Here is a 72,089-nt window from a genome sequence, read left to right on the forward strand (position 1 = left end):
CAACTGAGAGTGACTGAACAAATTGTGGTACATATATATATGTGTATATGTGCACACATGTGTGTGTGTGTGTGTGTGATGGAATACTATTCTATAAGAAATGAAAAAATATGATTCAAAGAGATGGTAAAACTTGTATAAACTGATGCAGATTGAGTTAAGCAGAACCAGAAAATGATTTATACTATAACATCAATATTATAGAAATTGTGAAGATTTTTATAAACTAATGAAGAATTAAATTAGTAGAACTAGGAGAATAATTTCTAGAATAACAATAACATTGTAATGACAAACAAGTTTGAAAGAACTGTGATCAAAGCAATGATCATCTCTGATTCCAGATGACTGATGAAAAAGCATGCTATCTCCCTCCTGACAGAGAAGTGATGGTTTTCTACTGAATGAGATATATATTTTTTCACCATGGTCAGTGAGGGAATTTGTTTTGCTCGAATATACATAAATCTTAAAAGGATTTTTTTAAATTGAGTGTGTGTATGGGGTGGGTGAAATGTAAAGAAAATAAATTTCTGTTCATTAAAAAAGTTAAACTAATAATAATTTCACAAAGCTGTCTTCAAAAGGTCAGTGTACAAACTCTCTTCATCACAAGGTTTCCAGGATGCCCTGGGAGACTAAAGATAGTAACAGTTTCTCTGATTATTCCCTGTGTAGGTCTCTTGTGTAAGAGTAACATACAGTAAAATGAAACCACTGATGGGGCAGCTAGGTGGCACAGTGGATAGAGCACCCAGCCCTGGAGTCAGGAGGACCTGAGTTCAAATCTGTCTTCAGACCAAACACTTGACACTCACTAGCAGTGTGACCCTGAGCAAGTCACTTAAAAAACAACAATATGAAACCACTGAAAGCATACTAGTTGGTGTTGGGGTGTATTATATTCAGGGCAGATAGCTCCTGAAATCCAGTTCCATGGCTGTACCTGTCACTGACTCCTACTTCATGTTCTCATAGGAGGCAATGATGAGAAATTTGCTATAGCAGTAAAAGCTGAAATGTTTGGAAGAGGCATGAAAACGAGTGCAAATCTACTTCTTATCCACTCCTCCATCAATAACTTCCTTAAGGCAAAGATTTTTACAATTAATTATGCACAGATAACTCAGATGTTTCAATATAGGTTTCTAGTCAAATAAATACACCTGGATTAGCAGCTTCCTTGTAGAACACCATTCCTTATAACATAGTTCTCTTAATCCACATTCTTAGATTTAGTGTTAGCAATTAACTCTTGTGTATCAGGTCAATTAGAGTCAGGTGCTGTTACACATCATCTGTTACAAGCTGAATTTTGGACAGCTAGTTCTGATAGAAGTCCAGTGACCCTGGGAACCAATTAGACATAATAGTGACCAGGAATTATCGGTGCCATTGGACTGGGGCCTCCTAGATCCTGAATTAGGTTCATCACTGAGGCCTCAATCAAAGTCATTTTCATATTCCTCAGCATTTGTGGAAAAGGTAGATTGCTCATTAAATAGAAATTTCTTTGATGAATAATTTCCCTTTCTACATAGCAGTGGCAGCATCAGACTTGCTTCACAGAGGACCAGACATCCTTTTGTCTCTGCCCAATTGTTTCTAGCCAATTGTTTCTGTGCTATCTCTAATCCACTAATTCTTTTTATTTCTAGTGAAGAGCTAAAATGACTTGATCAGAAGTAAAAACAGTTGGGGACAGCTAGGTGGTGCAGTGGATAGAGCACCAGCCCTGAAGTCAGGAGGACCTGAGTTCAAATCCGACCTCAGACCAAACACTTGACACTTACTAGCTGTGTGACCCTGGGCAAGTCACTTAACCCCAATTGCCTCACTAAAAAAAAAAAAAAAAATAAGAAGTAAAAACAGTTACCTGCTACAGAGAACCAGTAAACATTTCAGAGAAAAGTCCCTTTGCCCCTCAAAGTAGAAGAAAACAAAGGTGTGAGGGTGTTAACTAGGGGTATACTGATAAAGTTTAACAACTACCTCTCTAGAGAAAAAAATGTGTTTGACCCTCAGGTCAGAGTTTGGTTACTCCTGGTGTAGACAATCAACAAAACAATAAATCAAGCCCTGATTTATAACATTTTCCAATTCCTGAGGTGTAAATCCTCACACATGGAAAATTTAACATTTGATTCTTGAAGGTTTGACCTGAATCCAACACACCCCTAGACTGTTAACCTAGGGAAGAAAGAGTCACACTAGCAATGGAATTATTTCCCATCTAATCCCATCCAAACTAGGCACAAATGAACCTGAAGCAGTTCATATGGGAATAACTAGTTCTGCTCACCCAAACTGACAGCTTCCTCCTATGTGGTCTGATTTATATCCATTTGCATCTAGGTTACTTTTTAGCTCAGATTTAGTTACTTTCCCTCAACTTCTCCTTACCCTCCCTAACCCCACATATTCACTCAGTTGCCAAGTCTTGTCAATTCTCCTTCTACAACATCTCTTGCATTTAACTCTTCTCCACTCACACGATATCCTCTCTAGTTTCAGGTCTTCATCACTTCTCTTCTATTGGAAAATCCTTCTTATTGGTCACCTTGCCTTCTGTTTCTCCCTGAGCCAATCTATCTGTGAGGGAATTGTGGGTAAGGTACTGAGAAGGATAATAAGTGCTCAAAGGATCATTGAGTCAGCTATTTTATTACTCACAGGCATACAAGCATGTGGCTCTCCCGTTCTGTAGTCACATAGGCTCACAAGCAGTGACTCAGGTGTGCAGTGGGATGTGTATCCTGATCCATAGCCCAGAATCCAGAGATCTGGGTCTTTGCCCTCATATGTGATTGATTTTGCAGAGCAAATTCATAGGGGCTTAGAGGGATGCGGACTTTAGAGGTAGTCAGTTAATCAGCCTTTAGTCTAGACTTTGACACAGCCCCTCCTGGCCCCTTTTCTTCTTCAAGGTCATTTTGATTAGGAAAGTTTGCTAACATTGCATGCCTGGAATAGATGAAGTTTGATAAGCTGATTATAATCAAGAGAGCTTTGCATTCCTTGCTTAAGTGAAGTTGACTAAACCAATACTGGGTTCATAGGCATATGAATTGGTGGTCAAACATGGAGTCACTTCTGTCATGTAGGGTCTGGCAATAGATCATTCTTCACACTATCCCTCATACAGCTTCCAAAGTATTCCTAAATTAGAAGTGTGACCAGATCACTACCAGGCTCAAGAAGAAACAGTGGCTCTCTCTTGCTCAATTCTAAGAGAAAGTATGAACTCCTGTGTTTGACTTTTATAGTCATTCACAATGTGGCTTCAACCTACCTTTGTAGGCTTATTGCATGAATAAATGAATGAATATTTATTAAATGTCTGCTATATTCCAGAAACTGTGCTAGGTGCTGGAAGTACTAAGGCATAATTGAAACTGGCAATGCTTCCTACTTTGTCTCCTTTCTCCCCAGTACAACCAATCTTCTACATAGATTAGATGCCAAAGTGATATTTTTAAAGCACAGGCATAATCATGACAGTCTCATGCTTAATGAACTCCAGTGGCTCCCTAGTAGTCTTTAAGATCAAATACAGATGCCTTAGTTTGGCATTTAAAGCCTTTCACAACATGACTCCAATATATCTTTCTAGCTTTATTACACATTGTTCCCCTATATACATTCTTTGATCCATTCTGACTGAAATTACTCCATTTTCACCTTTGCCTCCAAGAATTACTGTTCAACTCAAGAACTGCTTTCTCTATGGGGCCTTTACTGGCCCTCTAGCTGCTAATGATTCCCCCTGTAATTACCTTATATTGATCTTATTTCTATTTTGTATATACTTATATTTGTATGTGTTGTTTTCCCTTATAGAATATAACATTCTTACATACAAGTACTGCTTCATTTTTGTCCTTGTATCCAAAGTGCCTAGTGCAATGCTTAGCAACGTGTTGGTAGTTCAGTTGTTTTCAGTCCTGTCTGACTCTTCATGATCCTATTGGGGTTTTCTTAGCAGAGATACTGGAGTGGTTTGCCATTTCCTTCCCTAGCTCATTTTACAGAGGAGGAAATTGAGGCAAACAGGGTTTTCCCAGGGTCACACAGCTAGTAAGTGTCTGAGGCCAGATTTGAACTTAGGAAAATGAGTCTTCCTGACTCTAGGCCTGGCACTCTATCCACTTTGCCACCTAGCTGCCCACCTAGTACATAGTAGGCATTTAATAAATACTTTTTTGATTGGTTAATTAATTGGTTTTAATGGTGCTGGACAAGCTGATTTTATTTATTTACTTACTTTTTTGAGATCAGATGTTTGGGATTTTGTTTTCAACCTTTTTTTCAGGGCACTCAATGATTCCTAAATTGTCTCTCATTCTATTTTTTTTTTTTGCAAACTTTAAAGCACTATATAAATGCTAGCTATTATCATTATAGTTATTGTTGTTATTATCATCAATATTATAGTAAATTATATGGATTCAAAATTAGTTGGATGGCCTGACTCAAACAGTAGTCATTAGTAGTTCAATTTCCCTATGGCAGGAGGTCTCCAGGAGAATGCCTCAGGGATCTTTGCTTAGCTTTATGGTATTTAACATTTTTATCAGTAACTTGGATAAAAATATAAATAGCATGTTTATCAAATTTATAGATTGCCCAAAGCTGAGCAGGATGGCTACTGTGGATGATAGAGTCAGGATCCACAAAGTTCTTCAATCAATCCGAAAGGGTAGGGGTTGATTGAGTAAATCAATCAAATCACCCCACCCCATTTAAAGTAAGTGTCAAGATGCTAAAAACCTGATAAATTAACCAGGTGAAAACACTTCTTTATTGAAACTATCAATCACAGGCTTTAGACTAAGTATAAAAAAAATCCTTGATCAACAAGACATCCATAAAACATAAAGCCAGTTTGCCTCTCAGAGATCTGAGTGACTTACATCAGTAAAGAAAGTATTCTAGATGAACCACTGAGAGGAATTGCTTGAGGAGAAGAGCAGAGCTGTGGGCCTCACCCACAGTGTTAGTTTTTGTCTTTTCTTCCCACATCATGATCAGAGGAGGGACCTTGTGAACTTTGAAGGTCAAGAGGATTTTGGATTTCCCATCTTCCTATCATTTTCCTAGCAGCTTTCTTGGAACAATTAATGGTAGCATATCCAGAGACAAGTTTAGACTAGACAAATATTCAGGGTTCTATAAAGATTCCGACATAAATCCTATACCATACATGAGGGAAATATCTTGAAGACTCCAGTCAAAGGCCTTCCAGAATTGTGAGTTACTACTTTGCATCATGTGGTCTGTCTCTCTCAGGGAGTCCACTCTCCTCTGAACTCTCTCTCTATATATTGGTATCAGAGTGTGTTATGGACTTTAGGGAAAATGTTTTGTACCAACTGTTCTTACTCTCCTATTCTTACCCATTTCTAAAAGCCAGTTGAATCTGGCTAAATAAATAATGCCAGCTGATAATCAATCACAAGGTAAAAATCACTGGTAAGGGTTCATAAGTTATGGTATTTAAAAAAAAACAATTTCCCAATCACTCAAACCTACTGTTAGGACAGGAAAGAACATAGGAGGCACTGGAGTTTTTTGGACTCCAGCCTTTAACAGGTTCACTCTTGATCTGGGCAGCCAGAGGGACAGGAAGACAACTTTGGAGGGGTTAAATAAGTTTACTTTATTCTAGTCTAGTCTTCTCAAAAGGGTTGCTGGTAATGGGAGCACCAGCTCCTACAGCATTCCCTAATCACTCTTCTTGAAGGGGCAGAGGAGAAAGGGAAGCAATAACCCTGTGCCTTGATGCCCAATCAAGGCATGCACGCATTTCAGCTTGTGCATTCCCCTATATTTCCCCAAGCCTCAATGGGGGCTGGTTGAGGCAAGTACATGCATTCCTCTATGCATTACCCAAATCCCAAAATGGGTTCCCCACTCGCTGACCAGTGCCCACTTGATTTATAGGGCAACAGACAAAGAAGGTACATTGTTGACAATAGCCTCATAATTTTACATTACTTCATTGTTATATCTCACTGCATAGTTGCAGTGGATATTTACAATTTAAGCATAAACGCTTATATTATTTATCATTAATGCGGTGCAAGCGTGGTGGAGATGTTTACAAGTCATGAGTCTGGGAAATGTTATCTAGCACCTGGAAACTGGAGATTGTTATGGCTATAGATACTGGAAACTAAACTCTAAGAAAGAATAACAAATCTACCTTATACACACTAAAATCCACCTTACTTACACCCACCCTTAGAGACCTAGGGGGATATAGTAGTACTTGTCAGTGCTAAAGGGAGCTGATACAGTTGCCTCAGAAAGTATGTTACAAATTAATACACGAGCATTTATTGAGGATTTACTTTGGGCTAGTACTAGCTGTTGTGGATACAAATACAGAAGTAGGATACTACATCAAAAGTTTATATTCAGCTGGGAAGATAATCTTGACAAGTTAGAGCATTGAATCTAATAAGATAAAATTCAATAGTGTTAAATGTAAAGTCTTATAATTGTGCTCATGAAATCACCTTCTCAATACAAAATGAAGAAGATATAGTTAGATAGCATTTTGTCTGAAAAAGTCGGGGGCTTTTCAAAGACTGTAATCTCAGTATGGGTCAGTAATTTGAGGTGACATCCAAAAAGGCCAACATGGTCTTGGGCTGCATTGAGAAAGGCAAAATTTCCAGAAAAAAAGAGGTGATAATCCCACCGTACTCTGCTTTATCAGCCCATATCTAGAGCATTGTGTTCAGTCCTGGGCATCACAGTTTAAGAAGGGTATTGATAAACTAGAGATCGTCCAGAGCCGGGCAACCAAGATGATGAAGGACCTAGAATTCATATTTTATAAGGAACATATGAAGGAACTAAGACTGTTTCTACTGAAGAAGAGAAGCCTCAGGAGAAACATGATCTTCCGGTATTTATACAGTATTGTCATGTGAAAGAGAGCCTAATTCTGGTTGAGCTCAGTAGGAAAAACCAGGAGCAATGTGCTCAATGAAGGCGCAAAGAGGCAAATGTTAGGAAAACCTTTTTTTTTTAAAACAATTGGAGCATTCTCTATGTCAAATGGGCTATCTTGCATGATGGTGGATTCCCATTTCTCACTGACAGTCATAAAGCACAAGCTGGATAAGCATTTGTCTGGTATGTTACAGGGAAAATTCTTTTTTGGGTATGATTTGAATCAGTTAGCCTTTCAGGTTCATTCTACCTCTAAAATTCTGTGATTCTGTTTCCTGGACAAGGGTGCTGAAGTAGGGATCCTGGTCTCCTGAGTTCTTTCCAATCTCATCCCCAATTTTGGATAGTGTTACAAGAAAAAAATGGAATCCCCTTGGCACTGGATCTAGTCTGTAGCAAATAGTATTCTCCTTTGTTGTTGTGCTGTTTTTTTTGTTTGCTTTTCCTGGGGATTACTTCACTGCTATTTCTATTCAATCAGTTTTGTTTGTTATTCTTCCACTTCATCTAACCATTATTTCTCATTGCTCCTGAGAAAGATCACAGGAAACTGGACTTGACTGGGAACTTTCATGTTGCCTTCTCTGCTGGAAGTCCACCTGCCCCTCTTCTTCCATTTTTATTTATTTATTTATTTATTTACTTACTTACTTACTTATTTATATTTTTAGGCGATTGGGGTTAAGTGACTTGCCCAGGGTCAAGTGTTTGGTCTGAGGCCGGATTTGAACTCAGGTCCTCCTGACTTCAGGGCCAGTGCTCTATCCACTGTGCCACCTAGCTGCCCCCTTCTTCCATTTTTATCTATCATAGATAGTCCAGGTTTTCTCATAGTGGCCCCAATGTCAGTAAGTCCTGTGGGTGGTTTGGAGATGGAGGAGAATGGGAATTTTCAGTTAGGCTAACTGTGTCTTTGTAAGTAAGTTGGGGACTACCGATGTACTGTTACCTGAAACGGTATAAAGAATCTCATAAAACATTCTTGGCTTATTCATGTCAATTCAAATCAACAAATATTTGTTAAGCATGTCCAATACTATGCTATATACTGGATGAGAGACAAAGTTTAAGAAATTATCCCAACCCTCAAGGAGCTTGCAACTTAGTAAAACACATAACTGTAATATGATACTTGATAAATCTTATAAATTAATTTAAGTCCTGTATCTTCATACTAGTATTATACAGTGAAATGATGCTATTGGGCTGAGTTGTGGCAGGCTATTGGTCATTGCCATTATATAATCCTTTCTATGCTTTGGATATCCCATTTCAGACTGGCAGATTCAAACAATTAAACATGCCCCTCAGGTTGCTAACTATATTTTAAAAAAAACACTAGGAAAATAAATCTCACAAATTCTCCCAATATTATCAGCTATTCTTCTGGTTGATAGTCATAACTTTCAGAAAGTTAGGAGGGTGCAAACATGGAAATTACACTAACTTGGGAATACTGCCTTTAATGATCATTCCCTTTATGAGCCTAGGCAAGTCACCCACCTTCTCTTTGTTTTTGTCATCAGAAAAATGGAGTTAGACTAGAGTAGATTCCAACTCTAGATCTATGATATATGTTGATCAAATTTCTTTCTAAAGTTTCTGCTCATTTTTTTAGTTCTTCAGGATCTTTATGATGAATACCTTTTTTATATATTTAATGCCAATTCCCCTAAATTTTATTTGTGCATCTTGTTTTCCCATCTTTAGTAATTTTTGTAGTTTTCTAAGCTTCCTTCAAGATTTCCCTCTCTCAAGTTCTGAGGCTCAGAAATGGATAAAACCTTTTAGTAAAGGTTCTGTCCATCCTTGAACACAATACACATTATCTTGTTATCTAATCATGTTTCTTCAAGGAAGGCACTCCTTAGGTATCTAAATTCAGTTATGGCTTTTAGGAGTGTGCTGTTGATCATATTAGGTTAGCTCTATTGGCTTCTGGTTGAAGTTGGGTGCACAACCTGTCTTTATCAGCTTTATGTGGACTCATCCTGCTGTGCTAATTTTCTGAGACAGATAATGAACTGTATATCCTCCTGAGTGCTACTCCAGGGAACAGTTATTGTGACCTAGGTCAGATTCAGAAAATTATTGGAGGCTTATAGTTCATATGGAAGATCTTTCTGGCATAGCAAATATGAATCTTCACACTGGTGTTCAGGTTCCTAGTGACACCATTAATTTGTCACGACATAAATGAAAAATTGAATTGGGCCTAGATACTCCCTCTGCCTACCCTCATTTGTGAAGGGAAATAGCTCTGATGTATAGTTATTAGTATTGATTCAGTCTTTCCTTCCTTTGCAAAAGGGACAGGGTGTTATACCTTTGCTTTGGATGTCTATTATAGAGGCAGCTAGAATGTATAGTTATTAGAGTGCTGGATTTGGAATCAGGAAGGCCTGAGTCCAAATCCTGCCTCAGACACTTAATAGTTGTGTGATCCTCTCTAGGTCTATTAACTTCTCTGAGCCTCAGTTTCCTCATTTGTAAAATGGAGATACTAATAGTATCTATCTTCTAAGATTGTTGTGAAAATCAAATGTGATACTAGATAGAAAGTGTTTGTGTAAGCCTTAAAGCACCATATAAATGCTAGTTATTATTTTTGTCAAGAGATACTTTTCTTCGAGGATCTTACTTAGCAGGCAACTGGGCCATTGCTCCATCAAATTTTGAAGGTGCTCATAGCATTTCTAGTGCTTTAGCCATGCAGCGACAACAGAACTTAGTCCTTAGTTAGCAAGAATAAAATAATAAAAGAATAAAATAAAAGGTTAAAATAGTAAGCAATCAGATCACACCCCTCTCGTGTCCCCAACAATCATCTCTCTGTCTCCTCCCAACAAGATGTTGTCCTCACCTTTTGTTGCATTTTGTACCACTAATATCAACTGCATCTGGTGATTATTGTCCTAGGAGCAAATATTCCTAGTTACAGGTCTTTAATACTATGAATCAGTTGAGAACTGGTAACAGCTTGTCTCAAGACAATGTCTACTTGCTTGGAGTCTTTTTTTTTTTTTTTAAACATGGCTCAGGTCATCTCAGAAACAGTATTGGCCATCCCAAGGATTCTTACAATCCCGTCCCCCTTCCTTTTCTTTTTCCTCAAGGCATATACTGTACCCAACCATCTGTCTCTATTTCCCTAAATTCTTTTCTTAGGGACCTCTAATAGGAAGCAAATATTCTGCAAGTACTTTAAAGTAGTTTTAGAGTTATTTGAAATCATCCATCTACTTCATTCAATTTGGTTAACAGTGTTCTCTGTTAAACAAATGAAAGGCGCCTTGGAATGTAAATTCCTTGAGGAATAAGGTCTGTTGCCTTTTAGTGTGTTTCTCCAGTACTTAGCACAGGGCTTGGTCCACTGCAGACACTTAAATGAATGTTAATTGATTGTTCTAAATAATTTCTTTATAGCTTCTTTGCTTCTTCATCCTTTGTAGTAGATATGGGTGTGTGAGACATATATAAGGTTGTGTAATCCTATCTATTCAGTTCATACTCTTTATGGTCTCATTAAGGCGAAATGCCTTTGAGTCCACAAAGACATTAACTTTAACAGTTTTTTTTTAAATTTACCTCTATTAAGAGAACCTTCTTTACCTTTACTTACTTGGTGTCTTCCCATTTTATTTGTAGCAAGAATATGAATATGAATTCTAGTTGTTTTTCCAAGAGTATAACAACATGTTTGCTGCTGGTTAGAGATCTCTGGTTAAATACACTGATAGCAACATAAATGGTTCCAGAAAGTGACTAAAATACCTGTACCCTTTGATCCTAAGATCCCAGTATGAGGCCTTTACTTCAAAGAGGTCAAAGATAGAAAGGCCAAATATATTTATATTTATAGTAGCACTTTTCATTGTCACAAAGAATTGGAAATGCAATAGATGTCCACTAAGTGGGGAATACCTAAATAAATTATAATCTATGAATGTGATGGAATATTATTGCAGCATAAGAAAAGATAGATATGAAGAAACAGAATCATGGGCTAATATGAACTGAAGCAAAGCAAACAAAACAATGAAAATAATATAGACAATGGAAACAATATAAGTAGAAAGAAGAACAAATTGAAATTGAAAACTATATTACTATATGATCAAGCTAAGCCCCAAAGAGGAATTGAGGTGTACCTCTTCCCCTTCTAGTTAAAGGGGTGCAAAGGGAGGGATAGAGCAGGAGAAGTGACTGTAAATGTGGAATATTGCATATACTATTAGACTTGGTTGATGGGTTAGTTGGTTTTCCAGCTTTTTTTTTTCTTTCATCTGTGAAAATCATACAGGTCTGACCATCTTGCCCCCCCCCATAGAAAAGGTCTCATGACCAGTTTGGCCACAGGTGATTTTTTTTTTATAGGCACTCATGAAGAACATGTGACAGGATGTGGAGAGCACTGTGACCAATACCTAGTTCTCTTCAGTAGACAGCACCAGAGTTTTTACTTTTAATTAAAGGCTCAGACCCATCTGTTATGGATATCACCCACACCAGATGCTTTTCTAAAGGTAACTATGATGCAACCTGCACCTCTCTTTCTCTCAGAGACCTGACTTCTCACCTTTTGCTACTCCTTTGTGTGTGGTATCACTCTTCTCTGATTAGTCTAGGACAGGGGTGGGAAACCTGTGGCCTTGGATTTTTTCTGTGAAATTTGGATTCAGTCAAAGGGCTGCACTTGAGGACCTAGAGGGACATATGTAGTCTTGAGGCCTCAGGTTCCCCACCCTTTGAGGGATTAATACACACACCCCCAAACATATATGCCATAATTATAATATGCCATAATTATAATATGCAATCTTATAATCTATTATCCAATTAAATCAATAGTTCATAACTTCCATCCTATAGCCCCATATTCCTCTCCTTCATCCTATCCCCATGGTTTCCTAATTTTCTTAAACCCCTATGTGTAGTTAGAAGAAATATTTAATCAGATAAGTAATAGCATTGGAAAACTGATGTATTAATAATTCTCCAAACCCAAGTCAAGTTGCTTTGTGCAACCATCCAAGCAAGGATAGGAGGGTATGAATATAGCTAGAGCATTGAAGGATAAGACCCGCTCGTCCCCTTCCTGAAGAACAACATCTATACAGTCTGTGAATCCCTTCCCCTTGTCATACTTTTTTCTGACTGATTTAACTCTGCTCACTGTAGCTTCTGATTTCTCTTCAGTGCTTTTGTGATTTCCTCTACTATACCTGGTGTCTTCCTAGATGACTCACTTCTCAGCTCATCTTGCTGCATTTATTCGTTGCATTTATTACACATGCCTGAATCTGAATCATAGCCCGAAGAGTGCCATTTCACTATTTTTTGTTATTTTAAAATACAGTTTTATTGATACTTTTTGGTTTTTATGTAACACAGTGGAGCTTTTACAAAGAAATGTTCAAAAGAACAAGCAAAAGAATGATCACAAACATACAAAATAACTCTATTCAACTTTCCTTCTCCAGTCTGGGGGGGAACGGTAGGAGAGGGGAAAAAAGGGGTTAGGTCTATAGTTTACCTCAGTTTCCATAGGGCATAGTTCCAGTTCCAAATCCAAAACCCCATTCCGTTTTAAGCCCTAGGCACTCTGGCTTCTCAGGGCTTTCCTGATCAATTGCTGCTGTACCACCCTGTCTTTAATCTGGACCCCAAGATTGTGAAGACTCTCCTGTGAGGATTGCCCTCAACATCTGAAATTGAAGAGGATACAAATAATACATTGTAGGAAAAAAAAAAAAACCACAAAAAGATCTGGGGCAAAAGAACAGGGAAAGAAAAGTCCCTCCCTTCTCACCAGTGGTTACATTTATGTTACTCCCATTTCCCACTGTATCCTTCCCCACAATTATTTCCAGAAAGCCATCTTTTATAATGAAACACTTTTGAAAGAAGGGGAAAAATCATCAAAACTAATCAACATGTGAAAGGTCATGCTGCCTCGTAAGTAAAGTCTTGAAACAGGTAAGCAGCTGGAGTTAAAGGCCTAGCTGGCTCTGTTCTGATCACCATGCCCTTGCTCCTCTTTAGTTCACCTTCAAAAGTCCCTGTGCTCCCCTGGTGTCTTTATTATGTCTTCTCCCTGTATCTGCCACAAATATCTGGATGCAAACCAGGCAAATGAAATTGAATTTATATAGCATGGGTGCTGGTAGGGCCATTACAACTGTTTTACTAAGGCACACAGAGAGTGTGATATATGTTTGTAGAGGGAATACCCACCCCAAGTAAATGGTGGATCTTTGAAGTATTAAATTTTAAGGTGAAGTTAAGGTTTTTGGTGTCATATCACACTATGGATGTACATTGAGCTTTCAGTCCTTTACAAATTAAAGATTCTTTAAAGGACAATGGAAATACACTGGCCTTACCTTAGCTTCCTAATCTCCTTTTCCCGAACAAGTACAAGCAATTTTTGATCTCTTTTTAAAAATAAGATTGAGTCTGGTAAGAGTGGCATCACCAGTAGTCTGGCTACTTGGTGATAAGTGATTTGGTCATGGGAAAAAAGAAAACAGAAAATGACCTTAAGTCCTATGTGATCTCCTTTTCCTTCTTTGGTGTGGGTGGCAGAGTGGTAGAAATAGGGATAGAAGATAGTATCAAACAGTTTTTAGACATTCTAGAATATCAAATTAGTTTTGGAACTTCAACTGTGAGATCCTTGTCCAGTAACTGACTGCTAGACTTTCTACTGGAAGAACCAATTATTTCAGTTTTGACATTTATGATATATACAAAACCAGAAAACAAAAGGAAGTTGTAATAAAGCAGAAGAATAGTTCATAGGCTCTCCTTGGAGAAAGAAAGGCATTCAAAGAGTTTTTGTTATTGTTGTTTTTATCATGCATCCAAAAACTGCAGGAAAAGTTATTCCATTCAATTTATATGGCAATGTTTTCAATAAGTTTTGAAAAAAAAAGCAGAACTGAACATTATGCACCAACATTGGTTTTAAAGGTTGATGAGATAGAAAAATTCTATTATGACTTTAGTAAGACAATTATTAAACCAAAATATACTCGGCTATTCAGTCACTTCAGTGTAAAGGTAGGCATAGATAAGAATAGAGAACATGATGGAGTAACGAATGAGAAAGAGAAAGGACTGATAGTCTGCCCATAAACCTGATGCGTATGTGTCATAAATTCTTTGAGAAAAGAATTGGGAAGCATTGAATATAGTGAGAATCAAATAAATGATGTCATCCAAAATGAAGTTGTTTATATTTGAACGAAGAGGTACTTACTCATTAACCATATTGGAGTCATTCCTGAATGAGTTGTCTCTGATGTTTGTGTACGGCCAGGCTACCAACTTATTTGAGCAAAGATTAAAATTAAAACAAAGTTTAAAGGAGGAATAAAAATGTGAAACTGCATGGTGTGCATTTAAAAACAACTCCAACCTTAAACAAGCTATTGAAGCTAGAATAAAAGGAAGAAATAGATGGAGGAAATGCCATTGACAACATTTTATTATAAATTCATTCAAAAGTTTAGCTGATATCAATTGCCTAGAGGCAATGTGATATAGTGAATAAGTCGGACTCAGGAAAACCAAAGGCATATAAAAATCTCAGCCCTTTTTGCTGCTTAAAAAAGATAACCAAAAGAAGATCAATAATTGCTAATTAATATGCCTACTTTTCTGTCTCCATAAACGTTTATGCAAATTATTTACACTTTGGGAGCATTTTTGATGACAGAAGGGAACTGGTATAAACAGGTGGGGGACTATGGGTATGGAATCCTGCATATGCTATCAGACTATGTATATATTGGTGAGTTTCTGAGAGCTGGTTTTCCTCCCCACCTCCCCTCCCCTTTTTTAAATATAAGAGATGGTTTGCTGGGGTGGGGTGGTGAGGGGGAGTTATGATCAGAAATGAAATTGATGTAAAAACAAAAAGTATCATGGTAGAACCAAGATGGCCGAGTAAAAGCAATGACTTGGTTGAGCTGTCCCCCAAAGCCCTCCAAATACCTGTAAAAATGGTTCTAAACAAATTCTAAAGCAGCAGAACCCACAAAAAAACAGAATGAAACAAATTTCCAGCCCAAGAGAATCTGGATGGTTGATTGGAAAGGTCTATCGTGCCGGGTTGGGAGAGGAGCGCAATTTTGCACGGGCACACAGGCCTCAGTGAACCTGAAGCAGGCCTCAGAGGGCTAAATCACAGGTAGCTGTGGCAGTTTACAGACTTCTCAACCCACGAACACCAAAGACAACTTAGAAGGTCAGTAGAAAAAGTCTGTGTCTGCAGTGAGAGAGAAGCTTGGTCCAAGCCCCAGCTCTGGCTGGTCCCTGGGCAGTGGCTGCCTCTGCAGCTTCAGGCTCACAGACTGAGAGGGAATTGAGTGACTGATTGCAGAGACCTCCCTGCTGGTGCAGGATTCTCTTGCTTTGCCCATGCTTGGATCTGGGTTGCAGTTCTGGATGGTGGTCCTGGAGAGAGGAGGAGCACAGGTGTGGTGGAGCTTGTAGTGATGGTGGAGAGGAAATCATCCTCACAGTTCCAAGACAGAAAAGAGTGCTTGTGGTCACTCACAGACCAGAACACAGGCCAGGAAAGGAGTAAACACTTCACCCTTGATCATAGCACCTTGGAAGAACTGAAAATTTACAGGTCCCTATAAGTATCTCTGAAAACAGCTGCAAAAAAACCCTGAAGCGTGGGACAGTACATTCTCCACGTTGGAAGCAGACCCCTACCTTAACAAAGAATTTATAACTCAAGTAATTGGCTGGGATCATGAGCAAGCAGTGCAAAAAGAGTCAGACCATAGAATCTTACTTTGGTGACAAAGATCAAAACAAAGCTCCTACATCCAAAGCCTCCAAGAAAAATATGAATTGGTCCCAGGCCATGGAGGGGATCAAAAAGAATTTTGAGAAGCAAGTAAGAGAAGTAGAGGAAAAACTGAGAATGATGCAAGAAAATCATGAAAAACAAATAAATAGCTTGCTAAAGGAGACCCAAAAAAATACTGAAGAAAATAACACCTTAAAAAATAGCCTAACCCAAATGGTGAAAGAGGTCCAAAAAGCCAATGAGGAGAAGAATGCCCTAAAAAGCAAAATTGGCAAATGGAAAAGGAAGTCCAAAAGCTCACTGAAGAAAATACTTCCTTAAAAATTAGAATGCAGCAATTGGAAGCTAGTGACTTTGTGAGAACTCAAGACACTGTAAAACAAATTCAAAAGAATGAAAAAAAAATAAAACAATGTGAAATATCTCATTGGAAAAACAACTGACCTGGAAAATAGATCCAGGAGAGATAATTTAAAAATTATTGGACTATCTGAAAGCTATGATCAAAAAAAAAAAAGATCCTAGACATCATCTTTCAAGAAATTACCTAGGAAAACTGCCCTGATGTTTTAGAACCAGAGGGCAAAATAGAAATGGAAAGAATCCACTGATCACCTCCTGAAAGAGATCCCCAAAAGAAAACTCCTAGAAACATTGTAGCCAAATTCCATAGTTCCCAGGTCAAGGAGAAAATATGGCAAGCAGCCAGAAAGAAACAATTCCAATATTGTGGAAACACAATCAGGATAACACAAGATTTAGCAGCTTCTATATTAAGAGACTGCAAGGCTTGGAATATAATATTCTAGAGGTCAAAGGAGATAGGATTACAACCAAGAATCTCCTACCCAGCAGAACTGAGCATAATCCTTCAGGGCAAAAAATGGATATTCAATGAAATAGAGGACTTTCAAGAATTCTTGATGAAAAGACCAGAACTGAATAGAAAATTTGACTTTCAGATATAAGACTGAAGAGAAGCATGAAGAGGTAAACAAGAAAGAGAAATCATAAGAGACTTATTAAGGTTGACCTGTTTACATTCCTGCATTGAAAGATGATATTTGTAACTCATGAGTCCTTTGTCAGTATTGGGGTAGTTGGAGGGAAAAAAAATTATATGTACAGACATATATATATAGATAGATAGAGGGCACAGGGTGAGTTGAAGATGAAGGGGTGATATCTGAAGAATAAAGTTAAGGATTATATGGAGAGAAGGAGAAAGGGAGAGGTAGAATGGGTTAAATTATCTCACACAAAACAGACAAGAAAAGTCTTTTACAGTGGAGGGGAAATGGGGGAAGGTGAGAGGGAATGAGTGAATCTTATTCTCATAGAATTTGACTTAAGGAGGGAATAACATACACCCTCAATTGGGTATGGAAATCTATCTTACCCTACAGGAAAATGAGGTGGGGGAAGGGGACAAGAGAGCAGGAGGATGATAAGGGGAGGGCAGATTGGGGAGGGGGTAATCAGAAGCAAACACTTCTAAGGAGAGACAGAGTCAAAAGAGAGAATAGAATAAATGGGGGGCGGGATAGGATTAAGAGAAACATAATTAGTTTTTCACAACATCACTACTGTGGAAGTGTTTTGCATGACTTGACTACACATGTATAACCTGTATGGAGTTGCTTGCCTTCTCAATGAGGGTGGGTGGGGAGGGAGGAAGGGAGAAAATTTGGAACCCAAAGTTTTAAAAACAAAAGTTGAAAAAAATTGTTTTCACATGTAACTGGGAAATAAGATATACAGGAAATGGGGTATAGAAATCTATCCTGCCTTTCAGGAAAATTGAAGGGGTAGAGAATAAGAGAAAGGGGGAGAGATAGAAGGGAGTGCAGATTAGGAGAAGGGGTATTCAGAAAGCATGCCATCTTGGGGTGGGGGGAGGGAGGAGATGGGGAGAAAATTTGGAACTCAAAATCTTGTGGAAGTGAATGTTGAAAACTAAAAATAAATAAATTAATTTAAAGTAAAACAAACAAAAAAAAAAGAGAGAGAGGGCTTCTTGAGAACTGGGATTGTTTTTTCCTCCCTTTCTTTGTATACCCAGGGCTTAGCACTGGACGGGGTGCATAGTAGGTGCTTGAAAAATGCTTGTTGTTTGATTAACAATTAGAGCTGTTCAGAAGTAGAGTGAACTATCTTAGGAAGTTGTGAGTTATACCTCCAAGGAGGTTTAGGACTGACTGGATGGCTTTGACAAGTATGTTGTGGAGTGGATTCTTCTTGTTCAGGCACAGATTGGACAAGAGGGTCTCTGCAGTCCCTTTAAATTCAGAGATTTTTGTGGTTCTGTTAATTTTACCAAAGGCATGATTTTCATACTTGTGTTTTACTAGGGTAATATTTATTTTGATTATGTAACTTACAGGATTTGGGGACACTTGCAAAAATAAGAATAAGAATTTTAAAAACAAAAACAAAACAACAGCAAAAACAGAAAGTATCAATAAACTTTTTTTTAAATTGGAGAACAAGAAAGCTTTAACAAGCATTAATTCATAGTAAGTCACATCTTCACCATCCTCCAACTGAATCAAAAATATAGAGATGCACAATCCCACTGTGCTGATTGTTTGTTAACTATTTAAAGAAGCACTAGATTTGATAAAGAAAAATGCTACCTTAAAGGATCTCCTCCAAGGTTATCTGCCATTCATATGTCTATATTATTTGAGATTCTTTGAAGATATAACAAAGATAACCATTTTTGATGACCCCATGATGAGAAAGAGAAAGAAAGGAGAAAGAGAGGAATGAGGAAAGAGAATAGAGTCTGCAAATTATAGGCAAGTGAGCTTCACTTTAATCCTCAGGAAAATTCAAGAACATATCCTTAAAGAGATGGTTGGCAAATATCTCAAAAGAGGTGAAGAAATTACATAGAGCTAGTGTGGCTCCATGGATTTCATGGAGAAGACTCTAAAACATGCCAAGACTTCATGCAATCAAAGCATTGTCATCCACAGACATAAGCCTCTGGAAGACTGAACGATATAGGGAATTCTCTTCAATTTGGATTCTATACTGGATCTCCTCCATAAATGTGACAAAAATCTTTAGCAAATATACATCTTCATGTTTTATGCATAGTTTCTCTTCAGCTCTTTGAAATCTGTTTTCCCCAAATCTGGGCTCCATTTGAGACTATGCACATATCTCCTACCTTCTATCACAAATTCTAGGATAGATTAGTCACTTCCCCCTCTTTTCTACCAATGAAAGGAGTTAGACAAAAATTGTGTAGTGTGGGGTGACATGATTGTGTTGAAATTGGAATGGTTCAAAGGGTTTCCCACAATGATTAGATTATAGATTCACAGGAATATTTTGAATATTTAAATAATAACAAAAATCTTTTTTTCTTTAACCATCATTTGGTGCTAAATACATCGGATTCTATATTAGAATCTTATTATTTTACTAATGATTTTTCTCTCCATATGGAATACACTAACTGGATCATTGCAGCTGCACAAAAGACAATACTGTTCCTAATAATAATCAAGTATTTCAATTTACAAATCCATCCTTCATGCTAATGAGATACTGATCTGAAATGATGGGCTAGAATCCAGAGTCTGGAAATTTTAAAGCAACAGTCTTGGCTCCCTTATTGCAATCAGTTTCTCCTAGAATACACTATTTGGGTGGTACTAAACTAGGAATCAGGAGACTGGATCTCTCATTCATGCTTAAACTTATACTTACTAGCTATTGAATCTGATTCAGTCCCTGAACGTCTTTGCGCCTCAGTTTCCTTACTTGTTGCATGAGAACAATAATGGACATCTTCATTAGCTATCCCATTAGGTGTTGTTATTGTGAAAAGAAATGATACAAAAATGTTTTTGAAAATGTTACTGGCGGGGAGATACTAAGTATTGCCTAATGCAAGAGGCGGGCTGTATTTTTGCTGTATTTAGCTACATTGAATGAGGAGTATGAAAATTTCCAGAATAATGAAGAAAAGATTTTAAGAAGAAAAAGAGGGCACACTCTCTGTTCAGAACAAAAGTAATCTGCCGCTGAGTGAGGTTTTGGGGTTCCAGTTTTTTTTTCTTTTCTTTTTTTAACTCTAGTTATGAACTGTGAAGCATCTAGGTGGCACAGTGTATAGAGTATTGGGCTTGGGTCAAGAAAAGCAGAGTTCAAATCTAGCTTGAGACCCTCACTAGCTAGGTGATCCTAGACAAGTCATTCCCTCAGGCTCAGTTTCCTCATCTGCAAAATGGCATAACCATAGCTCCTAACTTCTAGGATTGCTGTGAGGCTAAAATGATATAATATTTGTAAAGCACTTTTACAAAACTTAAGGGTGCTATATAAATCCTAATCCTAATAATAACAAAACTGTTAGGTTTATAGTAATAATGATGATGATGATGATGTACTTAGCAGTTTTATGATTTCTTTCTAAGATCTAGGTAAAAAATTTGCATGGTTGTCATGATGAATTTAATGTTTTCTATGTCAACAATTTTATTTTCTGAGAATTCTAGATTTAGAGACACTGACAAAATGGATAGTGTTCTGTCCCATACTTAATAGTGGTATGATCAAGAACTAGTCATTGAATTTCTCAGAGCCTCAGTTTTCTCACCTGTAAAATGGAGATGACAGTACTTGCATTTACCTACTTGATAAGTTTATAGTGAGGGATTGTTGTTTTTTGTTGTTGAGTCATTTTCAGTTGTGTCTAGCTCTTTGTGATCTCATTTGGGGTTTTCTTGGCAAAGATACTGGAGTGGTTTGCCATTTCCTTCACCAGCTCATTTTACAGATAAAGAAACTGAGGCAAATAGGGTTAAATGACTTAAGTGCCCAGAGTCTGAGTGTCTAAAGCCAGATTTGAACTCAGGAAGATGAGTATTCCTGATTCTAGGCCTGACACTATCCACTGCTCCTTATAAAGTGGCTGTATAAATGTTAAATTGCTACATAAGTGAATCATCATTATTCCTTCTATATCTCTCCTTTTATTTTTTTAAATAGATTTTTATTGGCATTTTTTATTTTTAAATAGCCTATATTTTATCCATGCCCTTTGCCCTCCCCAGAGAGCCATACCTTATAATAAAAATGTAAAAAAGAAAAAAAATCAGGAAAACCAATAAACACATTGAAAAAACAATCTGATGTTATGTACAATATTCCACACCTGTGCACCTCTGACTCTGCAAAAGAGCAGGAGGAAGCATCTTCTTATATACCTTCTTTGGGGCCAAGTTTATCTTGTATAATTTTGTAATGTTTAATTGCAATTATTTTGTGGTGGTTCTTTCTGTTTACATTGTTTTAGTCAATGTATATATAATTTTCCTGGCTCTGCTTCCTTTACTATGTATTACATCATATAAGTCTTTTCGTGCCTCTCTCTATTCATCATGTTTGTTGTTTCTTACAGAGTAGTAATATTCTATGATATTCATATAGCATAATTTGTGTCATCATTCCCCAATAGATGAGCATCTACTTTGTTTCCAGTTCATAAATATTTTGGTGTATATGGAGGTTTCTTTTTATCAGTGACCTCTTGGGTAATATATGTAGCAATGGAATATCTGGATCGAAGAGTAAGTACATTTTAGTCACTTTATTTGCATAATTCCAAATCTTTCCCAGAATAGTTTTTACCAATTCACAGCTCCACTACATATATGTGTGTATATTTATACACACACACACACATTTGTAATGTACAACTAACAATATGTTAATGTGACTGTTTTTCACACCCTACCACAACACTGACTGTATTTGTCTTTTGTCATCTTTGTCAATTTGTTGGGGGTGATATGAAACCTCAAGATTATTTTTATTTGTATTTCTCTTTATTATTCATGATTTGAAAAACTTATTTTATGTAATTGTCAATAGTTTGCTTTTGTTCATATCTTTCAACTACTTACCTATTGAGTAATGGCTTTTGGTCTTATATAATTTTGTTAATTTTCAGAGTCTAAGTGAGTTTATTTGATCTCTTTTATAAATGGGAAAAGTTGAAAATTAGCAGAAAAAGTAGGGAAGGACAATTCAGTCCTGCTGGGTTGAGTGGGTGGACAATGGGTAGCACCACATCCCTTCACTCTTACTTTCTTCTTATCTAACTGCTAAATCCAGCTGAGATTCATTTGCTTTGATACCCAAGAGGGTCCATGACACTCAGAGCTAGAACAGAGGCATAGATGCTACCTTAAATGTAACCTACAAGGAAGCACAGTGAGGGACAGTTTTCTAACTTTACTTTTTAAAAAATCCAGTTTAAATTGTGGAGTTTAAAGAGTAGGAGGTCCACAGGTGTGGAATATTGTATATAACATCAGATTATTTTTTCAATGTGTTTATTGGCTTTCCTGATTTTTGTTTCTTTTTTACATCTTTACTATGAGTTATGACTCTCTGAGGAGGGCAAGCGGCATGGGTATATTATAGACTATTTAAAAATCCATGTTTAAGATGAAATAAATTATTTTAGTCACCTCCATGATAGATATTTATTTTGTGATGCCAGCTTGCAAGTGTTTTAGTGAAGGCTTAAAACCTTCTGTGGTTAGCATCCCACATTGGACACAATTTTCAAATCTTGCCTGGTACATGAAGTGCTTTGTCCTGGCTCTGATCGTACTTTACATATATATCACACTGCAACATGCCCATGCCTTTGAGTTCCACTTGAATTGAGAAAGGAATAGGAACAGAGACTGAACTTACAATTTATTTGGCATAGGGAACTTCAGGATGAGAAAACTGAATTGAGTAATCTCCAATATTCTCTCAGGCTGAAATTTAGTTATGGAGACATTTGTGCAACCTGGCCTAAGAGAACAGAGCTGTAGTTATGTTTATCATACCTCCTAAGACTACAGAACATAGGACTGTAACTTTCTGGTGTTTAAAGGACCAGATTACAATATGGGATAAAACCTTCGCTTTCTACTTTGTTCAATTTAAACAGAGATTGCTGTGGCCAAGACAATTTACTTTAGTGGTTTGATCATTGGGTACCCCCTCTCCAGGATTACTATGAGTGGCAATGACACACATTATGTGGTCTCTGCAAAACCAATACCTTCGCTACCTCTGGCCCATGTCCGTTGTAGTTCTGTGGCAGGCTGTGCATTTGTACCAGTATAAGCCTTTGGAGACCTGCACTTAATGTGACTACAAGGTTTTTCCAGGGCTTATCTAGTATATAGGAATTCTGAGAGAAAGTGTTATTTTGGAACTCCACTAGAAGTTCTAAATCCAGAGGACTCTCATGAAAGTCTGATTTTGTCTATGATGCTACTTCAGGGATCCTGCCTTAATATCTTAAAAATTCCAGCAACTTTTAGGACCATTTTGGCCTTCTGGATATTTCTAGCCAAATGTAGCCTAGGCATTCCCATTCTCTACCTTCCATAATTCCCAACTATTGAAAGGAGAGAAAGGAAGGAAGGCTGCAGGATATAATCAGTCCTCTAGCATTATTTTAGTATCTTGCTATCCTCTGTTGAATCCTGGTTATTAGACCCCCTAGAAAGAAGCCCGGTGATATCTCATGGCCCATTCATTTGTCTTGGCTAGTGATTTTGTCTATAAGAAGTTTTATTTCTTTAAGTGTAAGCAAAAGTCTTTCTTTGTGTGTGACTTAGCAGTCTCCAGGGCCAAAAAAACTAAAGAATTTTAACAGATACTTGTGAAGCCAAAAACTTTGTAACCCTTTAAAATTTTAAATTTAGTCTTCAGTTAAAAAATGTGTCTTAAGGCTGAGATTTCTCTAGAGTTTAGAGAGGTTAAGTCAGGATCCTTCCTTTTGTTCAAACATGCTTAGTTTAGTTGAAAATGACTGTATTTGTCTGTAGCTTACTTTGTCTCTCCTAATGTAGTCTAAGATTGAATTAGCTAATTGACTAAAGTTAAGCCTTAGGAGCCAATAGCTAATGGATGGGTAAGCAAGAAATGAGTAAGAGTGATAATCTGAAAGAGAGCCAATAATGACAGATCAAAGGGGAAACCTAGGCATGAGATAGAAGGAAAGAACAATGATTGAAAGGAGAATGAATGAAATAGAAGTAGAGGTAGCTAGATGGCAAAGTGGCTAGAGTGCTGGCTGTACAATCAAAAAGACCTAAGGTCAAATCTGGCTACAGACTCTTACTAAGTTGGTTGTGTGACCCTGGGCAAGCCACTTAACCTCTGTCTGCCCTAGTTTCCTCACTTGTAAAATTGTAATAATAACAGCATCTACCTTCCAGGATTATTGTGAGAATCAAATGTGATAATATTGTAAAGCATTTAGCACAGTGCCTGGCATGTAGTAGGTGCTTAATAAGTGCTTGCTTCTTTCTCTTCCCCAAGCATGAGAGTTCTGGAAATCATAAATGTTAGAGATGAGGGTAGAATGAAGAGTGCTGATCTGGAGGGCAGTTCAGCCTAATCCAGGATATGGCCATGGAAAATCAATGAGACAACTTGATTCCTGGAATTAATGAGAACTTAGGAAACACTTAGAAAATGTGGAACAAACTGAAGCTAAAACACAAGAAGATTTTTTTCAAATTTTGTTGGGGGCAAGAAGGAAAAGGATGGGATTTGTCTACAGCTTAGGGTGATTGGGATAGTGATAGTCAATGACAAAAAAAGAAAGTGGTACACCCAGAGCTTAGCACAATGCCTGGCATGTAGTAGGTACTTAGTAAATACTTATTGACTGACTGATTCCTACTTTCCTCTCTTTTTCTCTATCAAAAACTACAATATCTCAGAAAGGACATTGAAGGTCAACTGTTAATCTAACTCATCCCCCAACCAGGCAGCAAGTTAGTCAATCAACAAACAATTATTAAGGCCTTTCTCTGTGACAGGCACTGTGCTATATATTGAGGATAGGAAGAAAGGTAAAAGTAGTCATTGTATAAGGAGCTTTCATTCTAAAGGGGAAGACAACATACATGTAATTAAACTAGATTTAATTCAAGTAACTAAATTAATAGAAGGCAATCTGAGAAGGAAAATTTCTCAAAGTTGGGGGAAGGAGACCAGAAAAGGTCTCCTGTAGAAAATGAAACTTTAGTTGAGCCTTGAAGAAAGCCAAAGAAACCAAAAAATGGAGGTGAGAAGGCAGAGCATTACAAGCACAGGGGCTAGCCAGCATGAAGTTGGGAGATAAAGCTTCATATTTGATATATTGCAAGAAGGTCAGTGAACCTGGATTTCCCTCTATGACATCTCTAACAAGTAATCATCTAGTACTCATTTTAAAACATGTAATAAGGAGGGTGGGCCACTTACTAATGCCTGAAGGAGCCGATTCCACTTTGGAACTGCTCTAATTGTTAAGAAATTTTTTTTATTATTCTAAGTCAAAAATATACTTGCTTTGGTCTTATCAAGTTCTGTTACAGTTTAGGGAAAAGAGATGGTACAGAGTCTCATCAGAAACAGTACGTATTTAATAACAGTGAGTAAGGAAAGGATATAAAGGATTTAAAGACATTAACCAAGTAGTTATCCCCAGATCTCCCAGATCTGGGGCATATACCATTTTTGTCCAATTAAGAAGACTCTGTATCATTTGGGTCAGAAATTGTAGTTGGGTGTTCAAAGTAGTAGTTGGGTGATCAAATTTCCCTTTCTTATTTACTTCTAATACTGTTTCAATAAAGAATGAAGTACCCATAAGAGTGGCATCAGTTATTCCAGATCTCTTAATTGGTCTATTGCAAGGATCATTCAACTCAGGTTGCATATATTCTATTATTAGATCAATGCAATAATTTCTAGGCAAATGGATCCCTTCTTCATTCTGGAGACTCAGGTAGGAACATGCATAAATCACATCTCATTTTTGTCAAGTAAAAGGATTCATGCTCTAATTAAAACAACATGTCACATCTATTATGATGAAGGTACAGGATGCAGAGATATCTTTGCCTCTGTTTTCTCATCCATAAAATGGGGATAACAATATTAGCACGTATCTTCCGGGGCTGTTGTGAAGATAAAATGAATAATATTTGTAAGGTCCATTGCAGACCTTAAAGCACTATATAAATCCTAGCTATCATTTCAAACAAGGATTTACTGAATACTTCTTGACCAAGCATGGATGTCAATAATTCTGTCTGGTATAACTATGTGACTTGGCTCTACCAAGATGATCTTCAGTCTTTAAGTCATGTTCTTCAGATGACATACTTGCTTCTCTACCATGGTACTGAAAAACAAAAGCAAAACAAATCTCGCCAATGTCATTGCCAAGCCACTATTAGTAAATGATCTTTATAAAATTATGATGATATGCCGTGGGAAAATTAAAGCCAAATGCCCTGACTGTCAAAGAAAGGAAGAAGGCAGGTGGAGCCAAGATGGTGGAGGGAAAGCAGTGACTATCTTGAGCTTTCTCCCAAAGACCTCCAAATACCTAAAAAATGGCTCTAAACAAATTCTAAAGCAGCAGAACCCACAAAAAGACAGAGTGAAACAAATTTACAGCCAAAGAAAGCCTGGATGGTTGATCAGAAAGGTATATTGTGCCGGGTGGGGAGAAGAACGCAGTTTGGCATGGGCGCGCAGGCCGCAGCAATCCTGGAGCAGGCCTCAGAGGACTGAATCGCAGGCAGCTGTGGCGATTTCCAGACTTTTCAACCTCTGAACGCCAAAGACAACTTAGGAGGTCAGTGGGAAAAGTCTGTAATTGTGGTAAGAGAGGAGCTAGGTCTCAGCCACAAGTCCCCAGCACAGCCTCTGGGGCAGCAGCTGCCTCCTGAGGTTCCGGCCCACTGACTGAGGGGGAATCGAGTGGCTAATCAGAGGGGGATTACAGGGATCTCTTTGCCAGTGCTGAGGCAGGAATCTCTTGCTTTGCCTGCCCTTGGATTTGGGTCACAGTTCTGAGGGGCGGTCCTACGCCAAGGAGGAATGCTGGTGTGGTGGAGCTTGTTGTGGCAGTGGAGAGGAAACACCTCGCCCCTTATCATACCACCTTGGAAGAACTGAAAATTTACAGGTCCCTAGAAGTATCGCTGAAAACAGCTGTACAAACCCCTGAAGCTTGGAACAGTACACTCTTCACATTGGAAGTAGACTTTTACCTTAACAAAGAGTTTAAAACTCATAATTGGCAGGGATCATGAGTAAGCAGCGCAAAAAGAGTCAGACTATCTTATCTTACTTTGGTGACAAAGAAGATCAAAACATACAACCAGAAGAAGACAACAAAGCCAAAACTCCTAAATCCAAAGCCTCCAAGAAAAATATGAATCAGTCCCAGGCCTTGGAAGAGCTCAAAAGGGATTTTGAGAAGCAAGTAAGAGAAGTAGAGGAAAGACTGAGAATTTTGCAAGAAAGTCATGAAAAACAAGTCAACAGCTTGCTAAAGGATACCCAAAAAAATACTGAAGAAAATAACACCTTAAAAAATAACCTATCCCAAATGGGAAAAGAGGTCCAAAAAGCCAATGAGGAGAAGAATGCCCTAAAAAGCAGAATTGGCCAAATGGAAAAGGAAGGCCAAAAGCTTACTGAAGGAACTTCCTTAAAAATTAGAATAGAGCAATTGGAAGCTAGTGACTTTATGAGAAATCAAGACACTGTAAAACAAATCCAAAAGAATGAAAAATTAGAAAACAATGTGAAATATCTCATTGGAAAAACAACTGACCTGGAAAATAGATCCAGGAGAGAGAATCTGAAAATTATTGGACTATCTGAAAGTCAGGATCAAAAAAAGAGCCTAGACATCATCTTTCAAGAAATTATCCAGGAAAACTGTCCTGATATTTTAGAACCAGAGAGCAAAATAGAAATTGAAAGAATCTACCTATCACCGCCTAAAAGAGATCCCCAAAGGAAAACTCCTAGGAATATTGTGGCCAAATGCCAGAGTTCCCAGGTCAAGGAGCAAATATTACAAGCAGCCAGAAAGAAACAATTCAAGTATGGTGGAAACACAATCAGGATAACACAAGATTTAACTGCTTCTACAGTAAGGGACCACAGGGCTTGGAATATAATATTCTAGAGGTCAAAGGAGATAGGATTACAACCAAGAATCATCTACCCAGCAAAACTGAGTATAACCCTGCAGGGGAAAAAATGGTAATTCAGTGAAATAGAGGACTTTCAAGCATTGTTGATGAAAAGACCAGAGTTGAATAGAAATTTTGATTTTCAAATACAAGACTCGAGTGGAATATGAAGAGGTAAACAGGAAAGAGAAAATCATAAGAGACTTATTAAGGCTGAACTGCTTACATTCCTGCATGGAAAGATGATATTTGTAACTCATGAGACCTTTGTTAGTATTAGGGTAGTTGCAGAGGAAAAAATTATATGTACGTATATATAAATATAGATAGGTAGAGGGCACAGGGTGAGTTGAAAATGAAGGGGTCATATCTTGAGAATAAAATTAAGGGTGAGAGAAGAATATACTAGGAGAAGGAGAAAGGGAGAGGTAGAACGGGGTAAAATATCCCACAAAAAAAAACAGAAAAGAAAAGTCTCTTACAGTGTAGAAAACGGGGCAAGGTGAGAGGGAATGAGTGAATCTTATTCTCATAGGATTTGACTTAAGGAGGGAATAACATACACACTCAACTGGGTGTGGAAATCTGTCTTACCCTACAGGAAAATAGGGGGAGAAGGGGACAAGAGAATAGGGGAATGATAAACAGGAGGGTAGATTGGGAAAGGGAGTAATCAGAAGCAAATATTTCTGAGGAGGGACAGAATCAAAAGAAAGAATATAATAAATGGATGGGCAGGATAGGATTAAGGGAAATAGAGTTAGTTTTTCACAGCATGTCTACTATGGAAGTGTTTTGCATAACTACACGTATAAAACCTATATTTAGTTGCTTGCCTTATCAATGAGGGTGGGTGGGGAGGGAGGAAGGGAGAAAATTTGGAACCCAAAGTTTTAAAAACACATGTTTAAAAAAAATGTTTTCACATGCAACTGGGAAATAAGAAATACAGGAAATGGGGTACAGAAATCCATCCTGCCCTACAGGAACATTTAAGGGGAAGGGGATAAGAGAAGGGGGGAGAGATAGAAGGGAAGGCAGACTAGGGGAAGGGGTGTTTAGAATGCATGCCATCTTGGGGTGGGGGGAGGGGCGAGATGGGGTGAAAATTTGGAACTCAAAATCTTGTGGAAGTAAGTGTTGAAAACAAAAAAAAAATTACCATTAAAAAAAAGAAAGGAAGAATGCAGAGCCTTCAAACTACAGACTGGAGAATATTTGGTAAAATTCTAGTATATGTTATTTTGTGAACATTTAGAAAGGGATATAGCAAATACTCAAGAGCTGGGGGTTTACTTCATTCATCAATGTACTATCTGCTTGTACACTCCATCTCACAAAGTGGGTCTCCCAGATAAGGCTACCCCAGATTCAAAGCAGTCTCTCGATTGATATTCACTCAAAACCTTTGCCCAAGATCCTCCACTGATCTTCCCCCTCAAGATATTAGTTTTAATATGTTATTCTTCTGAATTTGACAAAAATAAACAACGTGAACTTTTTAATATGCAAAGATGAACAAAAAAGGAATTGTATGAAGCTGCAAATCTCTATTATGGAAAGTTTAGTATTTTAAAAAATTAAATTTTTTTTTAACTAACAAGCATTTATTTTCTCTTTCTTTCATCATCCCCACTGAGAAAGAAAAGATAAAGAAAAAAACCCTTGTCACAAGTATGCATAATCATGCGAAACAACTCCCACATTGGTCATATTTAAAAATGTATGTCTCATTCTGCATCTTGAGTCCCTCACCTCTCTATTAGGAAGTGGGTAGCATGGATCATTACTAGTTCTTTAAAATCACAGTTGATCATTGCATTTAAGCCTTTCAAAGCTGTATGTTTTTCCAATGTAGTTATTATATAAATTATTCTCCTGGTTTTGCTCACATTACTCTGCGTCAATTTATGCAAGTTTTCCCAGGTTCTCAAGTCTTCCTTTTTGACATTTCTTAAGGCATAATGTATTTACATACGATCACAACCTTTTCTTAATTCATGAGGTACTCCCTTAGTTTCTAGTTCTTTACCACCACAAAAAGAGCTACTGTAAGTATTTCATGTATATGAATTATTTTCTTCTTTCTTTGTTCTCTTCAGGGTTATAGGCCAAGGAATGGTATTGTTAGGTATGGATTATTTAGTGACATTTGAGTCAGAGTTCCAAATTGCTTTCCAAAATAGTCACTCTCATTCACAGCTCTACCAATGGTGCATTAATCAAGTCAAGCCAACAAGCATTTAAGTGCTTGGTATGTGCCAGGAATTGTGCTAAGAACTGGGGATACAAAGGAAGGAAAAACAGTCCCTGCTTTCAAGGAGCTTACAACCTAATGGGAGAAAACAACATGCAAATAATTTTGCACAAAAAAGATATGAGAGTGACTATTTTGGAAAGCAATTTGGAACTCTGACTCAAATGTCACTAAATAATCCATACCTAACAATACCATTCCTTGGCCTATAACCCTGAAGAGAACAAAGAAAGAAGAAAATAATTCATATACATGAAATACTTACAGTAGCTCTTTTTGTGGTGGTAAAGAACTAGGAACTAAGGGAGTACCTCGTGAATTAAGAAAGGGTTGTGATCGTATGTAAATACATTATGCCTTAAGAAATGTTGAAAAGGAAGACTTGAGAACCTGGGGAAACTTTAGATATATGTAGGATAAATTGAAGTCTAATTTCAGAGGGAAGGCAGGAGCATTAGGGAGGATTAGAAAAAAATTTCTTGCAGAAGGTAGGATTTTAGATTGTACCTAAAGGAAGCCAGGGAAGCTAGGAGGTAGAGACAAGAAGGGATAGCATTCCAGGCATGGGGAACAATTAGAGAAAATGCAGAGTTGGGAGACAGAGTGTCTTGTTTGAGGCACAACAAGGAGGCCAATGTCACTGGATCACAGAATATGTGGTGAGGAATAAGATGTAAGAAGACTGGAAAGGTAGGAAGGGACTAGATTATGAAGAACTTTGACTCCTAAACAAGATTTCATATCAAAACCTGGAGGTGATATGGAGTCACTGTAATATATTAACTAGAGGGGTGACATGGTCAGATACATGCTTTAGGAAGAACACTTTGACAGTTTAGTGTAGGATGGAATGGTTTGGGGAGAGACTTGTGGCAGCAACGTTACTACAATAGTCCACATAGGAGATGATGCAACAGAGTGGTGACAGTGTCAGAGGAGAGAATGGGGATGTACGGGAGAAATGTTACAAAGGCAGAATTGATAGTTTTGTCAACTAATTGTTTATTAGAGGGTGGTGAGAGAGAGTGAGCACTTAAGGTTGACACCTAGGTTGCCAGCTTTGGTGACTGGTGGATGGTGGCATCCTCTGCAGTTATAATTAAGAAGAGGGAGATAATTGATGGGTTGAAGAGGAAGATGATTGAGTTCAGTTTTGGACATGTTGAGTTTAAGATCTCTACAGGACATGCAAGTTTGAGAAGCCTAAGAGGCATTTGGAGATGCTAGATATGAATCCATCTCCTACTCTCTTTTTTCCCCCCACAGGCCCTACATTCCCCACATGTGGAATGTTTACCTTCCCCTAAAGACTCCTCATAGAATCTTTATTTTGATTCAAAATGCAACTTACCTGGCACCTCCTACAAAGTTTTTCTTGATTCCCAAGTTGTTAATGCTTTCTCCCCCATCAAATTATCTGGCATTTTCTGTGTTCCTGTCATATTTTCTCAGTAGAATGTAAGCACATTGAGGACAAGAGGTGTTTTGTTTTTCACTTTGGATCCCAAGCACCTACCACAATGCTTATACATGGTGCTCTAGCTATTTAATAAATGTTGAATTTAATTAAGGAAGTAGTTCTAATTCATTGGATCTGTTCAACCAATTCAATAACCTTATTGTTAAGAATCATATTCTAGGTAGATGTTTGAATAGATGACCTCCAAGATACCTTCTAACTCTATGTTATGCTCCTATATCTGTTTTCATTAATCACTATGCCAAATGTATAAGCTATGTGAAATCACATCAGAATGATCAAGGGCAGTCTTACAGGGTAAAAAGAGTTTCAAAAGGGTGATGTACAGCCTGAGAGGAATTTGAAAACGAGAAAGAGAATCTCCACTCCTTTTTCTTGGTGATGAGGGCTGAGAAGTAGAAGAGAAATTCATGGGTTGATTATAAGTACTTAAAAATCCCAAAGTCACTACTCAGCTGCCATTGACAGCAAGGAAAAAGATGGGGGAGAAAGGGTGGGAGAATGCACAAAGATTGTCGTTTCGTTGTTTCAGAGAGTATTAAACCTGGATAAGACCTTAGTAGTCAGATAGTCTCTCCTCTCATTTTACAGATAAGGAAAATAAGGCTCAAACAACTAAGGCTCAAACAACTTAAGTGATTTGTCCAAGGTCATAAAACTGGAAGAGCCAAAACAAATACAATTCACTGTACTCTAAGGAAAAATGAAATTACACAAAAAAGCTCTCACTATTTCAAAAATATTTTCATTTTGGTTATATAGGTTGAGTTTTATCAAGTGAATGTAATAATTTAAGATTGTGTCTTAAGGATATATTGTTTTAAGACATTTGATTGTACACATCTCAAGAAAGTTGTAGCTAAATAGAAGGAAAAATGAGAAGTTTTCCTGGAAAAGGCAAATAAAGGAAATGGCAAAGCTGGTTTCATCATGTACCCAAAGAGCAACATGAAATGCCATTTCATAAGATACTTGGTCATCTTATCTTTGATTGTTAGTGATGATCATGAACAAAAAGATCCCCATGAAGATACTAGTAGCTTGTGCATCAACATCTTTTTTTTGTTTCTTGAAATGTATTCTATATTATTAAGTTAACAATAACCAACCAAAAATAAAATAATTCCAATATGCCAAGTAGAACAAAAAAAGAGTTTTTTTTTAAGAAATGTTGAAATTTCAGTACATATACATTCTGGAAGTGCTTATATATCTCAATACATTTGATTCTCCAAATAAGGGTGGTCATGTGCAGTTTGGGTGACTTTTCTTTTTTCTTTTTCTTTTTTTTTTTGAGGTCTATGTTTATTTATTTTTAGTTTTCAACATTCACTTCCCCAAGATTTTGAGTTCTAAATTTTCTCCCCATCTCATCCCTCCCCCCACCCCAAGATGGCATACATTCTGTATACCCCTTTCCCTAATATGCCCTCCCTTCTATCTGAATCCCCCCCTTCTCTTTTCCCCTTTCCCTTCTATTTTCCTGTAGGGCAGGACAGATTTCTATACCCCATTTCCTGTATTTCTTATTTCCTAGTTGCATACGAAAACAATTTTTTTTAACATGTGTTTTTAAAACTTTGGGTTCCAAATTTTCCCCCTTCCTCCCTCCCCACCCACTCTCATTGAAAAGGCAAGCAACTTAATACAGGCTATACATGTGTAGTCATGCAAAACACTTCCATAGTAGTCATGTTGTGAAAAACTAAGTATATTTCCCTTCATCCTATCCTACCCCCCATTTATTCTTTTCTCTCTTTTGACCCTGTCCCTTCTCAGAAGTGTTTGCTTCTGATTACTGTCTCCCCCAATCTGCCCTCCCTTCTCTCATCCCCCTGCTCTCTTGTCCCCTTCCCCCCTATTTTCCTGTAGGGTAAGATAGATTTCCATACCCAATTGCGTGTATATATTATTCCCTCCTTAAGCCAAATCTGATGACAATAAGATTCACTCATTCCCTCTCACCTTCCCCCATTTCCCCTGTATTGTAAAAGCCTCTTCTTGTCTGCTTTATGTAAGATAATTTACCCCCATTCTACTTCTCCCTTTCTCCTTCTCCCAGTATAATCTTCTCTCACCCCTTAATTTTATTCTCCAGATATCACCTCTTTACCTTCAACTCACCCTGTGCCCTCTGTCTATCTATCTATCTATCTATCTATCTATCTATCTATCTATCTATCTATCTATCCATACATACATACATACATACTTATAATTTTTACCCTCCAACTACCCATACTGACAAAGGTCTCATGAGTTACAAATATCATCTTTCCATGCAGGAATGTAAACAGTTCAACCTTAATAAGTCTCTTACATTTCTCTTTCCTGTTTACCTCTTCATGTTCCACTTGAGTCTTGTGTTTGAAAGTCAAATTTTCTATTCAGCTCTAGTCTTTTCATCAAGAATGCTTGAAAGTCCTCTATTTCGAGTCAGGAGGACCTGAGTTCAAATCTGGCCTCAGACACTTGACACTTACTAGCTGTGTGACCCTGGGCAAGTCACTTAACCCCAATTGCCTCACCCAAAAAAGAAAAAAACTAAAAAAAAAAAGAAAGTCCTTCATTTCACTGAATTACCATTGTTTTTCCCTTGAAGGATTATGCTCAGTTTTGCTGGGTAGGTGATTCTTGGTTGTAATCCTATCTCCTTTGCCCTCCAGAATATTTTACTCTATGCCCTCTGGTCCCTTAATGTAGAAGCTGCTAAATCTTGTGTTATCCTGATTGTGTTTCCACAATACTTGAATTGTTTCTTTCTGGCTGCTTGCCATATTTTCTCCTTGACCTGGGAACTATGGAATTTGTCTACAATATTCCTAGGAGTTTTCCTTTGGAGATCTCTTTCAGAAGGTGATTGATGGATTCTTTCAATTTCTATTTTGCCCTCTGGTTCTAAAATATCAGGGCAGTTTTCCTTGGTAATTTCTTGAAAGATGATGTCTAGCCTCTTTTTTTGATCATGGCTTTCAGATAGTCCAATAATTTTCAGATTCTCTCTCCTGGATCCATTTTCCAGGTCAGTTGTTTTTCCAATGAGATATTTCATATTGTTTTCTATTTTTTCATTCTTTTGGATTTGTTTTACAGTGTCTTGATTTCTCATAAAGTCACTAGCTTCCAATTGCTCTATTCTAATTTTTAAGGAAGTATTTCCTTCAGTAAGCTTTTGGCCTTCCTTTTCCATTTGCCAGTTTTGCTTTTTAGGGCATTCTTCTCCTCATTGGCTTTTTGGACCTCTTTTCCCATTTGGGATAGGTTATTTTTTAAGGTGTTATTTTCTTCAGTATTTTTTTGGGTGTCCTTTAGCAAGCTGTTTACTTGTTTTTCATGATTTTCTTGCATCACTCTCAGGTTTTACTCTACTTCTCTTATTTGCTTCTCAAAATTCTTTTTGAGCTCTTCCATGGCCTGGGACCAATTCATATTTTTCTTGGAGGATTTGGATGTAGGAGTTTTGACTTTGTTGTCTCCTTGTGGTTGTATGTTTTGATCTTCTTTGTCACCAAAGTAAGATTCTATGGTCTGACTCTTTTTGCGCTGCTTGCTCATGATCCCAGCCAATTACTTGAGTTAGAAACTCTTTGTTAAGGTAGGGGTCTGCTTCCAATATGGAGAATGTACTGTCCCAAGCTTCAGGGGTTTTGTGCAGCTGTTTTCAGAGATACTTGTAGGAACCTGTAAGTTTTCAGTTCTTCCAAGGTGCGATGATCAAGGGTGAAGTGTTTACTCCTTTCCTGGCCTGTGTTCTGGTCTGTGAGTGACCACAAGCACTCTTTTCTGTCTTGGAACTGTGAGGACGATTTCCTCTCCACCACCACTACAAGCTCCACCACACCAGCACTCCTCCTTGCCCCAGAACCGTCATCTAGAACTGTGACCCAGATCCAAGCATGGGCAAAGCAAGAGAATCCTGCACCAGCAGAGAGATCCCTGTAATCCCCCTCTGATCAACCACCTGATTCTCCCTCAGTCTGTGGGCCAGAAGCTCCGGAAGCAGCCACCGCCCCAGGGCCGAGCTCAGGGACTGGGATTGTGACTGAGATTTTCTCTCTCACCACAGATAGACTTTTCCCACTGACCTTCTAAGTTGTCTTTGGTATTTGTGGGTTAAGAAGTCTGGAAACTGCTACAGCTCCCCACGATTCAGTCCTCTGAGGCCTGCTTCAGGTTTGCTGAGGCCTGCGCACCCACACTGAGCTGAACTCCTCTCCTTGCCTGGCGAGATATACCTTTCTGATCAACCATCCAGGCTGTCTTGGGCTGTAAATTTGTTTCACTCTGTCTTTTTGTGAATTTTTTTATAGGTATTTTGGAAGGGTTTGGGGGAGAGCTCAAGCAAGTCACTGCTTTTACTCTGCCATCTTGGCTCCGCCCCCCTGGATCCATCAACATCTTTTGTAGAGGATAAGGAAGTAGAGAAATTTGACAATGGAGAGTATAAAAATATTCTCCAAATAAAGCTAATATTGGCTTGATTGATTGCCAGTGACTTCAATGTGAAGATAAATGTCTTGCAGTGCAGTGAAAAAAATTTTGGAATCAATGTTAAGAAATGAAAGAGTCAAAAGGTTTTTAGACTACTCCAAAGTCTCATGCCTTATTATCACAAGTAATTTCTTCTAAAAGAAAAGCACTATAAATGGTATATACTGTCTGTTACAAAAATGGAATTTACTTTGTCTTATTTGAAAAAATGACTGGTTTTTGAAGTGGGAGTCATTTCTGAATAGACTATATATAGTCATAACATAAGCTAGTTATACTAAAATCAGAAGGAAATATAAATATAAGATACTGTATGTACAACCTGGCTTACTTGGATAAGCTGTTGACTCTGAGAATTAGAAAATGGACAAAGTAAAAAAAGCATTGACTTGGATTTTCTGACTAGGAGGTAGCATCATACAGTGTGAAGGATACTGGCTCTGGAATCAGAAAACCTGGATTCAGATTCTGCCTCAAGTAATTTTGTCTGATGACCATCTGATTATTAAAGTAGCCCAGAGTCCCTTCAGTTGTTGGCTACTTGAAAGCAACCCGAGGTCCAAGGTATACTTTTGGTCAACATTCACTTAAAACCACAATTCATGAGACCTTGTTAACATTTCTTTTACTACAATGAACTAGAGGATACTTTAGTTCACTGGCAGTTATCTGGTGAGAGACAATACTGTAAAGGGGCAAACCTTTGGCTTTCTCCCTTCCAAGGCCCTGTGACCATGTGAATACATGTCTGGGTTCTTTGCATGACTTGGAATCTGTTCTTTTCCAATTTAAGTGAAGGGAGAAAGGTCTCCTGACATCCTAGCATGTGGACATTGCAGCCTTCTCAGTATCTGCCAAGAGGAACAAGGAATGAACTACAAGTATAGCTTTCTGGATGCAACTTGGTGGTAGCAGAGATAAGGATGTAGCCAGCAACCATGTTGATTCCAGACATGAACTTTATGGAACTAAAATTATTGTAGGAAATGAGCAAAGAGTGAGCCCATCTCCCCGAAGACAGATGTGATGGAGGAAAATGGGCCCCACTGTACTTTTGTTACTGCTATATCTTCAAAGTAAATGTCCCTTTGTAAAAGGTCACTGATGTTAAATGATTAAATGGAACTGAGTAATCAGATATTGGCACCTATCAGTGAGGGAAGTACAACTAGGTAGCAGTAGAAGGGTGACCCTATCCTTGAACCGAAAGGGGCAGACATACTCTGCCTGGGTCTGGGAGAGTGAGGCCAGTGAGGCATGCTACATTTATACAGAACTTTATGTTTTGCTAAATCTTTTACAAATTTTATCTAATTTTATTATCATAACAACTTTTAGAGGTAGATGCTATTATTATCCCCATTTTGCAGATGAGGAAACTGAGGCTATCAGGGAAAAGTTAAATGACACGACTAGAATCAGACGCACTAGTAAGTGTTTGAGGAGGAATGTGAAGTCTCACAGGGGAAGAAACTACTAGCTTTGGAGAACAGGAAAAGTATCATGCAGAAGATGAAACTTAAATTGAATATTGAGGTAAGCCAGAGAACCTTGAAGGCAAAAATGAAGAAGGAGAATATTTCAAGAAGGAGGTAGGAGGGATAGCCAGAATAAAGGCATGGAGACAGCATATTGAATATCATGTGCAAGGAACAGTAAGTAAGCGAGTGTTGCTGGATTGAAGAGTTTGTGAGGGCAAGTAAAACACAATAACAGAAAAGTAGGGAGGGTCAAATTATGAAGAACTTTAAATACCAAAAGGAAGACTTTGTATCTGATCCTTGAGGTCACAGGGAACCAATGGAGTTTATTGAGTTATCTTGAGTTAAGACTTGGGCCTTAGAAAAACCAGTTTGGCAGTTCAGTGTAGAGTGGTTGCAATGTAGACAGACTTGAAGCAAGGAGGACCAGTTAGAAGGCTATTCTGATAGTTTAGGCAAAAGGAGGTGAGGACCTGAACTGGAATGGTGATTGTGTGAGTGGAGAGAAAGGGATGCATATAAGATGTTATAAAGACAGAAATGATAAGATTAGGGTTCAGATTAGATATGGGTTGAGTGAAAGTGGTGAGTTGAGGATGACATCCAGGTGAGTGGGAAGTCGGTGGTAGCCTAGATAACAGGTAAATTTGGAAAAGGCCAGGATTTTGAAGGCAAGATAATGGGTTCTCTTTTGGACATGTTGAATTCACGATGCTTATATTGCATTCAGTTTGAGACATCCAAAAAGCAACTGGTAATGCAGTTTTCTAGCTCAGGAGAGAGACTAGTACTTGATATATAGATCTGGGAATCACATGCATAGAGATAATATTTCAATCCCTGGCAACCAAAGAGATTACCAAGTGAGATAAAATGTAGTGAAAAGAGAAGAGGGTCCAGGACAGAGGCTTGGAAGACAATTATAGTTAGCCAGCATGATGTGGATGAAAGACCAGAAAAAGAGACAGAGGGGAAAGACAAATAAGAGAACCAGGAGAGAAGAGTGTAACAGAAATCCAGAGAGAGGGAGAAGAGAGCATTCAGGAGGAAAAGGTAATTAATAGTGTTAAATGCAGCCAAGAGGTGAAGGATGAAAATTGAAAAAAAAAAAGCCATTATATTTGGCAATTAAAAGATCATTTGGTAACACTGGAGAGACCAGTTTCAGTTGACTGAAGAGGTCAGAAGTTGGATTGCAGAGGGTTTGGAAGAGGGTAAGAGGAGAGGAAGTATAGGTAGCAAGAATAGAGGGCTTTCTAAAGACTTTACTTGTCAATGGAGGAGAACAGAAAATAACTAGTAGAATAATATGATTAAATGAGGAGTTTTTAAGGATGGAGGAGACATGGCTGTGCTTGTGGTTCATAAAAAAAGGATCCAGTAGTTAGGGAGATATTGAAGATAAAAGAAAGAAGATGATAGTTGAGATAATCTGCTAGGGGATGGCATTAAGGGTGCATATAGAAGAGATGGCCTTGACGAGGAAAAAGTCACCTCTTTGTCCGAGACCAGAGTGAAGGAGGAGATAGTGGAGAAAGTTATCTGAGTGATGTCAGATGAAGAAAAGGAATGAAAGGAGAATTAATGATTAATAACTCTGTGTATATGTGTATGTGTGAAGTATGAGGTGAAGTCCTTAGCTGAGTGTGTGGAGAAAGTGCATGCCATAGGAGAACTTGAGGAGAGACAAGAATATTTTGCATACTTTTGTGAAGAGTAGGATAGCAAATCTATTAAAATTTGTATGGGACCCAGTTAGCCTACCAAGAGTATTGTATGAGAGTAATGGAACATCAAGGTCTCTAGAGAATCAAAGCTATAGGTCACTGAAAGAACAATGGAGAGATGCATAATGAGTATGAATAAGGTATATACCACATTACCAAGGAAGAATTGTCTGTGATAAATGGTGTAAAGGATATCATCAGTGAAATTGGTGTAAAGGATATCATCAGTGAAATCGCTATCTGAAAAAAAAAAAGGTGATCTGGCCGTTAGGGAGAGCAGTGGATAACAAATAGATGGACTGCATATTTAACTGGTATCTAAAAATTTTTAAGAGATTTAGAGAAAGGTATGAAAGATGGAGAGGTTGACTCTCTATGAAAGATTTACCAGAGGATATGGAAAATGAGAAGGCATGAATTGCTAGTAGTCTACACAATTGGAGGAAATACTGGCATGAATGAAACTACATATCCACAGAAATACTCAAGTACCAAATTATTTTGCAAAAAGTATTTTTCCTGTGTCAATTATGAATCCAAGTTGATTTTATTTTGTAACTATTTGCTATATTCCAGTTTTTTAAAGGAGAAATACTTTAGGATTTTTTTAAAAACTGCAAATTTTATAGATGAGCTAATATTAAAATGTAACCATCTGATGCTATTGTTTTTGTAATATGTATTTGTATGTATATCCCTTTGTCATGTGCATCGCAAAAGGCATGACGAATAAAAAAAAAAAACTTCTAGCTTTATTAACCCCTCCAAAATCCACAAGCCCAAAAAACGAAGGAGAGAATGTCAATGTCTGTTGATTCATGTACCTATCCTTCTGTGTATGTAATTTTTTTATGACAAAAATCTACCCATGCGTTAACAAGGTCATTCTTGATGAGGGGGCAGTATTCCATAGTGGACTACATCTTTGCCATCATATAATTGCCAGAAATATATACAGAATACAAGATACCACTTTGATTGTTGTTTGTTGCTTGTTAAAAATAGTATTTGATGTGGTAGAGCAACAACCTGAAAGATCATCTTGGAACAATTTCTCCTATACTTATGTCACAATTATAAAAGATTCTTTGAAAGATAGAACAGTAGAGATAACATTGTTTGACTCTTTGATCATTAATATCAGACAAGGCATAAAACAGGGCAAATTATGCTCCCTAAAGGTATTTGCCAAGGTCATGGAAGAGATTCATCGGAGTCCAACTCAAAAAGGAATTACTTATAGATGATGAGGTCCTTTAGACACCCCTATTAGGCTGAATATGCTACTTCTTACTTGGTGATCTCATCAGCTTTGTAGGATTTAATTATCATCTCTGTGCTGATAATTCTCAGATCTATCTATCCTTCCTTTCAATCTTCTCTGATGACTTCCAATCTCACATCATCTGGCTTTCAGACATATTGAATTGGATGTCCTCTAGACATCTTAAATTTATTATGTCCAAAACAGAACTCGGTTTCTTTCTCTCTAACCCCTTCTCCCCTCTCACATTCCCTACTATTGTGGAGGGCAACACCATCTTTCTAGTCCACAAGCTCAAAATCTAGAAATTGTCCTCAACTTTTCACAATCTTTCACTCTCCATATCAGATCTATTGCCAAGGCCTATTGATTTCACTTTTGCGGCATCTTTCATATATGACCCTTTCTCTCCCCCGACCCTGCCACCAATCTGGCACAGGCTGTCAATTACCTCACACTTGACCTATAGCTTGCTGGTGGGTCTGCCTGACTCAAGTCTCTCCCCACTCCAAACCATCCTCCATTCACCCAACACAATGATTTTCCTAAAATTCAGGTTCGACCAAGTAACCTTCCCCCCATGCAGTCCCTCCCCTTCCCCATAAACTCAAATGGTTCCCTATTGCCTCTAGGATCAAATACAAAATGCTTTTGTTGACATAACTGCACCCCCTCCTACCTTTCTAGTCTTTTTACACCTTATTCTCTTGCAGTACTCTTTGATCTAGTGACACCAGCTTCCTTGCTATTCCATGAACGTTATACTCCATCTCTTAGCCTGGGGAACTTTCTCTGGCTGTCCCCTATGTCTGGAAAGTTCTCTCTTCTCATCTCTGCCCATTGGCTTCCCTAGCTTTCCAACCAAATCCCATCTTTTACAGAAAACCTTTCTCAATCTCTCTTAATTCTAGTGACCTCCCTCTGTTAATTATTTCCTATTTATCCTTTATATAGCTTGTTTGTATAATTCATTTGTTTGTTGTCTCTTCCTCTTAGATAGTAAGCTCCTTGCCTTTTCTTGTATCCTGTTGCTTAGCATAGTCCCCAGCATGTAGTAGGCACTTAATAAATTGATTATTAATTAATCAGTCATTATGTGTCAGGGACTGTGCTGACCAAAGTGGAATAGTCCTTCAGTACAAAGGATAGGGAAAGAAAATTAGGAAGGATGTTAAGATGTTTTCAGCTATTATGGAAGAGGGTTTAGACTGGTGCTTGGCACCAGAAGGAAGAACAAGGAGGGATGGTTAGAAGTTGCAAGAAGAAGGAGATTTGTCTTGATGAAAGAAAACAAAATTCTGACCATTAAAGCTGTCCAAAATTGGAATGGATTAAAAACCGGCTCAGACACTTAATAGCTATGTGACTCTGGGCAAGTCACTTAACTGTTTGCCTCAATTTCCTCATCTATAAAATGAGCTAGAGAAGGAAATGGCAAGCCACTCTAGTATCTTTGCCAAGGAAATCCCTGAACAACTGAACAACAATAACAGATTTAGAGCTGGAAGTGTTCTTAAAGGTTACCTGTGGCAGTTAGGTAACACAGTGGATAGAATGCTGGGCCTAGAGTCAGGAAGACTCATCTTCATGAATTCAAATCCAGCCTCAAACACTTACTAGCTGTGTGACTCTGGGCAAGTCACTTAACCCTGTTTGCCTCAGTTTCCTCATCTGTAAATGAGCTGGAGAAGGAAATGCAAACCACTCCAGTATCCTCACCAAGAAAACCCTAAATAGGGTCATGAAATGTCAGACATGACTGAAACAATGGGATAATGATAAAACGTAAGGAGGTAGTGGGTTCTGTTCATGACATCAGGTAAGCAAAGGTTGGATGACCACTTGTTGGGTTCCTTTTAAAGAGGATTCTTGTTCAAGACTGGATTAGATGGACACTGAAGTCTTTTTCAATTCTGGGATTCTTCCTCAGTTTTAAATGAACACTTTATTTCTATCATACGAGGTCTTCTCATTCCTGTCTTCCTCCTTCCTCGTCTCCCTCCCTCTCCCTTCTTCCTTTTCCTTTCCTTCCTTCCTTCCTTTTTTCTTTCCCCTTATTCATTTCCTAAAATATCTCTCTTCTCTCTCTTTTCCTGAAACTTCTGCTGCTGCTGCAATAAGATTCTAAGACTATAGTGACTAAGAAGTTGCTCTCTAGGTTGTAAGACTCTCCTTTTCCCTCTCTAAAATTCCAGTCTAATTAAAAAAACAGTAGATCATAGTTAAATAAAACTGTACCCAGGATAACCTTGATTTCCATATGCAGATTTATCTGCACTGACAGCTACCCCCCCCACCTCTCCCTCTCACTCTCTCGCTCTCATTCTCCCTTTATTTCCTCTCTATCTCCCTATTGCATTGTGTCTGCCTGATTTCCAGAGCACCTTTGCTATTTTCACTCTCTCCCTCTCTATAAAATATCTAGACAGGAAGGAGATGGCTGCAGAGAATGGGAGAAAATAATCTGATATTCTGAACGCAATGTCACCGTTTCTTTTCCCCCATGGGGAGGGAGGGTTGAAGTTGCCCAGAATGGAGATGCAAAAGAGCTGGGCAGGAAAGGGGAAAGCTAACCCATGGGCAGCTGCAGCCAGTGGCAATGACTGCCACCAGATGTGCCGGCTGCTCTGGTCTTTGATGCAAAAGGGGCAGCAGGAGGAAATATTGGGAGACAAAAGCCCCGATTTAAATGATCATTTTCTTTATTTAACATGGCAGCATACACCCTGTATGAGAAGGACCAATATGCTGTGCATTAGCTGGACTTTTCCACTAGCCTGGCTGAATGGAGATACATTCTTGTGAGCGAAATGAGAACCTGAGGTAAGGCACACTGTTTCAGTTTCTTGATTTTCCTAATGAATGAAATTTTAAAATATGCATCTTTTCAGTCTCAAACACAGATAGGAGATATAGTGGGGACAAATCTGTGTTTGAGCTGCATTTAAAGAAAACGAGAAGAAGCAAAGACTGACTCTATGCAACTCAGTCTGGAAAGGTTAGTTACTTTGTTAGTTATTTGTATGGTGTTTGGTTTTGTTTTAGGAAAAAATATTTGGTTTGAGAATAGACTAGTGCTAAGATAGTCTACCACTGGTGAAAAAAACTTTGCAAAAAGACAGCGAGCCATAGATGCATGGGGTATATTTCTAGCCCACGTTCAGCTATTAGAACTCTTATTAAAACGATAGTTGTTTTTTTCTTCCTTTTTCCTTTAACAGAGAAGGAATGAATGCTGCATAATTAAGTACAGTATTTAATTTGGCTGTTGTGAAGCAAAAGAATAAGGTAATAATTTTTATTGTACTAATCAGTCTCAAGATGTTCTCTGTGTTAATTGGGTTAAAAAAATTGCAGTACTTATTAGAAATTCTAATTTCACAATGCAGCACTGACAATAAGCTCAGCCAGTGAATTATTCACATCTTTAATTTGCTCACTTAATGACAGTGTTCTGTAATCAGAGTGCAGAGACTGCTTCCTATGCATTATGTATGATGTTCAGGACTTAAATGCAGGACATTATGAAGCTCTCAGTGGTTCAGTAATTAGTTTTCCACAAGACAGGACTTAGATATTCACAGATAAAAAGTCCAGGGTGAGATAATGCTAAGTTTGTAACATGACACAACAAAAGCAAAGGAGGCTCAAAGTTAAGGGTGAAACTTTGTCCCTGGGGCCTTGTCCACTGTGGATACAGAATCCTGCCACCTGAAATAGTTGCCTAGCTCAGATCACATGTTGGAAGGCTGTATTTGAACAAAGTTGCAGCAGGCAAAGCTTTTGCACAATTTCAATGGATGAGAGGGGGAAAGATAAAAATGTTTCATTAGTGTTCACAGAGGCTAAGCAATGGAGTCCTCTAACAAGTCCCTATTATGCATAGCAGGCATTCTCAATATGCTTTGTAACTCTGTTAGTGAAAATGCAAATCAGGTTACAATAGTGTTTGGCTGTAATTGTGTTTGGAGAAGGGTTACAAGCCCAAATGGAGATGAAGCCTCACTCACTGCTTTGTTCCACTTGCTGCTGAAGAAAGTTTTGAAAATCAAAGGGAGTATTAAGTGAACCTAGGGAAGAAAGTAAGTTCCAAGTACTCTTGGAAGTTTGTAGCTGCCAGATATTCCTTAAGGATTAAAATGACTTTGCCATGGCTAAGAAATGATCACTTTTATGAATTATTATAGTCTATTAACAATTATTTAGGGATGCATATAACTTTGGATGAGTATATTACTGTATTATTTTTAAGGTTATAGTAAACTTATTAGTCTTAGATACATACATAGATATATGTGTTTGTGTGTGTATATGAAGGGTTTTGTTTTAAAGGTATACTATTCAATTTGACATATGCTCATAGAATATTAAAGCCAAAGGGACCAACTCACTACTTTTACAGAAGAGGAAATCAACTAAGGGTGTCATTATGACTCCAAAATGTGATTCGTTAATAACTTGGTCTCTTTTTGTCTCTTAATTAAAGGGAATGTATGTGCACATATGTAGGTTCATATCTATATTTCTATATTTGTAATTCATTAATTCTAAGTGTTAAAATTCTTCTGAAACTTGTATTTTAAGAAAGTTATTACCTATGCACCAGAACCAAGTTTCTAAAGCTTTCTTTTGTGGCTTTGATTATTTGGGAGGGTGGAGATGCTATGGCTTAGGAAGCCTATTGGCAAAGATAAAATTTGAGATATAAAGAATAGACTGAAGAAAGTGAAAATATCACTAATATAAATTTCAGAAATAAAATTTCTTTTAAAAGCAAACTCACAAATTGTGGTAGTATCTTTCAGAACCAGAAGTTACTTAAAAAACAATACAAAACCATCTAATTAAAGTATCAAGAGCTTCTAAAACTTCAAATACTTTTTAGCATACTTTGGTTGGAAGGGATACTATAGGAGTGGGACAGTAAAAAATGACATGCAAAGTTTTTTGTTTTTGTTTTTTGTTTTGTTTTGTTTTGTTTTGAAAGGGGAGGGAGCACCACACCAATTAATTTATATTTATTGCATATCCCCTACTACTTAATACATAACTAAGGGGGCTAAATGTATAATGACAAGAACTTTTATTTGGGGCTACGACTCCTCCAGTGCCATAGTTATAGACTTAATTAAAAGCCCGTATACTGGGATTAATTTTGACCAAGTATATTCTGGAAATAAGAAGACTCATTCAGATAGATGCCCTAGAATGCCTGGACAGTAAGGAGAATGAGGGATTGGAGCATAAAAAGTTACATTACAAGAGAGAAAAATCTTGTTGTTGTAAGTGGGCATAATAGACCTTTTCAAGGCCAAAAATAGTACCGTGATAATAAGTAATAAGAGTAATAATGAGACCAAAGTAGTCTCAGACAATCTATAATAATAGATAAGTAGAGGAAAAATGAAATTACTTGCTGTGTAGCATTTAGTGAAAAACACTTGTAAACATTGTATGATAGGCAAACATTGTAAAAAACAAATAACATTCAAGACTTCTAAGACCTAAATCTAACAGGTTGTATAAAGGTAAAAGTAAGTGACTATAGTTTGATTTGCCTATAGAGACCTAACCAATTTGTTGAAGTTGAGGCCGTATTAATTATTCATCATTTCTTACTGAGCTTTACATTATCGACTTAGAGAAGCATTGTTTTCTTGGGACTGAGCTGTTAAGGTCTTAAGATCCTAGATTCTTAAAGTATTTGTATAGATTATAGATAAAGGCATACTTAGCTAGTAGTGAGAAATTTGTCTTAAGTGTTAATGAAATTAAAACTTTGTGATTTAGGTATGTGTTTAATGTCTTTAAAGAAGGCAGAGTAGCTTACCCAAAATAAATAATTTAAACTTAAAAAGACCCATGTTGATGAATTTTCCAATTTTTCCCCCATTGGTATTTGATTTTTAGTTTTGACTAATATTCTGTGATTTTTCTAGAATTGTAAATATTTAGAAAAAACTTTTTTCTTTTTTTATTAATTTATTTTGATTTATCAACAATCACTTCCATAAGCTTTTGAGTTTTAAATTTTTCTCCCCTTCCCTCCCCACCTCCCTCCCCAAGATGATGCACAATTTGATATAGACTATACATATACATTCCTATTAATCATATTTTCACATTAGTCATGTTATAAGGAAGAATTAGAACCAATAGGAGGTACCACAAGAAAGAGGAAACAAAACAAAACAGAAGAAAAAAAAAGAGCAAATAGTATGCTTCTATCTGCATTCTAACTCCACAGTTCTTTCTTTGGGTGTAGATAGCATTTTATGTCATGAGACTTTTGGAGATGTCTTAGATCCTTGAGTTGCTGAGAAGGACTAAGTCTATCAGGGTTAGTCATCACACAACATGGCTGTTACTGTGTACAATGTTCTCCTGGTTCTGCTCACTTCACTTAGTATCAGTCCATACAAGTCTTTCCAGGTTTTAGAAAAACTTTTTACTTTTAACTGTACATAAGTATGGAGTTCCATCCCTTCCCCCAATAAATCAATAACATAAACTAGATATTATGAAAATGTTTCATAATTTCATCACAATTTGCAGACAACTCCTTAATCATTTTGTGATCAAAGGATTGCAGGACTTTTGGCCACTGAGTTAGGCACATGATACCACAAAAGAAATACTTTGTGCTTGATTGAAAAGATCAAGTTCATCTTATTTTTATATTTAAAATAGCAATTAGTTTAATGGGGGGAGGGTAGTTGAGTGATAGAAGACTACAGGCTTGGGAGTGCCTTGAAGAAGTAGACCCTTTTGCCTGTACCAAAGGGTAGCAAGGGATATGTGCGGAGTCAGTGCAGATAGAGTGTTACACTCAACCCTACTCTCCCATTGACCATGTGATCCGAGAGACCAGGAGGAGACAATCTATCTAGAAGACACATTAAGGACAAACGTGGATTCACAGATATACAGAAAGATAGCCACTTGAGGGAGGAAGAAACTTGAAGGGGAGTGACCCCTTGTACCAGAGAAGAAATGTTGAATCAAGAAAGGACTTTCAGGAACCGAAAGTTGTGATTGTGGCCTTTGGACCACGTGTGTTCTCTACACATGTGCCTCACTACCACTGTACTGTACGTCTGAGCCTATTTTCCTCAAGGACCTTATGAGTGTCTCTGATTTAGGGGAATGTTTTGTGCTGTTCTTGCTTTGTCTTCTCAGTTAATTTTTTTCCAAGTAGCTAATTGTTATTTAATGGCTAACTGTTAATGGAGAGCATACCAATGGGGACATGTGAGTGACAGGACTAGAAACCCCAGGCCCTTAAGGTTTTCCTATAATGTGATAGTAACAGCTGCCCATCTGGGAACCTGACCTGCTAGAATGTGTAAAAGTTTGAGAAAGTAGCTTGGGAGGAGATTCGACGTTTAGATTTCATAATGGATGCAAAGAAATAAAAGTATTTGAATTAGCAATATATGTTCAACATAGATCAGGTTGATGTGGGACCCAGTAGTCTAGTAGGTGATGAAAGGACCTTATTTATTTCTCTTATTCACAGAGTTTTGCTAAAGCAAAGAGTTAATTGAACAACTTCCTCCTCTCCCATCACCATGGCCCTTATATTGAGCTGGCATTTTAGTGTTTGTTAGGAAATTTAAGGCCAGGATATCCCTTTAACTTTGAACTTTACCTTCCTTATAGTGGAAAGATGGGCTTGAGTAAATGTGTATCTAGGACAATTATACATTTCAAAAATGATTTGGGAGAAATTTCACACTTTGTAATATATTGATATTCTCATTATAAATTAAGCTAAATGTTGTGGCTGAATGGAGGGATAGCTACCAAATTCTTTTCAGGAAGGAGAATAAAAGAGTTGGCGAAGTTGTTTTCAAATTGTATTGAAAGACAAGAAGAAGCATCATTTGGTGAGACACTTCAAAAGCAAACATCATTAAAATAATTTCCATTTTGGCATCAAAAGAGGATAAAACAATTTGATCCCTATAATGAAAAACTTGATAAAATCATATGCAGTACCTTCAATACAAAGTTGGGAGCAAGGTAGTGAATCCAGCACCTAGCACAGAGCCTTGAATCTAACAGGCACTAAATAATATTTATTGGATTCAAATTGAACTAATGATAAAACATATATATATATATATTTCTCTCTCTATATATATATGAAAATATGGCTTAAGATCAAGAAATATAAGGGGTCAAAAATTTGTTGATTGCTCAAAGTCCTTAAACTTTTATGTTCTGTATACTTTATTTTTCAAAGAAGAGAATCAGAAGACATCAGATCTTGTGAATACCTAATGATATCACTAAAAATGAAATTGACCATATCATCATTATCATTGTCATTATCACCATCAATATCCTTCACAAGTGGTTGCAAATGGTCTGAGGAAAATATGACTGGAAATACAAGTGGTACCAGTTAAATACTCAACATGCTACTAAAAGTAGTGACCCAGACCAGAAAACCCTATATTCCCAATCCGAGGAGGTTGAGGTCATCTTGCAACCCAGTATTAAGTGTTTATAGTACTGGTGAAGCAAGAGTAAGTTACAGGAAAGTCTAAAATACCAAGACACAAAGAGAAAAAGCCTCAGTAAAAACCTATCACACAAAAAAGCCAAAAGAATGTGCTATGTGTAACTGAGAAATGCTTTTCTTAATCTCCTTCCAATTTCCAGCCAGTACTTACCAGAAAGCTATCGTATCTAATTTTTCTAAAATTATGTTCAAGTCCTTAATTTCTCCCAACTATTTTAGTTTTGTTATATATTTCAGCCTGTGACTTGCTAGTTTGAGTATTACTATTGAATTTTTATATTATTTCTTTATCTATGATACCTATAAACATAATGCAACTTACTTCTTTATATCTCTTAAACATATTTATTTTTCTATTGCCTTAAGATCACCATTGTCACGACTTCTTTGAATTTGCCTTCTCCAACTCCTGTTCCATTTTAATTGTGTACATCTTTGTGCTTCAAGTATTTTTTAAAACAACATATTGTTAGATTCTGCTTTAGCATACACTCTGCTCTTCTTTATTTTATGAGTGAATTCATCCAATTCACTTTTACAGTTATGATTGCTTGTGCTCTTCTTGCCATTACATCCTTGTATACCTTGCCCTCTCATCTTTCCCCCCTGTCTCCTCTTTACAAAGTAAGAAAGCATGAGAAGAAAAAGAATGAGATCAATACTAATAAGCTAATATATTTTGTTTCATTTTGTTTCTATTTTATTGCAATCTCTTTCCATATTTTCCAGGCAAGCCTCCCCCTCCCATCCCAAACTTTTATTATGCAATTCCCTGTTGGATATTGATATGATCATATATTAGGACAAATAGAACCAAAGAAATGTGGAGAAGGGCAAGCAGTACAGTCTATAGTGATAAAAGCACTGGGTCAGGCGAAGGACGACTTGGGTATAAGTTGAGATTATCTCATTTCTTAGCTATATGACACTGAGTGAAACATTTAGTGTCTCTGAGACTCTAATAATAATACCTACCTTATCTACCTCATAAGATTGTTATGAAGCTTAAAATAGATGAAATTTAATCAGACTAAGTGTGAAACATAGCTAAGTTTAAAAAATCAGCAAGATGTGTAAAGAATAAGGAAAATATTGCTTGACAACAGTTTCTGAAAGAAACAAGCATTTATTAAGTGGTTACTATGTGCCAAGCACTATGCTAAGAGCTGAGGATACAACTATGAGCAAAAAGACAGTCCCTGTCATCAAGGAGTTTACATTCTAATAATGGAAGACAACATGCAAAAGGGAACCGAAAAGCAGGGGACTGCAGAAGGAAGCATGGTTTTGGAGTCTGGAAACCAGAAAGGGGGCCAAGAGGGGAATAAAGGATAGCCTGAGCCCCTCCACAAAATGAGGGCTCCAGGAAGAAGTCACCAATGGGAGAAGGTGGCAGGTCTTACAAAAGAATATTCCAGGTTGAGAAGGTCTCAGTGTTAGTCTGGGTCAGGGCCTCTTAAACTTCTTCCACTGGAAACCCCTTTTCATGTTCACTGGCATTGTGTTGCCTGAGGGCATGTGAAGTGCAAAGTTCAGAAACCAAGGCTGTAGTGAAGATGCACATGCAACATGGGCAAGCTCTGCCAGAAACACCTCAGATTCATCATCCATTTGATTTTTAATTAATTTTTGGTCATTGGGTATTCAGAAACCTTTTTCTGTTGCTGAATTTTTCATGACCCCATTAGGGGTTACAACTCACAGTTTAAGAAGTGCTGGGTAGGTCAAGGCAGCCCCAAGGACTGAGGGAAGTTCCAGGATGGGATGGTGCCTGGGGCATGGTTTTGAAGTCTGGAAGCCAGAGACAGGGCTGGGAGAGGAAAAAGACTCGAGGGGTTTTATAGACTGTAATCACAATAGGAATAAACAGTGAGTGACATAGTAGCTACAAAAGCTAATACAAAAGCCAAGGCTTTGTTAATAGAAGTTTAGTGCCCAGAACAAGGAAGCAGATATTCACATTGTTCCCTGCCTTCATCATCCACAGCTGGATTATTCTGTTCAATTCTGGTTATCATATTTTAAGAGAGATGTTATAGCAAGCTGGGTTGTCTTCAGTGGTAATGTGGTAAGGGGAAGAAATGGTGAGAATTAAAACTATTTTAATGAGAATTGGGTGAAGAAACTTTTTTCAAATTTTATTTTTAATTTATAGAATAAAACAAGCATTTTCATAACACAGTACAATAAAAAGATGATTGTACTTGAAAATGCAAATCTAGTATGCACAATTTGCTATTCCTTTCAAATATACAACAAAATTATCATGTAAATTTTTTTCTTTTTTTTCTTCCCTTCCCCTGCCCTACCCTGGAGATGGCTGCCCTTAGACACAAATAGGTATATGTATGTAAAATTATTCTAAACATACTTCTATTTATCAGTTCTTTCTGTGGATGCAGATATGACTTTCTTCATATGTCCTTTATAGTTAATTTGGGTATTAATAATAGACAAAATAATGTATTCACTCAGATGGAGAAATTGGTTGTCTCAGGTTCTCAGGCCTAACCTTGTGGTGACAAGGAAGAGTTCCAGTGTAATCACCTTATCATAAATTCAGCTTGGGTTGTATCTCCACATTCTTATCATCATGGATTAACTCTTCCTAGTAAAGTGATGTCCATAAATGGGAAGGAAACACGTACAGCTAGAGCATCCAAGATGTCCAGTAGAGGAAAGTACATATAACATTTGCCTAGCCATGGGTTAGTTCACTTGAGAAATATGCCCATAGATGAGAAATTCCCCAGGAGACACACATGATACAGTCATGAGCTTCCTGAGTTCTGGGGACTTGCCTGATTTTGGTCTCAACTCAACAGATAACAACACTATTGCCTTTAAATGGACTTTGTTATAATCCTCTAAGAGTAGTCACTAGCCTACGTCAATATAAATTTAAAAATTTTTTTATTTTTGATATAAGGAGCTACCTCTGCCAATGCTGACTGTTATCAATTTGGCAGCTTGTAGGCTTAGTTCCCTGCAGCAATTAAATAACTTATCTGGGGTCACATAGTCAGTGTCTTCTTTAAAGATATATCATCTAAACATCTCTCCTATAAACCAATAATGGTGGTACAATTATCATGATGAATTTTTTGCTTTTCCCTAGCTTGGCTGTTTCTTTTAGCTCTAGGGCTTTGAACACTAGAGATATTTAGCCTGAAGAAGACAACATTCAGAGATTTTTGTTTTGAACTATATGAAAAGTTATCACATGGATTAGACTTATTCTGCTTAATCTCAGTGGGTAAAACTAGAATCTTCATGTAGAAGTTGCAGGGAGGGGCAGCTATGTGGCGCAGTAGATAGAGCACTGGCCCTGAAGTCAGGAGGACCTGAGTTCAAATACGGCCTCAGACCAAACACTTGACACTTACTAGCTATGTGACCCTGGGCAAGTCACTTAACCCCAATTGCCTAAGAAACAAAAAGACAAAAAACAAACAAACAAACAAAAAGTTGCAGGGAAGCTATTTTCAGCTCAGTACAAATTTTTCTTAAACAATTAGAACTGTGCATAAATGAACCATGTGGAAGTGGAGTGAAAAGAATGAAAGACCTAGTATTAGAAAACCCAGATTTGAATCTTGGTACTAATAATAGCTACTTGATACTGGACAACTCTCAAACTCAGTTTCCTCATGTATGAAATGTAGATCTTAAAACTTGCACTGGCTAGCTTACAGACTTATTGTAATGAAAATTATTTGTAAACCTTAAAGCACGATATACAAGTGATGAGGAAGCAGGGAATGTCCAATACCTGCTAAGGTTCAAGTGGAGGCTAAATGACTGCTTATTAGGGATGCTGTCGAGGGATTAATGCCTCAGGTATGGGTTGAATAGATAAACTTGGAGATCCCCATAAATTCTGAAGTTCTTTGATTCTAAGAAATGATCAACTACATGAAATAGTGGATAGAATAGCAGTTTTGGATTCAGGAAGACCTGAGCTCAAATTCTTCTAGCAATGTGACCCTGGGCAATTCTTTTAACCTTTATATGGCTCAGGCAATAACCCACTAAATTACATATGGATTGTAATTTGCCTCAATGGAGGAAATTCCAACACTAGATTTTCTCTTTGCAGAATAAAATTATAGATCCTAGGCAAATTCATAACCATGAAATGAGGTAATAGACCTAAAAGCATTTTGGAAAACGTAGAGTGCTATACAAATGTAAAGCAGTAGCATTAATTAAAGCTGAGGAGCAGCCCAGTAAGAACTTAAGGTTTAAAATGTGCAAGGTCAAGGAAGGATAAAACCTTAATAAGTATTTGCTCATTGTCTCTTATAATTGACACTGATAATAATTTAATGTCTTCCAGAGTACAAGATTCTTCCTGGGAATATGAGGAATATTTGGAAGCTGAATGAATTTTTCTAGTGCACAGGGCAAGGACCCTGGCTAAATGGTAGATATGTCAAAAAATTGTTATTGGCTAAAATGAAACTCAAACAAAAGGCACTTTTGTAAATTGTGTTAATTCATTCAATACACTAATAAGCTGATTTAATGGACCTGAAAGATCAATGCAACTTCCCAAAGTGCCTGCCATTTCCTGGAAGGAGTCTCCATACCAAGTGTGTTCTATCTACAAGATTATGTTAAGCTACTTGCAGGATTTAGATTTATTAAATCCCTTTGCTGAGTCCAGAAGAGCTCTTAGTTTCTAGCTTTTTATCTGCAAAACTGCATACTTCCTTATGTTCATCAGAGGCAGGGAGGTACTGGCCTTAGGAGTAAATTATTGAGAAAATATATTAACATCTCATAAGAGTGATTTTTATGGGATCAGAGCAGGAACACAGGTCATTTAGTCCAAAGCCCTCATTTTACTGGTGAGGAGAGTGTGAACTAGGAATGTTCAATGGCTTCCTCAAGGTCACACAGAAAATAAACAGCAGAGACAGAATTTGAACTCAGACTTTCTAACTTCAGGGACAGTCAGGGGCCTGTTGGATCCAGGTCATATCAGCTCAACCAATTCTTAAATTTTCAGTGGGAGCATTTATACCTTGGAAATTGGTACATGCTACAAATCAAGGTTTGATTTATTGTTTTGTTTATTTTCTAAACTTAATAAAATGATAGAGAAAATATTAATAATACAGTTAAACTTAAAAATATGTCCTGTATTTCAGAGAGTCCATTAAACATTTATAAGCAGACCACTGGACAGTACTCATTCAACTGTCCCATACTGCCTTCCCTGTCTCAGTGAGATAGTGAGAGCTGAGAAAGATTCCTGGCTCAACTCTTCTTCCTAGGCTAAAATCAGCAGTTCTACTCCTTTTCTCTCCTCTCCTAGTTAGTCTGGCTGTTAGTTACTAAATATGTTCTGAGAATCTCCTGCATGCGGAGCACCATAGAAGATACTGTAAGACAATACAAAAGACAGAAAAATTGCTTCAAGGAGCTTATAATTGAATTGGGGAGATAAAATGTAAGCACATGAAATAGCATAAAGTGGACCACAAAACAACCCATTAACAAGTACAAAATTAAAATTACAGATTGAAAGCATAATTGCTAGGGATATGTAGCCTAAAGGCATGAGGTAGAATTTTGCATGTAAAATTGATTGGAGGAAATCAATTTTAAGGCATATGTTGAAGGACATGAGGGACATAGATTGGTAGAAAAGAAAGAAAAGAGCATTTTCAGGGAAGAGAAAAATATGAGCATAGGCATGTAGATAGGCGTGAGAAAATCTTATGTGGGGATAGCATTCAGAATGATGAAGGTATAATGGAATACCTTGAACATTAGGAAGTAACACAAGATGAGGCTGGAGAAATGTTTGGGGGAAGAGGGAATGATAAAAGGCTATGCTCAAATATTAAACTGAGGAATTTGAATTTGATATAATAGATAATATTATAGATTCTCACGTACAAGTGATGAAGTAAAAACAATGTTAAATTAAGATTGGTCTGGTAGCAGTAAGTGGAATGAACTTAAATGGGGAAAGACCAAATACAGAAATCTTAGCTGGAAGTTGCTGGTGACATTCACTCACACATTCAACCAACAAATGCTTGATTGCATACTATATGCTCAAAATTCTACATAATACTATGAAGAATATTGTGTTAGAACCATAAGTGGCTCCTCTCAATATAATAGCAACTGAAAGACAAGACCAATGGGAAAGTAGTACAAAATTAATATGTCAAGAGCATAGGACACTATGAGACCTAGAGGGAGACACAGATTTTGGAGATGTCCTTTGTGGAGACTCTTTCTCTCTATGCCTCACTGCTGCAAGATTCTTTGGAGAGGCAGTTAGTTAAGCATTTATTAGATGCTTACTGTGAGCCAGGCTCTATGTTAAGAGCTATGAATATTTTAAAAAAGGCAAAAATAATTCTGCCCTCAAGGAACTCATGTTCTAATGGAGTCAATCAAATGATTGTAGTTATATAAGTGGTATTTAGGAGCAACAGAAAGTAACCTGGCTTATGGTTTAGAGGAGAGTGGAGAGCATAAAAAGAGAAGTAGTGGTAAAAATGAATGTGAAGCATACAATGATACATATATATATATAACATATATATAAATATACACACAGAAACATGTGTGTCTGTATATGAAGCTCAAGATACAGACACATATACATGTATGTATATACACAGATACATAGTATATATGGGTGTGTATATACATGTATATATACATATATACAATACATGCATGCATAAATAATACATGCATACATACATACATATATAATGTTCAAGATTGACCAAGCAACAGAAAGAGAGTGGGTAAATAGCAGGAGACACAGTGATTGCAGTGAATGTATTTTTTGGATATATGCTATAATATGCATTCAGAGTGAAGGTAGATGAGTGTGTAGTTTGAACCCACATTTTGGAAATGGGATGTCAGGTGAAAGAGAGGTAGAGACTGGGACCACTTAAATACCTTGGGTCTTGCCAAAGAGATCTCTTTCCTCTCCCCCTTTCCCTTATCCCCTCCCCCTCCCCCATCTGATGGATGGCTAGTCCTACCCCAGAAATCTGATCTGAATTGTCTTAAATGATAGGTATTATCGATTGAAAAATATGTATTGAAAATCCACTATATGCATTCTATTGTGCTTGACATGTGGGAAGTAAAGATGAATGAATTAACAAATAAAGATGAATAAATGAAATCTTAGAGGGATTAACTATTTTCCCTCAATTACATAATTAGTAGGTTTGTTTTTTCATTCTCATGGTTTTCCCCTTTTATTCTGATTTTTCTTTTACAACATGACTAATGTGGAAATATGTTTAACATGATTGTACATGTATAACCTATATCAGATTGCTTGTTGTCTTGAGGAGGGGAAAGGGGAGGGAAGAAAGGGAGGGAGAAAAATTTGGAAATCAAAATTTTACAAAAAATGAATGTTGAAAACTATCTTTACATGTAATTGAAAAAATACTATTAAGGAAAAAAAACAGAAAAGTGAAAGAGGTCAGCAAATAAAGAGTCCAAGAAATGTGTCAGAGGCAAGAGACATATCCATAGATCAGCAAGGAGTCAGTGACATCCAAGGGAGTAGATAGAATAGAATAGTAGGAAAGTTTTACAAAATCTGTCACGCTCAAGACATTCAATAAGTGTAACTGTAGGTTAGTCCTACCACCTACGCTTCATTTCACTCAATCCCTCATTGATACATATGAGCTAAAATTGAGGACCACTAAGTGGTCTTCAATATATCTTAGCAGATTTACATCATATTGCAGGCCAGGCCCAAGTTAGTCCAGTTCAATAATTCAAGCTTGAGAGTTACAATACAGTAAGGCAACCATGGGTGATGAAATACAATTAAAGCTATAGTGTAATATAAGAGAAAGAACACTGGATTTAGAATCAGAGCATGAGGGTTTGAATCCTCTCTCTGTTACTAACTATTTATGTGACCTTGGGTAAGTCACTTCAATTCTTGGCTTCAGTTTCCTTATCTGTAACATGATAATGTTGGGCTAAAAGATCCTCTAGGGTCCCTTTCAGAGCTCTAAATGTATGATCCTACTAATAAGATACTAAAATAATCAATTTAAAAGAATAGAAAGTCAAAATAGAATCCTATTCCTCTTCCCCTGGCTCCTTCAAGTCACTGTAGTAAAGAGTCAGCTAGATTCAGAAGATATTCTTTGGAGGGTGGCAAGAGTCCAAGCAAAACTTCTGGCACTAATCCTCATTTAGTTGCACCTTTTTATACCTCAGGTATCAAATTAGTTAAATGTCCTCCCCTTCCCTTTAAAGATCCAGTCTAGTACACACCATGGGAGCCACAACCTGATATGTAAAGCACAGGGCAGGGTTGCTAAGGTGAACAGGAGCAAGACAGGGCCAAAGTAGAGGAGACTCAGGCCTCAGTATTGTGATGCCCCTCTCTCCAGTGACGACCCCAACACCCTACCCTGGCATAGTCCCCAAAAGTAGAATCAATGTGAGGTTGGCAAAAGCTATGCAAAACAAAAACAAAACCATACCCTCCAACCCTTTTTATTTTATGTATTTTGTTGTTCTTTTGAGTAGATCTTTCTACTTTTTTTTTAAACTGTTCCTTCTCCAATTTTTCCACTGGCTTTTAATTTTCTTCTCAAATTCTTAATTTGGATATGTCTCTATGGGCTTGTCTTTGGCCATCATCTATTCCCTCTTTATACTCTTGACAATCTTACTCATTCCCATGGCTTTAACTAATATCTCTGACAAATGATTCCAAAATTTCTATGACCTATGACTATGACTATGTTCTTTTTTTCTGAAATGTGTCTCTTGTCTGGAAGATATCTTCCCTTGGATGTCCACTACTACATCAAATATAATATAACAAACAAGAATTCATTATTTCTTTCCTAAACATGTTTGTATTTTTGATTTCACTGTTTCTGGCTGTGAACCACTGTTCTCCTTGTTTCCTATGCTTGTAGATTTTTTGCTTCTTTCCTTTTTCCTTATTTCATATCCATTTATGCCCCAGGTCCTGTTCCCACATCTTTGTAATGTCTCTCATCTCAGGTCTACTTATTTCTCTCTATTCCCATTGGAGCCAGTCTTTTATAACCCTTAATTCCCATCCATTTAGTCTATGGCAACAATTTCTTTCTGCCTCCATTCTCTTCCATCCACAACTTTGCTTACTGTTTCCTATGCCTGGAAATGTCCTCCTTTCTCCAACTTTGTAAAATATCCCTCCATCCTTAAAAGTCCAGATAAAAATCTGTCTTCCCCATCATGAAACTTTTCTTAATTTTCCTCAATAATAACTTCCCCTTTCATACTTCACATTTGTAACTGTAATACACTCAATCATGTAATATTGTCTTTAAGCATAGAACTGGTCATTTTACTCTTCTATTCAATAATCTCCAGTGGCTCTCTAATGCCTCATAGATAAAACACAAGCTCCACTGTTTAGGTTTTAAATCCCTTCATAACCTGGACCAGATTGATTGTACAATACTTTCCCTCCTACATTCTGTGAGCCAGCCAAATTGACCTTTTCTTAAGTTTCTCACACATTTCACTCCATATCTTGTCTGGTGCCTTTGAACTGGTCATTCCTTCTTGCTTGGAATGCACTGTAATCCTTCCTTCAAGATGCAAATCAAGCATCCCGGTGATGCTCCCAGCTGCTATTTTCCCCAAACTATCTTATATTCACTTTATATTTATGCTGTGTGTACTTATATATGTCCTTATTTTCTTCTCCCATTAGAATATGCACTCATTGTCAGTAACAATGATTTCATTTATTGTACCCCACCACCTTACCCAGTGCCTCATATAATGGACACAATAAATCATTTTTGATTTTTTTATAATCTTGGGCATCAGCTATCTCTCTTGATATTTTATCCTTTTATTAGGCTTTTGCTCCATTAGGTAAAGGATATAGTTCTCAGAGCCTAGCACTGTACTGTGCACACAGTTATTACTGTATTTTATGGTATTATATTTGAGCTAATTTTTCAGCTCGTCTACCTTTTTGACAATAGTATCTTAACTTGTACTTTATAAATACATTCTTCAATGTTTCAGATGGCTTAAAACTTTTACATGCCATCATTTCTGTGCCCTTTTCTTTTCTACCTATCTTTACAGACTTAGACCTTATTCCCAGTCACACACATTGTGGCCCAACCAAACTGGCTTTCTTGTATTTCTTATTTATTTATTTATTTTATTTTTAATTATTTTTTTTAACATGTGTTTTTAAAACTTTGGGTTACACATATTCCCCCTTCCTCCCTCCCCACCCACCCTCATTGAAAAGGCAAGCAACTGGATACAGGTTATAGATGTGTAGTCATGCAAAACACTTCTGTAGTAGTCATGTTGTGAAAAACTAAGTATATTTCCCTTCATCCTATCCTACCACCTATTTATTCTATTCTCTCTTTTGACCTTGTCCCTCCTCAGAAGTGTTTGCTTCTGATTATCCCCTCCCCCAATCTGCCCTCCCCTCTCATCCCCCTGCTCTCTTGTCCCCTTCCTCCCCTATTTTCCTGTAGGGTAAGGTAGATTTCCATACCCAATTGAGTGTGTATGTTATTCCCTCCTTAAGCCAAATCCTATGAGAATAAGATTCACTCATTCCCTCTCATCTTCCCCCATTTCCCCTCCACTGTAAAAGACTTTTTGTGTCTGTTTCATATCAGATAATTTACCCCATTCTACCTCCCCCTTTCTTCTTCTCCCAGTATAATCCTCTCTCACCCCTTAATTTTATTCTCCAGATATCGCCTCTTCATCTTCAACTCACCTTGTGCCATCTATCTGTCTGTCTATCTATCTATCTATCCATCCATCCATCCTACTTTTTCTGCACTCCTTAGCTTCTATTGCTTCTACCCCAAAATTGTATTTTATGTGTTTTGTATATACTTATATATTTACTTGTGTTTTCTTCTATATAGATATATATTTTTCACCCCTCCTTGAAGGGATTTCCTCCCCCACTTCTCTCTATGTTTCACATGGCAATAATAAATTATCATTTTAATATCAGTAAGCTAATAAATGCTTCTTGGTTGATGTTCTTGAGAGCACCTCATAACTAATGTCAAGATAGTACTTTTTAGGATCGCTTCTTCCAGTTAATGTTCTTTTTTTAAAATATATTTTTATTTGTTTGTTGTTGTTTTAACACCACCTACATTTTCCCTTGTTAGCCCCTCCCCTAGCCCCCACCCCCTCAGTTAAACAGTTCAAGACTACTTTTTCTTGTAATGGTTTCTCTTTTCAGCACACCTCTTCCCTGACTCTGGTAAGCTGATTATCTGTGATTTGATCATGCAGATGAGAAAAGATCCTTCTTCAAGAGTTGCCTGAAGTCCTAAGGTTAAGTAACTTGTCTGTGGTCACTAAACAGTAAATGTCAGAGGTGAGGTCTTCATGACTCCAGGTCTAATGCTCTGTCTTAAGAATAAACTCATTATTCTATATATACTCATACATTTTTGAAGTGATGCATTATATATTTTGAATTTTCAAAATAGTTCAGAGAGGGGGAAGTTTAATTTAGAATTTAGTCTGGCAAGTCCTCATAGCTTTGATGTCTGGCAACTTAATTTCTTTCATAGCTATTTTAGAGCATATCTTCCTTGAGATTCTCATTTTCAAGATATTTCTATTTTTATTTCCTAATGTCTACTCTAGCTTCATTCTCTTTTTGGGTCTGCAGTCACATGATACCACCATAACCAGTTAAAAAACTGCAGCAGAAGGTCCTTCCTTTTCCTTTGTTCTTTCTAAATGCCCTTGCACATGCATGGTAAATATTATTCCGACACTGGCACAATTTGTAGTTACAGACCAAAGCAGACAAATGCCTTCTTTTGGAAGATGGAAAAAAAAGGTAATGAGAGAAGAAGAAAAGTGGGAAAACGGGAAGAATGGGAAAAAGAGAGAGAGAGGAAAGAAAGAAAAAAGGAAGGAAAGAATAAAGGGAACAAGGAAGGAATGATGGATGGAAGGAAGAAAGGAAGAAATAAAAGAAGGTAGAAAGGAAAGAAGAAAGGAAGAAAGAAATGCAGGAATGAAGGAAGAAGTAAAAGAAGAAAAGAGGGAAGGGAAGAAGGAATAAAGGGAGGAAAAAGGAAGGGAGAAATAAACAAAAGAAGTTGTATGGTGGAGGATGGCAAGATGGCACCATCAATTGGAATGCCTCAGATGGGATTTTCATGCCTACACTGATATAAGGCACTCAGAGTCAGGAAGATGTGGGTTCAAGTCCTACCTCCAACACATACTGTCTGTGTGACCCTGAGCAAGTCACTTAAACTCTCAGTATTCCAGGCACCTGTCTAAAATGAGAAGTTGAAAAGAAGAGACTGGTTTGCCCTGATAGATGTTCCTCTTTGGGAGATGCCTACTCTAATGAAAAGCAAGAGTCTGAAAAAAACAAATTTAAAATAAATAAATTTAAAACAAAACTTTTTCACATTTATCTACCACTTTAAGGTTCACCAACTGCTTTACATATATCTTATTTGAGCCTTACAGTAGCCCTAGGAGGTAGATGTGTTTATTTTCCTCTTTTTATAGTTGAACACACTGAGGTTTAGAGAGATTTCGTGACTTGCCTAGGGTCACTCAGCTTTTGGGACTCCAAGCTTTGCACTTTATCCACCAGGTCATGCTGACCCTCTCAATGAAAACAGAGGGACTGCTTGAAACCTGGTGCCACCTGGATGGAATCTTCAGGCTCGAATCTCTGTGAGTTCTGTGCTCATGGCAATCTTCTTTCAGGAGGCATTGGCTCAGTAATCATCTGTCTTGATTTTGTATCAGAGCTGTAACTAGTAATTTCTGCATCTTGGGCAAGTGGTGATGGGTAGAGGATGGTTATAGAAACTCACTTGGAATGATGCTGAGGGGGAAGAAGTGCCCCTACCCATGATGAGGCTGCTGCCACAAATGCTATAGGAGAGCCATAAAGGGAAGAAGAAGAGACTATGTCACCAAGACCAAATTGTCAGCAATCTCCAAATTTTCTACCCTGAGGTTAAGCCCTAGTTGCTTCATTATAGCTCTGGTTTGAATTCAGCCTCAGACATTTTATAATCACTCAGCCTCTGTTTCCTTGTATGCAAAATGGATAAAATCCTACTCATACTATCTACTTCATAGTATTATAGATTTAAAACTAGAAAAGGTCTTGGTGATGGTCTAGTCCAGGGGTAGGGGACCTGTGGCCTTGAGGCCATATGTGGCCTTCTAGTTCCTTAAAAGCGGCCTTTTTTTAAACTTTATTAATTTATTTTGATTTATCAACAATCACTTCCATAAGCTTTTTTTTGGGGGGGGGGCGCCAGGCAATAGGGTTAAGTGACTTGCCCAGGGTCACACAGTTAGTAAGTGTTATGTGTCTGGGCTGGATATCCATAAGCTTTTGAGTTTTAAATTTTTCTCCCCTCCCTCCCCAAGATGGTGCACAATCTGATATAGGCTATACACATACACTCCTATTAAACATTTTCACATTAGTGATGTTGCAAGGAAGAATTAGGACCAATAGGAGGAACCACCAGAAAGAGGAAACAGAACACAACAAAAGAAAAAAATAGCAAATAGTAGGCTTCAATCTGCATTTAAACTCCATACTTCTTTCTTTGGATGTGGATAGCATTTTTCCATCATGAGGCCTTTGGAGATATCTTAGATCCTTGCAAATTCTTGGCCACCACAAAAAGAGGTGTACATGTGGGTCCTTTTCCCATTTGTATGGTCTCTTTGGGATACAGCCCTAAAAGTGCTATTGCTGGGTGAAAGAGTGTGCACATTTTTATAGCTCTTTGGGCACAGTTCCAAATTGTTCTCCAAAATAGTTGGATCATTTCACAACTCCACCAACAATGTATTAGTGTTCCAATTTTCCCACATCTTCTCCAACATTTATCATTTTCCTGTTTTGTCATGTTGGTCAATCTGATAGGTGTGATGTGGTACCTCAGAGTTGTTTTGGTTTGTATTTTTCTAATTAATAGTGATTTAGAGCACTTTTTCATATTATTATAGATGGCTTTAATTTCTTCATATCCTTTGACCATTTATCATTTGGGGATTGACTTGTATTCTCTATATATTTTAGAAATGAGGCCCTTATCAGAGAGACTGGTTGTAAAAATTCTTCCCCAATTTTCTACTTTTCTTCTAATCTTGGTTGCATTTGTTTTATTTGTGCAAAACCTTTTCAATTTAATGTAATCAAAGTTATCCATTTTGCATTTCATAATATTCTCTATCTCCTGCTTGGTCATGAATTCTTCCATTTGCCATAAATCTGATATACCTATCAGATAACTATAACTATTCCTTGCTCTCCCAAGAGCAGCCTTTTGACTGAATATTTGGATTGAGTCCAAAGAATCTAGAAGGCCTCAAGACCATAGGCTTCCCACCCCAGTCTAGTCCAAACTTCCCATTTTGGTGAAATAAAGGCCCAAACATGTAAACTGACTTTCCTAAATTACTGCATTATTGTGAGGAAAGTGCTTTATAAATACATACATACATTATATATGTTATACTATAAAAATGTGAGTAAACATATATAAATGTGGGTTATTTTCTGAACATACATCTAAGCCATCATTGTCTGCCATCTTCAGAAGGATTAGGAAGCAAGGTGAGCCTACCCGTGTGGCAGTTTTCTCTCCCTCTTGAAATTATTTTCTTTTGCTGTGCATTTTAAAAAAAAAATATTTACATGAGTTTACATATGGCATCTCTTCAATAGAATGGAGACTCCTTAAAAGCAGAGGCTGTTTTGTTTTTGTTTTTGGATCCCCATGACTATCACAATGCCTGGAACATAGTAGGCACTTACTAAATGGTTATCGAAGTTGAAATTGAAGCCCATGAAGTAGGCTGGGTAGATAAGGATAGCTCCACACATCCAATTTAAAAGTCTGCAGCTATACCACCCCAAATGAGTGAAGCAAGTTGCCTCAGGCTCCTTGCTGGTATTTGGAGCACTTGTCTTTGATGCTCCTTGTTTTCCATTTCTCTGACATATCACTATGACCTTCTATTTTCATTTCATCTTTGCCTTCTCTGATTTCATTGCCCTGATAACCGTTTTCACTCTTGTTATACATATAGACACAGTATTGCTTTTTGCCCTCTCAGACCCGATTTCTGCTACCCCATTACTGATTTCTTCAGTACCATTCAGACAAATCCCCTTATTCTATCCATGAACAAATCATCGAATCCAGATCTCATTTGTTTCTCTGTTTCACTGCCTGCCATTCTGTCCAACTGCCATTTTGGAATGGGACACCTGGGTATCCAATGGTGTGGGACCCCCTTCCTGGGCCAGCCCAGGGCCAGGGCAGTTCTCACTTAGGCACTTGTATTGGAATTGTTATTCCAAATTCTTGCTCTCTAATTGCTGCAATTTTATCCTCCCCTTCTGTCTTCTAGCCCCACCTCATCTAGTGTCCCTATCATTTTTTTTTACATATTCTGTATTCATAGCTCTCATTGCCAATCAGATGAAAAGACAGATCCACTCAACATCGTAATAGATCATCCCATACTTACGGTTTCCACCTCCCTCCATACAGGCAAATGATTGGCTTATGTCATTAAGTTTGGTCCTCCTGGCTTACCTCAAGATATAAAATGTTAGAGGCATGGTTGTCCATCATATATACTACATTATCAACCAATAGTCTTCTTTTTTTTAAAAAAAAATAGTCAGATCCAATATATGTCATGGGGCTTTTGCACAGTTCTTTATTTGTCATGTGGCTTCACAGACAGGTTTTGTATGTTGTCCTTTTCATTGCACACAGGGATATATAGTGTTATAAGCTTCTGTTTTTCACATTTTGTGGATCATCATCCTAATGTACAGATCATGGCATGGAGCACTGTGAGCTGAATGGTTTTATCTTCATTTGTTACTGGCACATCGTTATCAATCAATGTTTTGGTGGGATATAGCTGAAATTAATCCAGGTAGCTTTGTATCTTCTGGTTCATTATCAGTTTATGAAATTATATTGCCAGAGGTAGTAATCAAGGTGCACATTCCACAATCTCTTAATCTATAAGCCTTTTATGGTTATCCTGCCTTGTGGGTAATGTTCATTCTACACCTGTTTTGTCCCTGTACCTCTTCCATCAAGGTAAGATGCCAAATATTGTCAACTGAAAAGATATCCTGCATGTTACATGGGATAAAGAGGATAGATGCAAAATGAATAATATCTGGAGAATGATGGAATTGATTCCAAATATATCACACTAGGTCTAGAGACTCCTTTCTGTGTCACTCACCGGATGGTTCATACATTGATTAGGACTTAGGCTTCTTGAGGGCAAGGATAATTTCATTTGTCTTTCTATCCATCGGTGCCTGGTATGGTATTGGTTTATAGCAGATGATTAATATATTCTTATTGATTGACTAAATGGTCAAATACTTCAGACATGAAAAGTGTTAAGAATTCTTATTTTTTAAAAAGCTGAAGACCCAGCAGACTATTATCCCATTGTTCTCCTTTTGTAAATCTATATGCTCTTTCCAAGATTCATATTCTCTTTTGTCAAGAATGACTTAGATAATTCCATCAGTTTTGAGTGGGTGGGTTCTTATGTTGGTTTTTCAATAATATATGTGGCTTAGCAACTTTAAAAAAGCAAAGAATATAAAACCTCTGTGTGTTGTGAATTTGTATACTACACAAAAGCATTCAGGGTGGTGTGATAGTATTGAAGAGTGATATTGAACACATTACTCAATAGTGGAATAAAGCCGGCATGTTGACATTATTGAGATAAAGAGTTAATAGAACAGAAACTAAGCTATTTGTGTGATTACACTGAATTGGTATTGACAAAGCAGTTTGAAAAGGAGAAACAAATTTTCCCCAAACTATTCACAGTATCATTAGATTCTACTTCACTGGCCCTGGAGTCTCTCCCCACTGAATGGTGCAACGACTCTCTGTATTATGAATTCAGAAGTGTGCTCCAACCAAGTTTTCCATGCTTTCTTCAATTTTTCAATGTAAACTCAGGTTGCAGCCTCCTAATCTTTTAACCTGCTTTCCTTATGTGAGTTATAGAAGCAATAATTCCTAAGTCACAAGTCAAGTCAACAGGCATTTTTTATAGGTTATGCATGTGTAGTCATGCAAAACATATCCATAATGCACATGTTGTGAAAGAAAACAGACAAAAAATTCAAGAAAAATAAAGAAAGTAAAAAAAAAGTATGCTTCAATCTTCAACAAGCATTTGTTAAGTGGAATTTAACACACTAGAGTACTAAATACTAGGGATAAAAGGCAAAAAGGGGCAAAAACCAGTCCTTGCTTTCAAGGAACTCCCATGCAAACAACTGCATACACAATATAGTCAGGATAAATTGGAGATAGTCTTAGGGGGAAGGAACTAATATTAACAGTGATTAGGAAAGACTTCTTGCAAAAAGTGAGATTTCAGCTGAGAAATGAAGGAAGCCAGGCAAGCAAGGAGGCAGAGATGAGGAGGGAGAAAATTCTAGGTATGGAGGACAGGCATTAAAAAGGCATGAGGTCCTACCTGGCTGGTGGGACTTTATTTATATTTGCAATGAATGACTGTTTATTGTCCAATAACAGATATTAAGAGTCACATCATTTTAAGAATAGGTACAGCTACCAAAAAACTGATAAAAATAAAAATTAGTCATGATAGTGATAAAATAATGGAGAATGTCACCTAGTTTTGAGACTATTCAGAAGCTGGTTTTTTTTTTTTGGTTATTTTAAAAAATGTATTGATATCTTTTTAAAAAACTCACCTTCATTTTTTAATTTTCCTTTTCCTCCCCAACTCATTGAGTTATCCCTTATATAACAAAATATGTCAGGTCAACAGGCATTTTAAAAAATTCAATTTTATTTTGTTTTTAGTTTCAGATTCTCTTATTTCCCTCAACCTCTCCCTGTAAGTGGGTCAGTGTGTTGGTCAGAGTTACAAAATCTTTCACAGTTTAATATCTTTATAATAATGCTATTACTGTATAAATTGTTTCTGGTTCTGCTCACTTCACTTTGCATTGGTTCATACGACTCTTCCCAGGTCTTTCTGAATCTAACCCTGTTCATAATTTCTTACAAGACATTAGTTTTTATCAAGTACCTACTGTATGATAAGCACCATGATAATGAAAGAGAAAACCCTTAAGATGAAAGAGAAAAACAGTTCCTGCACATTCAAGGAGCTAAAAATCTAATGGGTAACACAACATACAAATTACTATGTACAAACAAGATATGTATGGGATAAAATGGAGACAAAATTAGCGGGAAGATGCAAACTTTAATGACATCCAGGAAACGACAATTGTAGGAGGTGGGCTTTTAGGTTAGACTTGAAAGAAGCTAGGGAAGGCAAGAGACAGAGGTGAAGTGAGAGAAAATTCCAGGTATACAGGCCCGTCAATAAAGATGTATAATTAAAGTGTCCTGTGTGAGGAACAACAAGCTGGCCAGTGTCCCTGGATCTCAGAGGGAAGAAAGGTATAAGAAGACTAGACAGGTCAGAAGGGGCCAGATTATGAAGAGCTTTAAAAGTCAAATAGAGGATTTTTTGTATTTCATTATGGAGGCGAAAAGTTTATTCTCTTTGCTAGCTTTTCCTAACTCAAACTTCAAAAACAAAAGAAATCTGAAACATCACTAATATCTTTGCTTAATAAATTTTGAGTTAACTTGAATGGGGGGGGGTGAGTATCCAATTGTCTCTTTAACAATTTAAATGGTCACTATCCCATTCTCAAGGCACTCTGTTTTAGAGGGTTCCAATTATCAGAAGTTTTTCCTCAAAAATGAAGGTGTTGGCACTGTATAGTTTATTAACCTATGGCCAACTTCTTTATAACCTGACTTAGTGACAAAACTCCGATATGCTTATTTTATAACTATCTCAGAATATTATATTTTATTTGAACTTCATCCTTCAGGGGTTCAAGGACCTGGAATTTTAGTAAGTACAAGTTGAGGCCCATGTGGCTTCATGTGGCTTCATGTGGCCAAAACTCTCAAGCGTGGCCTGAAACAGATTAAAATGTAATTGGGAAATGTTTAACAAAATAAATAAAAATGCAATAAAACATAGATGATGTTAATTTGTGTTTTTTAAAGTTATTATGCAGGCTTTAGAAATCTATTTCTATTTGAATCGGATATCACCAGTGTAGGTAATACCTCTGCCATTGCAGATTGTCATCTCTCTATAGCTTAGTAGATTTTTTTTTGAGAGTTTTGGTAGCTGAAAAATTCATCATTTTATGTCTAACCTGATGATGAATCTATCAGAACTTGTTTTTGGATGACATAACAGTCTTCTGGCACCATGCCTTTCTCACTTGGTAGAATCTGTTAGAGCTACTATTCTACTGCCATAACCTCTGTCATTTTCATGATACAACGAGGAATCAAAAAGAGAAATTTAATGGAGAAGTTTATTCCAAACACTTGTATGATTCCCAGTACTTTCAGTAAGTCAATTTTCTTCCTTAAAGGAATCTTGGAATAAATCTAAGGGATAAGATAGAGATAGGCAGTGGATTTGTGATTTCATTGATACCAATGGGAACTCCCAGGTGAAAAAAACTACTACCAATATAGAGAGTTGCCTGGGGACACCAAGAGGTTAAGTGATTTGCCCTGGGTTACACAGACAGTATATAGCAGAGTCAGGACTTTAATACAAGTTTTCCTATTATTGAGGTTGGATCTTTTTCTGCAACATCATCCTGAAATATTCATCACTTCCTTACCAGTGCGGCTGACAGAGCCAATTTCCTGCAGGCCTTTTCAGCATGGTACTGGAAACAATTTGGTAGCTGTATGGGCTGCTGCTGTTTGTTCTTTGTTCTCAAAGAGAACATGACGCCAGGGAGATAATGCCATGACATGCAAGTGAATTGGATTTAAGTGAAGGAGGGCTGTGCAAAGTCACCAGCCTCACTTTCTCCTTCGGAGCCATCTGGGGCCAGTGGCAAGATATAGATCAGGATGATTGGATATGGCTCTGGATGCAGTGGGAGTCCTTGGCCTTTTTAAGCTAAGGACTTTAACAGGTCTCAGTCTGACTGAGGCAAAGCCCATTGAGCAATTAAGGCTAGGTAAGAAATGAGGCAGAGAATGACTTCTAATAAAAAAAAATCAATCTGGGAGGGGAAGACCCTCAGGGTTTCTGGCCTAATAGAAACAATTGCTATTTATATTTACTCTGAGCCAATCATGGCCCAAACAAAAGGGAGCAGAAACTACTAGCAGGAAATCCTAGGAAACTTTGCTTTGTAGCCAGATATAGGAGTTTGCTCAATTTTCTTTGTGGAAATCACAGGATCATAGATTTAGAACTAGAAAGGACTTAAGTAGAAAGCTAATCCAATTCCTTTGTTTTATGGATACAGAAACTTGTCCAAAGTCACACAAGGCAGTAGAGTAGAGTGATCTGTGGCAATCTAACCTGTAGGAACTCCAGCGCTTAGGCTAAGGGATCAACTCATTTTTTTTCTCTTATGCCATCATATATATATAATATATATAATATATATATATTATATATATATAATTTTTGCTGAGGCAATTGGCTTAAGTGACTTGCCCAGAGTTACACAGCTGGTGAGTGTTATGTGTCTGAGGTCAAATTTGAACTCAGGTCCTTCTGACTCCAGGGCCAGTGCTGTATCCATTGCTCCACCTAGCTGCCCCTTAGAATCATATTTTTAAACTAATTTTTCATTTTACTTTATTTTGAATTCCTAATTAACTTATTAATATTAAGTTAATAAATCTTTTAAGGCAGCTCAGTGACTCAGTGAATAAAGCACTGGACTTGGGTCAGGAAGACTTGAGTTCAAATCCTGCCTCAAACATTTATTAGCTATGTGACTCTGGGCAAATCATTTAGTATCTTTCAGTCTCAGTTTCCTTATCTGAAAAATGAGGATAATAATAACAGCTGCTTTTCAGGATTGTTGTAAAGATGAAATGAGTTAATATTTGTGAAGTATTTTGCAAACATTAAAGCATTCTATAAAAGGTAGCTCTTATTGTTGTTACAATTAAATAAATGAAAGAAATGCTAACTTTTATTTAGAAATTGGTGAAAATAGATATCTTATTTTTTCTTATCCAAATTCAAAGACCTCCTGAAGTCTATTCACAAACCTGTTTGAGGTTGTTCATAGACCCCCAAGATTAGAACCGCTGATTTATAAGCCTCTGATTTATTGACCTCTGGTTGATTTTCTAACTTAGACTCTTAGTTATTACCTCCCACGTTCCAAGATAGTTATAGTCAGTACACAGAAAAATACCTAGGCTCTTTCTGTGCTATTGTTATTTATTAAGCACCTGTTCCTTGTGTAGTGTCAGAAACATACTCTTTATTAACTAGGGGCAAAGTTTTGGAAGAATGAAATGATTTTCTTAGCACGCTTTATCATTTCACAATTTTGTTGTTGCTCAGTTGTTTTAGTTGTGTTTAATTCTTTGTGACCCTAATTTGGAGTTTTCTTGACAGAGATACTGGAGTGGTTTTACCATTTTCTTCTCTGGCTCATTTTACAGATGAAGAAATTGAGGCAAAGGGTTAAGTGATTTTCCAAGGGCCATGAACTAGTAAGTGTCTAGATTAGATTTTAACTCAAGAAGATGAGTCTTCCTGATACCAGACCTGGCACTATATCCACTGCGCCATCTAGCTACCCATTTCAAAATACTTTTACCAATTAAAAATCCCCTTAATATACTGGCTGATTTGGTAGCTAAATTAACCAATAATCTAGTGTAAATTCCAGGGAAATTTACATTTATTTGTATTTAGATATTAAAGATGAATCTATCATGTTTCTTTTTAGCTTCAAATTCCATATATCTAGCTACCACTACTGAGTTGTAGTTCTAAAATAAATCCAAGCAGTATGTCTTTTAATCACACTTAATTTCAATGACCTATTTATTGATAATTAAACTCACAGGTTTCAAAGTTTGACATAAAGAAAGGATTGTGTTGCTTCCAAATAGCTGTCACCCAAGCAACCCCTGCAGTGACTAAAGTCCCATGAAAGGAAATGTTTCCTTAGAGAGTGAGGTGAGTCCCTGTATCTAGAAGCAGGTACTGATGAGAAATCATCATCTTTACCTCTGTAAAATGCTGTTTAGCCTGCAATTTGAATTTAGAATATAGAATTTTTGAGTTGAAAATGGGCATCAGAGATTATTTAATTAAACATCCTCATTTTAGAGACTGGGGGAAATGAGCAAAGAGTTTAAATGGCCACACCTAGTCCTATGATTAGGCACTAGAAGCTTAGGGAAAGGAGTGGGATGAAGAGGCCAAGAAAGGCCTCCTGAAAGAAAATGGTGCTTGAGTTGTCTTGAAGGAAACCCGATACTCCAAGATGCAAAGGTGAATAGAAAGCATCGTAGGCATAGGGGTCTAGTAGTATAAAGTTATGGAGAAAGTATGTGTGAGGAGCAAAAAGTAGGCCAGTATGGTGGCATTCTGGTATATTTGGAGGTGAGTAATATGTAAGGAGGTAGAAAGGAGCCAGGTTATGGAGAGTTTTAAGTGCTGAACAGAGGAGTTTATAATTGATGCTTGAAGTAATAGGGAATCCCTGGAGTTTATTGAAGGTAACATAGTCAGAACTGTGTTTTAGGAAAATTACTTTGGTGGTAGTGTGGAGGATCATTTGGAGTGAGAAGGTTGAGGCAGGGAGACCAATTAGGAGTTTACTGCAATAATCCAATGAAAAATTATGAGAGTCTGAAGTAGGGTGGTAGTTGTGTGAGTAGAGAGAGGAAGATGTAGACAGGAGATATGGTGGAGAAAGATACAAGAAGGTTAAACAACTGATTGGATATAGAGATCATGGTGAGAGTGAGGAGTTGAAGATGACATCAAGTTTTTGAACCTGGTGTACTTCAGGGCTCTGACCTGGGCCCTCTTTTCTTTTCTCTTCATACTCTCCATTGGTGTTTTCATCTGTTC

This window comes from Vombatus ursinus, unplaced genomic scaffold (genome assembly GCF_900497805.2).
Source record: "Vombatus ursinus unplaced genomic scaffold, bare-nosed wombat genome assembly UNPS02000582.1, whole genome shotgun sequence".
NCBI classification, from domain to species: Eukaryota; Metazoa; Chordata; class Mammalia; order Diprotodontia; family Vombatidae; genus Vombatus; species Vombatus ursinus.